Genomic DNA, 72,089 nt, shown 5'->3' on the forward strand with positions numbered 1-72,089 from the left:
AAGCAGAGAAACTCTGTTTCTATCTTCGTTGTCTATGCACCAACATCCAATTATGATGAAGGACAAATTGAGAAGTTCTACATGGAGCTGGAGAAGTTCTATAAAGAAGATCACACCTTCTACAAGATCATTGTGGGTGATTTTAATGCCAAGATAGGGCCAAAAAGATCAGCCGAAGAATTCCAGATTGGGACCCATGCCTAGAATGGAACAAACAGGGTGAGAGACTGTCTGAGTTCATCATGTCGACCAAGACCATCCATGGTAACTCACAGTTCCAGAAGACCGAATCTAAATGTTGGACATGGGAGTCTCCCGGTGGAGGGTTCCACAACGAAATAGACCACATCATATTCAATCGATGGTTTTGCCTGACCAATGTCGCTGTTGTCCCAAAATTCCAAACGGGATTGGACTACCGTCTTCTTCATGCAAAATTCTACTTCACAGAGTGGGGAGAAAGGGCTGAAAAAGTTTAAAAAGAGAACTCCCAGAACGACGACCCACTGGGATCTCTATGGAACTTTTGCTGCAACATGGGAAGATGCTATTGTTGACAACATTGACAAAGAATATGATCGACTGGTTCATCACCTCCATGATTGTGCGAGGAATGCCAAGAGAGAGATAGCCACAAAAAAAAACACCTGTCTTCGAAAACTCTTGAGCTTATTCACCAATGTGGTTTGGCACATGCCTCAGGCAACCGCAAGCAAATTCGAGCTTGCAAAGCAGTGCAGAGATGCGATCAAGGAAGACCTCAAAGAGAGAAGAGCAGAAGTGCTGGTAGATGCGACAGAAGCCGGGAGAAGTATTCTTAACACCCGCCTGTCCTTCACCAACTACAAGACCAAGATGACTGCCCTCCGACGTCCTGATGGATCTGTCACATTTTCCAGAAAGGAAATGGAGATTATCTATGACTTCTACTCAGATCTCTTCGATAGCCATGTCCACCTGCCGACATACCAATTTCCACAGGATGGATATGTCATTCCCAATGTTCTCCCTTCCAAAATCCAACACACCATTTCGTCAGTAAAGAAACGAACAGCACCCGGCCCAGACAAGGTCAGACCTGAACACCTGAAGAACCTGCCATCAGCACTCATCAATACGCTGGCCCGGCTCTTTACACGCTACCTGTCTGAATGCAAGGTTCTGCCCCACTGGAAAACCAGCAGGACTGTACTACTGTACAAGGTAAGGTAAGGTAAGGTAAAGGCCCTCCCGTTGTTTGTCGATTAGCTCGAGCGGGCCCAGTAACATCTCCATTGGAGACTTTGTTATTACTGTGTTTGGCATATCGAATACATCATGGGGAGCTTGCCAGGCTCTGCTGTGCGGGCAAGATATTCTCGGTAGCTTGCCGGGTTCTCCAAGAGGGGCGGAGGAATCAAACTCAGGTCGGCCATGTTGGCTGCGTGCAAGGTAAACGCCCTACCGCTGTGCTATCTATCAAGGGAGACATCCATGACATTGGCAACTATCGCCCGATCTGCCTATTGTCTGTCATCTACAAGTTGTTCACTCAAGTCATCCTGAATAGGATTGGCAGAACACTAAATGAAGGACAACCATGCGAGCAAGCCAGGTTCCGCAAAGGATTCAGCACCATTGACCATATCCACACGATAACCAAGCTCATGGAGGTTTCTCGGGAGTTCAAGATGTTGCTCTGTCTAATATTCATTGACTTAAAGAAGGCCTTTGATTCTGTTGAGACGGAAGTGGTCATTGAAGCCCTAGCCAATCAGGGTATTCAAACTCAATACATCAGGATCGTCTGTGAGCTGTATTACGGATTCACTACTAGTATCTCACCATTCTACAAAGAAGTAATCATTGATGTCAAGAGAGGGGTTCGGCAGAGTGATACCATCTCACCGAAACTCTTCAGTGCCACCCTCAAGAACATCATGCGATGACTGGAATGGGAAGGAATGGGAGTGAAGATAGATGGTCAGCAACTACACCATCTCTGCTTTGCTGATGACATTATTTTAATAACACCAAACATTAGCCAAGCAGCACAAATGCTGGCTGACTTTGACCATGAGAGTGGAAAGGTTGGACTACAGCTGAATCTTACGAAAACAACGTTTATGAGAAACAGCCTATTTCCTGACGCTCCATTCACTCTCAACGGAACGACCATCTCCAAATGCAACAGTTATGTATACCTAGGTCGAGAAGTCAACATGACGAATGACCTGGCACCTGAGCTGCACAGGAGAGAGTGGCTTGGATCGCCTTCAAGATCGTCAGAGAAATAGCTAAAAGGATGAAGAACCTCCAGCTCTGGGCACATCTCTTCGATTCCATTGTTCTTCCTGCATTAACATATGCCTCAGAGACCTGGGCCCTATGCAAACAGGATGAGAACGCTATTCAGGTCTCCCAAAGAGGAATTGAAAGAGCTCTGCTTGGAATATCACGTTTCACTCAAATGAGAGAAACAATCCGGAGTTCCGACCTCCCTCGACAATCCAGAATCAGAGACGCTGTCTAGTTTGCCAAGGTGTCAAAAATCAGATGGGCTGGTCACATAATGAGATTTAAAGACGACCGCTGGACTAAAGCTGTTATTGACTGGATTCCACGGGATGTCAAAAGACTGCGTGGCCGCCCACCTACCAGATGGTCAGACTTCTTCATCAAGTTCCTGAACGATCAGTTTGAGGCTCTTCGTGTTCCTAGAATGAACAGACGCCATTGGGCTACACTAGCACGTGACAGGGACAAATGGAGATGTTAGTGGTGCACGCTCGAGCAAATCGATGATTAATGGGAAGTCAAGTGATCAAGTGATCAAGTGATGGTGAGATACAGTGTTGCAAAGCTGTTCATGGTCAAGTTTTGATCTTCAAGGAAACCACAATTTATTAACCTGAGGCACTTGGTTTGTTTCCAAAACTTGACTAATGTGAATTGCACTGCAATGAATATAAGAGTATAGATATCTATTTTTTCTTCTTTTTTGATCACACCCGGTGATGCACAGGCATTACTCCTGGCTTTGTACTCAGGAATTACCCTGGGGTTGCTCAGGGGACCATATGGGATGCTGGGAATCAAACCTGGGTTGGCCGCTTGCAAGGCAAACACCCTAGCCGCTGTACTATAGCTCCAGCCCCGCAAATATCTTTTTGAAGTATTGTTTTGGGGATCTTGGGGTAGATGCCAAGAATTAGAATCAGTGGATCATATGGAATCTCAATTATTTTTTTTTATTAGTGAGACACCATGAAGTACAGTTGTAGACTTACAAATTTTGTGCTTGGGTTCTAATTATACAATCTCAATTTTTAATTTTGTTTTTGTTTTAGGCCACATTGGCAGTGCTCGGGGATTACCAAATCATGAATAGAAACTCTGAATATATCTGCAACTAATAAGAAGTTGAAATCAGTAATCAAAATGGAAAAAATATAGTCATGTCCATATGGCTTTATGGGTAAATTCTGTCAAATATTTTGATATGAATTAATACAAAATCTGAAATATCTTCTTAAATAAAGGGCTGGAGCTATAGCACAGCAGTAAGGCGTTTGCCTTGCTAGCAACCAACCTGGCCGAGCTGGGTTCGATTCCACCGCCCCTCTCAGAGAGCCCGGCAAGCTACCGAGAGTATCTCGCCCACAAGGCAAAGCCTAGCAAGCTCCCTGTGACATGTTCAATATGCCAAACATAGTAACAACAAGTCTCACAATGGAGATGTTACTGGGCCCACTCAAGCAAATCGATGAACAACAGGACAGTGCTACAGTGCTACTCAATTTTAAAGGTAGTATTACCCTCATTCCAAGCCTAGACAAAAAAAAAAACCTATAGGTCAATTCTTTATAAAAAGTGTAAATGCAAGAACAAACAAAAATGAATAAACAAGCAAACAAAACCCTCATACTAGTACATAGAATTCAACATTTAAGGGGCCAGAACAAAATACAACAGCCAGGTGGTTTTCTTGTATGTGCCAAACCAGGGTTTAATACTGCCCAGAACCGTCAGTAGAGATCCCTGAGCTCATAGCCTATGTACCAGCCATCGCTGCTGTCCCCTACCCCCAAAAATAAAAGCTCATTAAGAAGGCCATACGCTATAATTAAGAGACATTTATGCCTTAGATGTAAAGATAGGTCAATATGTTGAAATCAGTTGCACCGGATATTCTAATGACAAAGAAATGTAACTCTTATTTAAGACTACATAGAAGAATCAAAATGAATAAAATATTGAACTCTTAAGACAGAAACTTGTAAAAATCATAGAGGAAATAGAGGAAAGCATAATGTGAAATTTTTCTGGTTTTGATGTTATCAATGATTTATTGGATATGATAGCAAAAGCAACAGACAATAAAAGTAAAATAAACACATAAACAAAAGATCAGTAAATATCACATGATCAGGACTAAGGAGCTATAACAGAAAATAAGGCATCTGCCTTGTATATGATCAATCCTGGCTTGAATTCCTAGCACCACATATGGTGCCCCAATTACCAACAGTGATTATTACTGAGCACAGAACTAGGGATAGACCCTGAGCGCCACCAAGTATGATCGGAAAACAATACCAAAAAAATTATACGATTTTTTCATTAGATATATATGGCAAAATTCAATATCCTTACATGATTTAATTAAATAAAAATAACACCGAAGAGATAGTACTGGGGTTAAGACATTTGCCTTGCACACAGCTGACTGCAGTTTGATCCTGACATATGGTTCCCTGAGCAGCACTGTTGTGTGAATTTTTTTTTGATTGGAGGAGCTGAGACAATAAATGAGAGAGGAATTTTGAAAGCATGGAGGATCACAGCTCACCCTGGCTCTGTGACAAAGAAGAGCAGCCTCCCTTTATTTACTTTCCTATCATATACACCTCTAAGGAATTCAGTAAAGCAGAAAAAATCATTAACAAAGAAATGTTGGAGCACAGATTAAACATATCTCATAAGGACACCAAAGCATACACTGTTCTGCGATGTCCATGACTACAATCTCTGGGGAGGAATGCAAGGCCGAACATGCAGGCTCTGTGCCTCCATAAGTCATGACCTCCTCACACCTGGGGTCTGGCATAAGCAGGGGGTGAGAATGTCTGCATTTAAAAGCCAAGCTAGGTCTGAGATATGTGGGAAGGGGAGAACTGCTTCTTTGAATTGATAGGAGTTACAGTAAAGCCAAGGCAGCTGAGAAAGGATTTGTTAACCCTTCCCAGATCAGTTGAACTCACAAGCGTTTGCTTGCCCACCTGTGAAAGTGAGGTCCAGGGTTCTGCATCCCGCCTGTGGTGCAATCTCCCATAGGCTCATCTTATAATCTGGCTAGGCACAAACACAGCACCAGGAGTGATCCATGAGCATGGAGTCAGGAGTAAAACCCAGAGCACTTTTGGGTGTGACCCAACTCCCCACACCACCAATAGAATTTAAAAAAATACCAAATAATAGAAGGAAATCACTTCAACATAGTAAAATTGTATACAAAACCCCACAGCTAACAGCATATTCAATGGTGAAAAAATTAAAATTTTTTCCCTAAGGAAATAAATTCTTTATGCTATAGTTTAACATAGTAATAGAAGGAATAAAAGAGTAGTTAGCAAGAAAAAAGATGAATAAAAATTTGTGATGGAAAAGTAAAATTATGTCTCCATAAAGATTACATGATCTTATATATATAAAGATTTTATAAAAATAACAATCACAGGTTTTAAAATAAACATATAAGTATAAGAGATAGGTATGGGCTATATTCTGGTTAATTCCCAGTACCAAACTGTCCCTGAGTACCACTGGACAGAATAAAATGAAGGAGAAATTGAAATATCAACTAAATAAGGGGTTAAGAGAAAGAATGATGGATGAATCAATGAGCAACTCCAACTAACACTGTACCCCTGGTATAGATCTGGCTTGCTGTAAGCAATTAGGTCACCCCAGAAATTCTCAAGGAATACCCAGTGCTGTGTTGTTTACAGGCCATCAAGCATGGACAAATGCATTCCACCCATTTGAACTATCTCTCTGGTACAAATCTGAAACATTTTTGTTTTGTTTTTGGCATACCTGACAGTGTTCAGGGTTTATTCCAGGTTCTGTGCTTAGGGGTTACTCTTAGTGGAGCTTGGGGGACCATATACAGTTCTTGGGATTGAACTGGGGTTGACCACAAACAAGGCAAGTGGGCAAGTGCCTTACGCCTGTGCTGTCTCTCCAATCCCTCTAAAACATTTTTGAAGATTATATAAACCTCTTGGTTAAAGTACTTTAGCCAGAGTCATGTTGAAAAACTGACTGTGTAATAGAATGAATGCTAGTGTTCTATTACATTTATCTGTATAGGCTTAGGGTCTATATTGTTGTTTAAATCCAGGCATATGGAGATATTTAGAAATATATAAATATATATGCATAGATATGCATAGATATATGCATATATGGATATATATAAATATATATATGCATAGAACTGGAGCGATAGCACAGCGGTAGGGCGTTTGCCTTGCATGCAGCCAAATTGGCCGACCGGAGTTCGATTCCTCCGCCCCTCTCGGAGAGCCTGGCAAGCTACCAAGAGTACCTCGCCTGCAGGGCTACCCGTGATGTATTCGATATGCCAAACACAGTAACAACAAAGTCTCCAATGGAGATGTTACTGGGCCCGCTCGAGCAAATTGATGAACAACGGGAGGACAGCGACAGTGGACAGTGATGCATAGATTCACACATCCATATGTGCTATACATTTTCTCTCAGGTTCTTCAAGTTACTGTCCTCCAGCCTGGAAATCATACTGCTCCTTTTCTTAACAAGTCTACTTGTTCATTTTGTTTCGTGATTTTTCTCAGGCACTATATCCTCCAAAAGCCTTCCTTGAAAGTTGTATCTGAATTTAGTGCTCTTTATTTGTGTTTATATAGAGTTCCTCCTTTCTACTCTAAGTACAATTGGGGAAATAAAAATAAATGTCTCTGTCATAGTTCTTTACTAAGCAAAACTTTACCTGGAATGTATATATCAGCTCATGTGCTGCTTTCTTTAAGGGTGAGGCATGTTAGTACTTGTGATGTCTGTTCAGCGATGCCAGCTGCATCTCTGAAGTTGAACAAACTCCTACTCACGGGCTGAGACAACCAGTCTTTTTGGAATTTCTCTCAGAAGGGAACATAAGGATAAAGCTGCAGAACCAGGTCCCAGAATAGATGGCAGGTGTGAGACAGGGCACTGGAAAATAGTTTATCTGGTCGTCCTTGATTCTGCCACTGTAAGAACTTCAGGTGGGAGCGATTCTCTAGGGGCAAAGAAAACTGATCCAGGATCACCAAGCTCAAGTAAGTTTAAGATCGCATCACAGAGGTGTATCTCTTCTTCTGTAATATGACTCACTTTCCTGGCAACTTGAATGTGATTTCTGATAAAATTCATAGTCCTTTCTTTGCATCTTTTCTTTTGTCTAAGGATTTAAATTGTTTAAAAATTTGCTATAATGTGTATAATATAAAATCTATCATTTTTACCACCATTATGTTCACATCCAATAAGATTATGTTGACATGTTGGTAAAACCATACATCTCCAGCACATAATTTAGTTTTTGTTTATTGTTGTAGGTATGGTAGCATGGTTATAACAGTGTGAAAGTTTATGGTCACTAGGCAGAAAGGGATGCGCCCCTCCGCCAAAAGTTCCAAGACCTTCTGCTGCTGTGTCCATGTCACCTCTATTTCTCTTCCTTTCATCCACCCCATTCATCTGGCAGATTGGGCAAAGGCAAAAACGTCTACTTTTTCTGCTATTTTCTTTTACTCTTTCTGATGGGCCACACCTACTTACTTACTTCTTCAGGACTTACTTCTTGATCTATTCTCAGGATTCATGACTGGTGGTGCTCAGGATGGGATGCTGGGAATTGAACCCAGGTCATTCATATGTAAGGCAAGTGCCTTACCCTCTGTATTATTGCTCTGGCCCCTTTTTCTACTATTTTCCAATATTTCCTGGACAAATCAGGCAAGAAAAAAGTTAAAGTAGGACAAATAGGAAAAATTTAAATTACCACTATTAGAGGATGATACTATTTTATACATACAAGACCCTTAAAGTTTCTGCTAAAACTTGTAGGAATAATAAAACAATATAGCAAAGTAGTGGGATACAAAATCAATACACAAAAAATTATTAAAATTTTATTTGTAAGTAATGAATAATAAGACACATAATTTAAAAGAGCAAGAACAAGAGAGAGAGAAGAAAAGTAAAAATTAATTTAAAATTCTTTGAAACCAGTGTAAACTGGATGTAGGAAGTCAGACGGACTTATCCAATACTGTCGACAATCTTTTTCTCTCATAAAAGCTTTTACCATAATATAATTTTTTCCTTAGCTGGATGAATAATTGTATCCTCATGAAAGAGCTGCTCTATGTTTTTGATCCCCTGCATACCCTTTGTCTACATTTATCCAGATAACCTTGGTTCAAATGTCAGAATACACTTAACTCAAGAGACTGTGAAGTAGAGCATTTGGGTGATGTTTGAACTCTATGATCCTTAAAATAAACCAAGGTCTCATTCCTGATCCATATATCTTATGTCCTGGTTTAGGAAATATTCACCCAGAGCTTCAACAAACCTCATTGTTCTTCATAAATTTATGCAACTTTTAATTTTATTCTTGGGCAGTCATCTTCTAGGGCAATCAGAAAAAGAAGAAGACTTCAAAATCATACAATATTCACAACCAAGGATGCTTGCTTTGCATCTTGATACCCCTGGTTCAGGGCTGGAGCGATAGCACAGCAGGTAGAGCGTTTGCTTTGCACGCAGCCAACATGGCTGAGCCGAGTTCGGTTCCTCTGCCCCTCTCGGAGAGCCCGGGAAGCTACCGAGAGTATCTCGCCCGCACGACAAAGCCTGGCAAACTACCTGTGACGTATTTGATATGCCAAACACAGTGACAACAAAGTCTTACAATGGAAACATTACTGGGCCTGCTCAAGAAAATCGATGAACAACGGGAGGACAGTGATTATTAACCCTGGTTCAAATCCCTTACACCATGTATAGTTCTCTGAGTAACAGGGGGAGGGACTCCTGAGCACACCTGCAGGTGTGCCTCTCCTAAATAAAATCGCAAAATGTTACTCAGCCACTTTTCAGTAATCACCAAGTAAGTTATTTTTAGAATCATAACTTGATAGCATAATTTTGGCATCTACTTTTAATACTGATTCCTATATTAGCCAGATTCTAACAAGAAACACACTCAAATTTGAAAAGCAGCAAACAGGCATTGATTGATGTGTCATAATGGTATATAGAAGTAGCACTGTAGCACTGTCCTCCCATTGTTCATCGATTTGCTTGAGCGGGCACCAGTAACATCTTCGTTGTGAGACTTTGGCATATCGAATATGACACAGGGAGCTTGCCAGGATATGCCGTAGTCACTGAAAAACATGGGTGTGGCCCAAAAATTAACAGGAAAAACTTATATAAAATTTACAGAACAGCATCCAGTTCTTTACTAGAATCCAGTCAAGCCCTTCTCTGCCAGCAAATATCTATATCAGTTAAAAGTGTGGGGCAGAGCAAGACTCAAGCAGGGAAGGTGTTTGCCTTGAATAAGCCCAACCCAGATTTGATCCCTGGCATCCCATATGGTCCCCTGAGCACTACCAGGAGTAATTCCTGAGCATCTCCGGGTATGACCCCCCCCCAAAAAAAAAACAGAAAAAAAGAAAGAAAGAAAAGCAAAAACTTAAAAACAGAGAGTGTTCCCATACATATTTCAGCATACTTTTTAAAATAAACTGGTCTTTTAGGACTAAAAAATAATAAATCTAGTTGGCTAAAAAGTGAAAGCAGCTCTTTCTAAAATTATAAAGTGTGCAGAGTATAAAATATCAATGGCCCAAACCTATTTAATATTAAAGTATAAAATTTATGTAGCACTGTGGCACTATCCTCCCATTGTTCATCGATTTGCTCGAGCGGCACCAGTAACGTCTTCCTTATGAGACTTGTTGTTACTGTTTTCGGCATATCGAATACATATAGAATATAGAAATACAAAGAAGTATTACCCCTCAACTAAAGTCAAAGAATTGTGACCACCTGAAAGTCATTCTGGAGGTGGGGAAATCAATGCTTGAAATATAAGGATAGATATTTCTGGTCAGGCATACACATCACTCACTATAATGACCCAGAAAGAAAGCATATTAAAGAAGAAATAGCTCAACCTTGCTTCTTTTGTCCCTGCTATCCCTTGCTTATTATTCATGCTGATAATTCTGAAAAGAAGCCAGAAGAAAGGGAGTCACTTCCTATAGTATTTATAGTTCAGCTTCCTGAAAACCACAGTAGGGCAGAGAGGAATGGAAATTGAATCTTGAAAAGCCAATAGGAAGTATCTGATTCATCTAGTCAATGTTAGATACTACTGGACTCTGTACCATACTATGGATCAAAAAGATATCCTTTCTCTCTCTCTCTGTCTCTGTATCCCCCTCTCTCTCGTGGTGTGTGTGTGTTTGTGTGTGTGTGTTTGTGTATGTTGGGAGCACTTCTGACATGCTCAGGGGTTACTCCTGGATCTGCACTCAACCCAGATTGGCTGTATGCAAGGCAAGTGCCATACCTGCTCTACTCTCTTCAGCCCTGAGAAGATATTCTTGTACAGAAAGAAGAAAAATCCTGGTGGAGAAGTCGTGTACTTTGACAACTAAAACAGTAATGGGTTATATATAAAAGTCATGAAAACCTGAAATTGTATCTATTTTGCACCCAGTTACTTCTTTCTTCATATTCTTGACATTAGTTAGGAATGTAGCTCTACAGGAAAGTCCTCGCATTGCAACTACGAGGCCCTGGATTTGATATCTGGCACAATGAAACAAACAAGCAAAATAATCCAATTACCATTGTGATTAAATTACACAATTTAGCCACATAAAACACATTCTGGAATCTAAGGAGACAGTGAATCTCTCATTTTCTGCATTCATAGACTCTTTGAATTCTTGCTGTAGTATAATTGCTATATCTTTTCTATTATTATTCTGATGATTCACTCCTTACTCAACAGAACACACCTAGTATTACATTTTTTACCTGATTTTCCTATTTCTAGCTCATCCATGACTTGCAGAATCATATTTCAAATATATGTAATACAATTAAAAATTCTCTTTAATATCCAGAGATAACATTTCTTTTTTTTTAATTTAAGTTATATATTCTCTATTATTCTTAAATTTGGAACATCTATTTTTTAAAATTAAATATTTATGACTGGTTGAAGTATAAAACTCCCTTCTTAAGCCCTAGTTTAAATTACAGATATTTATAGCTATAGCACAGTGGTAGGGCATTTGCCTTACAAGCGGCCAACATGGCCGACCCAAGTTCGATTCCTCCGCCCCTCTCGGAGAGCCCGACAAGCTACCGAGAGTATCTTGCCCGCGTGGCAGAGCCTGGCAAGCTCCCCGTGATGTATTTGATATGCCAGACACAGTAACAACAAAGTCTCCAATGGAGACGTTACTGGGCCCGCTCGAGCAAATCGATGAACAACGGGAGGGCCTTTACCTTACCTTTTACACTACATTCACAAACTGATGAAAAATTATAAACATTTCTTGAGCACTTTTTATGCCCTTCCTTCCTTCCTTCCTTCCTTCCTTCCTTCCTTCCTTCCTTCCTTCCTTCCTTCCTTCCTTCCTACCTTCCCTCCCTCCCTCCCTCCCTCCCTCCCTCCTTCCTTCCTTCCTTCCTTCCTTCCTCTTCTTTTCTTTCCTTCTCTATTCATTGTAACAAACTGGATGAGCGTAGATTTTGGGTGCATTGGTGAATGGACCTTATTGCCTAGGCTGCATGTGGGGCACACGTTCCTTAGGGAAAGAGCACACCTGACTGCATTTCAAAACCAGAAAACAAGTGAAGTCTCACTAAGAAGGAAGCTATCCTTTAATGGTGACTTTTGTTGAACATTTTATGAGGCAGTATGTGAAGTGTGGTTGCCATATTAGCTTGCACATATTAGAGTGATAGCACAACGGGTAGGGCGTTCGCCTTACAAGCGGCCAACATGGCCGACCCGAGTTCGATTCCTCCGCCCCTCTCGGAGAGCCCGGCAAGCTACCGAGAGTATTCGATATGCCAGACACAGTAACAACAAAGTCTCCAATGGAGACGTTACTGGGCCCGCTCGAGCAAATCGACGATCAACGGGAGGGCCTTTACCTTTACCTTACCTTGAAATATTACATCAGAAATGTGCATACTAAAATTTATCCATTGTTTTTCTGATATTAAAATATAATTGGGAATACTTTAAAATTATTCAATACACAGTAAAAATATATGGAACTATCTGATCTGCAACTTCTTATGTTGTCACTTTTTCCTAACTTACGTTACTTCTTATCACAGGCATAATGAGAACGACAGAACTATCTTTCATCATCCCTTCTTATACCGTGATTCTTGTTCAGTTGATAACTGTAAGTTCAGGTATGAATGTATCTTATTCCATGGTATTATCAGTTATGCAAAAATAGGGAAGAAAAAGGAATAAGCTTTCTGTTCATTTTCTCCTAGGTTTAATAAGCAGTCATATAGTGAGGATACGATTTACATCTTATGATTGGGAATCACATGTAGGACACATATTGAGAATGGGAAAATAAATATCATTAATAAGTGAATGTTAAGATTTTTTTTATTATGTACCAAAATTTCTCTTAGACTTAGGGAAAAGTATCTAATATAGAGAAAGACATACTATTTTCCCTTGAGATCCCAGTATTTATATGAGTGAGTCATAATTTAATCTATAAGTCATACATGAGAAAGTATTCCAGGACTTATTTTGAAATTTATGTTAATGAATGCATCAGATAAAAAGGATGAAATAGACTGGTAGAGTTTAGACAACTGATAAGAATTTGCACTTAGAAGAGGATCTGTGAAAAACAGTAATAAATATGGCTTATTTATAAACACAAATGAAAAATCAGAGACGACAAACAGCACACGAGATTACAAAATTTCTAGCAAAAATTACTTATTAAATAGGAGAAATCTCAAGTGGTATACAATCTTTAGTTAATGCTCCACCAAGATCCTTGTCAATATGATGTGAACATGCCTATGAGTACATAAATGGAAAGTGTTACTACCAATAGAACCCAAAGCTTACTTGCTATTTTATGATAATGTTGAAAAGAAATATCGTCTGAAGATAATTTCCAATCTACACCTCCACCAAAGGTATATATGATTGTCAGGTGGTTCATTTTTGTTGATTATTACAGGTTTTACAGATATCACAGGTATCTCTCCAAATGTTACAAATTAATCTGCTGTTAACATTTTAATTTTTATTAATGAGTGAGGTTTTTAACGTGCATTTTTTCTTTTTGGGGGGGTATATATAACTGTTTTATAAACTGGGATGTGCAGAGTCTAGTAGGAGACACAGGTGAGAAATGATGATGGCTCAATAAAGATGTACAAGGTGGTGATTGGTGAATAAGGCCTTATTCAGATTGAAGAGGTATTTTGAAGATTTGTGAGAATCACAGAGATCAGATAAGGTGTTCTGGTGTTTAGTCCAGACATTGTAATAATGTTACTGCTGACTCTACAGTATGATTTTTTTGTTTCTAATTTTTTATTTTTTTAATTTTATTTATATTAGTGAATCACCGTGAGGTAATGTACATTTTTCTTATTAAATGCTTTAAATATTTTTAATATTTTGATTTTTAAAATTTTTTTATTTAAAACTCCATTAATTACAAAGTTATTCTTAATTGTATTTAGACAATGTTCCAGCAAAAATCCTACTACCAGTGTCAACTTCCTTTTAATATTTTAATTTTTTAAGTGCCTGGGTTGTTTTAGAACAGTTTCCATATTGTTTAATACTTGCAATGCTTCTTCACGACTCCATCACCAATGTCAGTGGTCCTCCACGCCTGTGTTTGCTTGTTTTCAGTCCATGATTCCTTTGCACTGCTTGTCTTTCCCTCATCTTTCTTTTTATCTGTTTTGGTTTTCTTTAGGAGGGTTCACACCCGGTGATGCTCAGGAGTTCCTGGCTGTGCACTCAGGAATTACTCCTGGTAGTGCTTGGGGAACCATAAGGGATGCCAGGGATTGAATCTGGGTTGATCTCATGTAAGGCAAACATCCTACTCTCTGTACTATCATTCTGGCTCCATCCCTCATTGTTTTTTAAGAACACTACAACATTAGGAATTAAATTTTTATCTGTTGTACTTATCCCAAATAATTCTTACCAATTTATAATAATTAAATTCATTGACTCACTTGTTATATTTCATTTATCACTGTCACTGTCCTCCAGTTGTTCATCAATTTGCTCTAGCAGGCCCAGTAAGCTACTGAGAGTATCTCGCTTGCATGGCAAAGCCTGGCAAGCTCCCTGTGACGTATTCAATATGCCAAACACAGTAACAACAAGTCTCACAATGGAGACGTTACTGGGCCTACTGGAGCAAATTGATTTTATTTATTTTGTTTTAAAATTTAATTTTATAAAATTTAATAGGTTATAATATACTACTATAATTACATTTTTGTCCTCATAATTGACTTTTTAAGTTTTACTTAACTCTGTTTTGTAGAACATTTGTAGGTTTAAAGAGAAATTATTCACAAAGTATGCAGAATTTTCACATAAACTCATTATCTCTTCCTCCCCTGTCCACTGGTTATTTCTTATTAATATCTTGCATTTGGGTGGTAGAATTATTTGGGGGTATTTTTCTTTATAATGCACCTCTATGATTTGATAGATTATTATTAAATACATTTCAAGTTTGCATTTGGGTTAACTCTTTATATTTTATAGATCTTTGATTTTGAACAAATATTATATAAATGAATTTAATGGCTCTCATTCTTTAAAGCAAGCTAAGAATCATAAATCAAAAGCTTGCTATTATCAAAGTTGTTTTGACACATCCAATTGTTTAAAAAGTTCTCCAAATAAGCACTTTTCAGTTCTCGAATATTAATCTTCTTGTTATCAGATGTAATGGTACCCAACATCTGCTAGTCAAAGATTTATCTTGTAGCTACTAAGACCCTTGAACCATTGTTACCCTCCAGAACCCTCAACAATCCGTGCTATGCAGTGACGTTACTTAGAATCACAAGTTTTCTCAATAACACTTCTCTCTCTTAAGGGTACTTGATCATTTCACTTCTAGATGGTGGTTTCCTATGCCTCTAGAGTATCTTATGAGGTGACTTCTGCCTACGTAATAGTCTTTAAGTGTTTTTAAAATATAAGCCACACAGTACTGAAATGTCTAGGCTTGCCTTTTCCTTGATCAGCCCCGAAATCCTCAAATTTGTTACATAAATGCTTGATACCGTTCACCATGGTTCCTCTTTTTCTTGCACATAAACACTGGTGGATTTATGAAAACATTAGTTTAGAAGACATATGCACTCCAGTTTTCTGTCTTCCTTTTTTTTCTTGCTTTTTGGGTCACACCTGGTGATGCTCAGAGGTTACGCTTGGCACTGCACACAGGAATTATTTCTGTCGGTGCTTGGGGGACCTTATAGGATGCTGGGAATTGAACTCAAGTCAGTTTCGCGCGACCTACCCTCTGTACTATAGCTCCGGCCCGACCTGTTTTCATCTTGGTGCTTAGTACAACAGCAAGGAAATGAAAACAAAGTTCAAGGATAAGAAGCTTGTAGTATATAAAAACACAACAGAATACTATGCAACTCTAAGAAAATCAAGTGGTTTGATGCAATGTAGATGAAACTGTTAAAGTAAGTTAGGGGAAGCAGGAGAAATACAGTATAAACTCAGTAATCTGTAGATACAGAGGTAAAACAAGGTGACAGACAATTTTATTTTACACTTTTTGCTTTTTGGGTCACACCCAGCCATACTCAGGGGTTATTACTGGCTCTGCACTTAGGAATTACTCCTGGTGGTGCTCAGGGGACCATATGGGATGCTGGGGATTCAACCAGGGTCAGTTGCTTACAAGGGAAATGCCCTACCCGCTGTACTATTGCTTCAGCCCCGTGAAAGACAATATTAAACAACAAACCCTCCCTTGGTTTATATATAAAACTGGTAATCAGTATTACCAAAGTGACTAACTGTTTGGTAATACTGATTACCAATCCACCGGGGGAAAAACAGGGAAGAATGATGACTGAGGTGAAATAGGGACAGTGATAGAGCGTTATAGCCACTTTGGTGGTGGTGAGGCTCAGTAGCTTTGAACACAAAACCCATATATTTTGACTAATTGATAATCTTAGCAAAACTTTATTTAAAAAAAAGACTCTTACAATGTAGCTGCTTTTCTCACCTGAAAATTGCATCCTAGAAAAAATGTGGGTGTTCAATAGCTTGTCCTTCTTCCAGGTCCCCATTTCTGTGTGAGTGAGACAGACTTTGACACCTGCAACATTTTGGATTCTCCACCCTTCCTCGACATCCCAAAATTCATGGCAGCTATTTCACCTACCTCATACACTCAGAACCCTGCTGCAAATCCTGCGGTGTCTCAGTCAGACTATTTCTATCACTGCCCTGCCATTAAAAGGAGTGGTTTTTTGCACACCTGCTTTGTTAGCAGAGGTCCTATGCCCTGCCTGATATAGCAAATGAAGAGCATTTTTTGGAGGTAGACATGCACCAGCTCAGCCCAACCAGTCACTGATTAATGTAGAAACAGGGACAATGTGGGGGAAAACCTTCAGTGGTGTTAACAGAGGGCATCAAAAGTTCAGAAAGATTCCCAGCAATATCAGACCTCTGTAAACTTCCTGAAGTCTTTAGGAAAACTACTATATTGATACTCAATGGTCTTAAAATATCTGAATAATCAATGAACTTAAAGAGATCCTGATAGAAAAAAATGAGATAAATGTTTGAATGGAAGTAAAGGTACTAAAGGATACAGTGTTAAGTCTCAGAAGCAGTATGGATGAAGCTGAATATTGAATTGGTGCATTTGAAGATATACTAAACTACAGCAAGAACGAGTCTATAGAAAAGAGAATGGGAATGAAATAAAGAATCTAAGGGATTTTAATTATAATGCCAAGAGAAACAATCACAGGAATTCCAAGGAAAAGAATGATGGAGAGTAAAAAAGGGCCAGTTTAAGCAATGATTGGTGAGAATTTCTCTAATCTGAGGAGGTAATCTGATAGGTGGTTGTTTTGTTTTGTTTTGCTTTAAAACTGAATTATAATAGTACACAAGTTACAAAGTTGTTCGTGATTGAGTTTCAGTCATACAGGGTTTCAATACCCATCCCTTTACCAAGGGTACATTTCTTTGAGTTTGAACCAGGCATTAATAATCCAAGTATTGTCTAAAAATCTGGGAGTTCAAATTACCCTTCAAGAATTATGTTATAAAATATATGTGACGTCTATTAGTAACAAGTTACAAGTGACTTAGTTATGGCAGCATAGTTTCTTAGAACTTACTAAAATATGGAAGTGTGGCTGGCTTCTAAGCCATGGAGTGAACCTCCTGGTACTTATCTCGGCTATTCTTGGGTGTTAGTCTCCCATTTTGTTACTTTATTTATTTATTTTAAATGTTTGTTAGTGAAACACAATGAGGTACAGTTGTAGACTTACAAATTTTTGTGTTTGGGTTTCAGTTATACAATGATCGAGTACCCATTCCTCCACCAGTGCCCATTCTCCACCACCAATGATCCTAGTGTCCTTCCCACCCATCCCCCATGTCCCCCATCCCACTCTGCCTCTGTGGCAGGAAATTCCCTCTTGTTCTCTCTCCTCTTTTGGGGCACATGCTATGGGAAAAGGCACCTCAGATAGAGAACAGAGCGCCAAGTAAAGGGTGTCGGGAGGGTCCTCCCAGGATGAGAGATGCATGCTGAAAGTAGACTATAGACCAAACATGATTGCTACTCAATGCCTCTTTTGAAAACCACAGCACCCAAAAGGAGAGAGAGAAAAAAAGGGAATTCCCTGCCACAGAGGTGGGGTAAGATGGGGAGGGGGGTGGCAGGTGGTAGAGATACTGGGATCATTCGTGGTGGAGAATGGGCACTGGTGGAGGGATGGGTACTGGATCACTGTATAACTGAAACCCAAGCACAAAAATTTGTAAGTCTATAACTGTACCTCATGGTGTTTCACTAATAAAAATTTTAAATAAATAAATAAATAAAATATGGAAGTATGTGTGTGTTTGTTTGTGTGTGTTTTGACTTACACTCAAATAGCCATTATGAAATCCCTTCCCAGGACAGTTCACAGTGACTGCCTTACAGGAACATGTTTTGGTTTCTCTGGGAGAGGAAGTTGAGCTCAGTTGCCAGCTTTCCCCACCACAAAGTGCAGAACACATGGAGATACGCTGGTTCCAGAACCGCTATACACAACCTGTTCACTTATACAAGGATGGCAAAGACATATATGGAGAAACAATTTCCAAATACGTGGAGCGAACAGAGCTCTTGAAAGAAGACATTGGAGAGGGTAAAGTGACCCTCAGGATCCTTGGTGTCAGAGTTGATGATGATGGGCCATACCACTGCTTATTCCAAGATGGTGAATTCTATGACGAAGCCATCACAGAATTGAAGGTCACAGGTGAGGATGGGCTCCTTGGGTTTTATGTGCATCTATGATTCTCAATCCATTTAGGAAAATTCTAAGTGTTTCTCATCATTTTCATCTTACATGATTTGGTTAACAAGTTCAAATGAATACACTTAATCTTTAAATTAGAAAGTGCAGATTTGAGTTGAATATATGTGCTATTTCCTTTATAAGCATGAAAAACCTATTTTCCTATGTCTACATATGCTACTGATATGTAAAATATCAACAGATATTCGTAAAAAATCCTTTAAATATGTGATAGATATCAGTGATTTTTGATACTATAAGCTAGATATATCTTTTCAATAGTCTACTTAATGATAATTAATTTTAATGTTTCCAAATTTTTAATGAAACTATAGATATAAATGCATATATCTGGAGCGATAGCACAGTGGTAGGGTATTTGCTTTGCAAACAGCCAGTCTGGCTGAGCCAGGTTCGATTCCTCCGCCCCTCTTGGAGAACCCGGCAAGCTACTGAGAGTATATACTCAATATGCCAAACACAGTAACTACAAGTCTCAAAATGGAGACATTACTGGGCCTACTCGAGCAAATCAATGAGATATAAATGCATATAATTTATTTGCCTTTGTATCCTTTTAATAGTACTGGCAGTTACCTTGGTTCAGGTTACCTAATAAATTATGTTATAGATACAAGTTAATTTTATAGCTTTGTAAGTCATAATTCTTAAACAAAAATAAATAAAATTGATTAAACATAGGGGGATGTTTATGGAATAGAAATTTTATACAATATAAAACACTATATGTGAGATAAATCAATAAGTCTTATTTTCATTCTTCTCTTACTCACTTCACTGATTGCTCATAAGTTTTGAAATAACTTTCAAATAACCTTGACCTACAATCTTCAGAGTCCTCTGTTACATATGTGATATATAGTATTTAAGTCCATTTTTTCACTTTTGAAGTTTTCTGAAAGACAAAAAATTGTGAAAATATAAAGCACTTTAAGTATCTTGAAGTGCTACAGGAACATGTGATCAGAGTGTAGGATTCTAGGCACACTGGTGTTAATATTTTGTTGACTATTATGCTACTAATTTTATTACCTAGAGCTAAGTCATTTACATGATAATCTCTCAATCACATAGAGCTACTTGCATTTATACTTCATAATTAAGTTTAAAAATTAATTCTATAGTATCACTGACCACACCTCTGGTACTTAATGGTATCACCTGGAATAAAGCAACTAAAGAGTGCATATTCAGAATATTTATATTTTGTAGAAATTTTATTGGACAAAACTAGACTCGCACTTTAAATCTCTGTCCTTTTGTTCTTTACCAGCCTATTAGGCAAGTTTTGCCAATACTCTAGGCAATGTCTTAGAAATTTTCAAAAATATGTTTTCTCCAGACTGACAAATACTGCTAATACCTGTTTTATGTAAATATCTGTTATATAAAAATAATATAAAGATTAAAGTTTCATTTAAATTTTTCATTTTAATTACCGATTGTTTACTTGTGACTTATTGTGACAGCTGATAGGTGGTTATGGAGACACAGAAGAAACATCAACCTAAAAATTCTTTAAGAGGTGGAATCTTGATGACCTTCATTTTATATCACAGAAACTTGTGCAGTTTTCTAAACTTTGCAAGTAGCCAATGAATAATTTTAAGTAAATTGAAGAACGAACAAGCATTTCCTCCTCTTATTTTTGGTACAATTTTATTAGTTTGTATGTAGCAACTCTTTAGTCTGGATTATCCTGTTTACCCTTTGATTAAGATGTCAGAGAAAACCAGAGCCCGGCAGTGCTTGGCTATATCCAAGATCCTGGGAATTAGAGTAGGAATAACAGAACATTATATTTGAATATCGTTCCCATTACCTTCACCTAAAGATACTGTTTTGCCTTTTTATTTTTAACCAGCGACAAATGTAGAGACACAAATTCTTGTGCATCCATCTACTATCAAAGACATTTTATTAGAGTGTAATTCTGAAGGTTGGTTCCCACGGCCTCAAATGGAATGGAGAGATGAGAGAGGACAGACCATTCCACCTACATCAGAATCATATTTACAGGATAAAGACAAATTGTTCAGCGTGAAGATGACTCTTCTTATTAGATCCCATAGAAATGTCACTTGCTCCCTTCGAAACCCAGTGACTGGTCAAGAGGAGATCACACGCATTGTCCTACAAGGTGAGAGTAGGGTCATTTCTGAGGGTCATTGCCATAAAATTTGCAAACTGATGAGAAATTAATGTACTTTCTTCACTTGGTTTCTCTGCCACTGCATTATTTTTATTTACTCATCATCTCACTTTACTTCTTTTTGTTTTCGTTGTTGGTCTGGTTAAGGCAACATGGTTAATACTGTTAACACTTATGGTCTTTATATAGTTAGTAGATCTCATCACCACTAAGGTCCCAGCACCCTCCACCAATGTCTTTTTGGTCCTTATAGTCCACCTTATCCTTTTTGCTCTTTTATCTTTTTCACTCCGCCTTCTCCTAATTAGTTTCTTGAGTTTTTTTCTCTCCTGGAACTTAATTCATTCTCATTATCATCAATATTAGCTGGAGCTATAGCACAGAGGTAGGGCGTTTACCTTGCATGCAGCCAACATGGCCGACCCGAGTTCGATTCCTCCGCCCCTCTCGGAGAGCCCAGCAAGCTACCGAGAGTATCTCGCCCGCACGGCAGAGCCTGGCAAGCTCCCCATGACGTATTCGATATGCCAGACACAGTAACAACAAAGTCTCCAATGGAGACGTTACTGGGCCCGCTCGAGCAAATCGATGAACAACGGGAGGGCCTTTACATTTTATCATCAATATTATAGTGGATTATTAATAACTTCTGTAAAAATCTCATTCCCAAACCTAGTATCATCTCTAAATTCAAAATTCCAACATTGAATTTTAAGAACGCAAACAAAAGACAAAAAAACCCCTTTAAACTACTAATCACCTTCTGAGTTGCTTAATTCACTGTCATGGTTACACTATATTTTCAGGGGAAAAATTCTTGAAATCTCTGACTTTCATCTTTTTCTCATGCTATATCATGTCTATTGAGATAATGTTAGTCTTCTACCCTTTGAAATTTATCTAGCATCTAATAATTCCTCAACATCTTATTGTTGCCATCCAAGTACAAAACACCATCATCCATAGTCTGAATACTGGCATAGCATAACATCAAAAAATGCTTTTCTTCCTGTTTGCTGTGTAATTTTCTCCAAATACTGATATTACATACAATGTCACCCTTTTCTCAATTCCCCCAAATAGTTACCTATTTTATTTATAATAAAATGCCTCACTATGTCCTGAATTATGTTTCTAATTACACATTTGACTGTAGCACTCTAGCACTAGAACATCGTCCTCCCATTGTTCATCAATTTGTTCAAGCGAGCACCAGTAACATCTCCATTGTGAGACTTGTTACTGTTTTTAGCATATCAAATACGCCATGGGGAACTTGCCAGGCTCTACCATGTGGGTGTGATACTCTTGGTAGCTGCCGGGCTCTCCCAAACGAACAGAGGAATCAAACCTGAGTCAGCACGTGCAAGGCAAACACCCTACCCGTTGTGTTTCATGGATAATTTTATGCTGTTCACAACCATGTTAGTATTATTCTTGACCAAGGTCTTTGTTCTAGGTATTCCCTCTTTCCAGAGCTCTTTAATTTCATTAAGTTTCCTTGCCTGCACAACTATCATATTTTTTTACAACTATCATACTTTAAAAAAATAAGGATTCTCTTAATTATATGTGTGTTTTAGGCTGATGCCTCTTTTGTCCTTATCAAAGGAAGTGCTAACCTTCTCTCTTACATACAGCATAATAAGAACTACACTGGCAAACTAATTTTAAAAGGATAATGTGGGATTCTATACCACCTTACTCTGCCCTAATGATCACCTTTAAGCCAATTGTGAAACATTTATTTTTATTGAATCCCAGCTCGGCAGAGCCTGGCAAGCTACCCGTGACGTATTCGATATGCCAAACACAGTAACAACAAAGTCTCCAATGGAGACGTTACTGGGCCCGCTCGAGCAAATCGACGAACAACGGGAGGGCCTTTACCTTTACCTTTACCTTATTTAGAAAAATAAACCACAAATGAGTGCAGTCATTCTATATCTGTCCCTCTCCCTCTGACTCATTTATCTCAGCACGATACTTTCCATGTATAAGCAAATTTCATGACTTCATTTTCCTAGCAATTGTGTAGTGTTCCATTGTGTAAATGTACCATAATTTCTTTATCTAATTGTCTATTCTCAGGCACTTGAGTTGTTTCCAAATCCTGGCTAATGTAAATAGTGCTGCAGTGAACACTAAAGTGCAAATACAGACTCAGAGTCAAAGGTTGGAAAGCACAGAACTCTTGACCAGCTTTCTAGCAATCTCTTAAAGTTATCCCCTTGTATCTAAGAACTGCATTATTGTAGTGAGAGAATTCCTTCTCCACATAGAAAAGCATCAGACCCCCCCAAACAAAATGACACATGTTTATACAAATAAGAAAACTAAGGAGGCTTCTTTGCATGAATAGGAAAGAAAGGTTGTGTTTCTAAGAGTAGTTAATAATCGTGCTAAACCCAGTGGATCTATTGGAGAATACAGAATGGCTCTTACGCTAAATGCAAAATCGAAAGGTGTGAGTTAGGACTGACCTTAGCTCATGGACTATGACTGAGATTTTGAGGAGAGAAGCAAGCCCTGCCTCTCTCCAGTTGTCATGGAGAATATAAGGAGGAAAATATATGGAAATAAAAGGAGAGCCTGAATTCATTCAGTTTTGCCCCCTCCCAAGTTGACATCCAATTCATCCCAATACAATTAAAATCTATGAAATCATAGATCTGCCATATACCACCTAAGCTCTCTCAGGCAGGACTATAGGGGTTTTAATTGGAAAAATATTTTTAATAAATCATTTCTGGTTCTGTAATTCAGATGCACTGTTTTCATGGCCTCATATTTGGATGTTCATGCTGGGGTTAATTGTGGCTCTTCTGCTGGTCTTCACAAAGGCATGCTGTATGGAAGGTTGCAGATGGAAAGGTATGTTTACTGGGTAAGATATGAAAAGTGTGGTGGGGTTACTAAAGCTACACTAACTTTAGCAACTGTATTCTTAGACCCATCCTTCTCAGAAACGTTTACTCTCATGGGTTATATGTAAGACATATGTCCTCTAACCACTCTTGGGTTCTGGAAGAGCACTGTGCTTTAAACTGTTATTAGTAGGGTCTCATACATGAACGATTCTACACCACACCCTCCACACAGATGTCCACTTCCTCCACCACTGTCCTACCCCTTTGTCCCTGTGGTAAGTTTTCTACTGAAGACCTGGACTGCTTTTACCTTTCACTGTCCTGTCACTGTCCTCCCATTGTTCATCGATTTGCTTGAGCAGGCCCAGTAACGTCTCCATCGTGAGACTTGTTGTTACTGTGCTTGGCATATTGAATACATCACGGGTAGCTTGCCAGGCTCTGCCATGTGGGCAAGATACTCTCGGTAGCTTACCGGGCCCTCCGAGAGGGGCAGAGGAATCAAACTCGGGTTGGCCATGTTGGCTGCATGCAAGGCAAACGCCCTACCGCTGTGCTATCGCTCCAGCCCAGCTTCTACCTTAATAAAAAATTAAAATTATTTTCCTATGCTTTCTTTTACAAAAAATAAGAGATTTCTAACATTTAACAACAGATACAGTTTACACATATGTACGATTGCTTTCTTAAGAGTTCAATGACTATGTTAAAAACAAATGGTTGAGAAGAGGTTGCAGAACAGTTTGCAGTGGAAAAGTGGTATTTGAAGGAAGAGTTGTAACACCAGGCAACTTAAGTTTCCTAGAAGAAAATATTTACATTTATCCTCAACTATGCTGTATGGAAAATGGAAAAGGTGAATAGTTGGAATAGACACACACACACACACACACACACACACACACAAATCTGTGTACTTGGGGGAGTTCTCAGTTGCAAGAACGTCAAATCACAGATCTCTCCACCTACAGTTCTTTCAATCTTTCAAAGTGAATTCTTCTGCAGCCTCTTTATCCCTTTGCACCTGGGCCTTGTTTCAACAAGCATAGGTTGACTGTCAGCAAAGGACTTGGGTTCAATTCCTACAAGTCTCTCATGTCCTAGATTTTCCCTAACATTTCCATCCTCCTTTCTGGTCTGAACTCTTATCTGATGTGATTTTTTAGACAGCACAATTTTTTACCCTGTAAATGTAGATTTTGAGGAGGGCCCACTAGAAAAACACAAATTCACAATTATTATACATTCTTATACATTCTTCTTATACATCTCTACTTGCTGTGTTGCAAAAGTAAACTCTCTTTTATGTTATACATGCTTATTGGCATTTCCCAATTTTTAGAGTTGTTTTATACATGAGCTCGAGAGTTGTTTTATACACTTCTATGACTTAAACATTATATCATTCAATTGCTTCATTAAACTCTTAATGCACTTCCTTTATTAACTGAAAATTTGTTTTTGTGAATCTTGTAAACTATTGAAAGTTCCAAGGCCAATTATAATAATTGTTTTTTTCCAGACAGCTCTTTAGAGCTTGTTGTAAAGATTGTTGTAGGTGAATAACCATCGCTGAGATGGTTGCCCTCAGTTTCAAAGGAAATCACTGGATTCTCTAATATTCTGTACATCTTCACCTAACCAGTGTTTGAGTAATTGAGATTACTCATATTTTGCAAAGAGAAAGAATTAATTTTATAATAAGAACCATTATGCCATCATAAGCATTTATTGAGTTTATGTTACATGAAAGATTCTATACTAAGTTCTTTACAATTTTTAGTGTAGTTAACTCCATGATAAAGTTTGCGATAAATAGTATTAATGTCCCATTTTCCATATGTTAAAAATTATATGAAGTTAAATATTCCATCAACGTTCACACCATTGATAAGAGAGTAAGTTAATATAAACCACATAAGGTCTTGTATTTTGTTTTTTCTTTGACCTATCTTTATGTTTTTGAGTATTTAAACATAATTGTATATATTATTAATTATCCAGTTGATGGTCTTTCTCTAGTTTTATTGATAAATTATTGATAGATGTCAATTGCATAAAGTTAAGGTACAAAATATGATTGATTTGATACCTAGATATTGCAATATAATGACTACACCAGAGTTAGGTAACAACTTCAACACAGTAAAGATTAGTCATTTCATTTCTGATGATTTTGAGATCTATTCTCCTAGCAAATTTTAAGTATGTAGTACAATTTTATTATCTATAATCATAATGTTGTTTTAGTGATTTAGTTTTCCAGATTGTTATTCATTGTACAACTGGAAATTTGTACATGTTACTTTGACTAACATCTCCCCATGCAGTGTTGGGTTTCAAAATTGGGTTTGTGCATGCAACACATGCATCCTTAACCACTAAGCTGTCCTCCTGGCTATCATCTTCATTTTTGGGAGGAAGAATTTATAGAATATTGGGATTAATTCTAAGAATTTGGTAGAACTCACAGAAAAACAGCTGATCCTGGGGTTTCCTTCATTGGGAGATTTTTGATCATTGGATTAATAAAGTGTTTTCTCAAAATTTCTGTTTATTCACCAGAGCCCTGCTTTTTTCCCATTTGTGGCAAGATTCTTTAGCTTTGATGTGTTCTCTTTATCTTACAGCACAGCATGCACGCTGTTGGAAGGTTCCCTTTGACTTTCCTGAAGTAGCATGGCAGGTCACCTTTGTGGTTTCTCTTTCCCCTGTGTACATTAGGTTGCTTTCTGTGGATACTCCCTATCTACTGAGCTTGCTCTTGTCACTATTGTCAAAGGTGTACACAGGTAGTCAAAACACAGTTGAAGTAGATGTGAGCTATACATGATCTCTCTGCAGGCTAGATGGAGGATACTTTGGCTGCTTCCCCCCTTCATGATTCATGACTAAGCTGCATAATGGGGCTTAAAATGCAATTGGTTGGGGCTAGAGTGACAGAACAGCGGGCAGGGCATTTGCCTTGCATGTTGCCAACTCGGGTTCTATTCTCAGCATCCCATATGGTCCCCCGAGCATCACCAGGAGTAATTTCTGAGTGCAGAGCCAGGAGTAACCCTGAACATCGCTGGGTGTGACCCAAAAAGTCAAAAAGAAAGAAAATAAAATGCATTTGGCAAAAGGCATGCACCTTTAATGTTCTTAGAATAATAAATGTCACTTTTCCAGTGACCTCCCTGCCTGCAGTTCCGGAATTCCAATTTATTGCATTAAATTCTGTGAAAGATAAACAAGCCCTCTTAAAAAAATGAAGAAACAATTCCTTAGCTATTCACTAATTCATTTGCTAACCAGCTCTTTGACCCCAATAAATCACAGGGATTCTCATTTATGTTTTTTTTTGTTTGTTTTGTAAAACACCTAGCTGAACTTAGGTATCGCTCCTGGCAGTGCTTAGAGGACCATATGCAGTGACAGGAATTGAACCAGGGTCAGTTGCATGTCCCTTAACCCCTGTACTATCTCTCTAACCAAGAGGCAGTCTTATTTATCCCTGAGTTTGCTGGCTATTTCTTTGAACTTAACTCTATGCTTCATTACTATAGCCCTTATCTCTTGGTACATTTTTCTCAATTCAGCAACACCCAAAAGGAGAAAGAGCACAAAAGGGAATGCCCTGCCACTGAGGTGGGGTGGGGTGGAGGGTACAGGGTGGGCGTGGTGGGAGAGATGCTGGGACCATTGGTGGTGGAAAATGGGCACTCGTGGAGGGATGGGTACTTGACCATTGTATGACTGAAACGCAAGCACGAAAGTTTGTAAGTCTGTAACTATACCTCACGGTGATTCGCTAATAAAAATTTTTAAAAAGTATCTCTACACCAATAATAAATAATTATATCTCTATTAATTTTCAGGTTTTCATCATGATAAGTGTCCTCCTTGGGTAGGGGGCATTGTGATACTATCCTTTTCATTCTTCCTAATCTTCGGACTTAGTATGTTTTTGCATTACAATAGAGGTATGTGATATCAAAAAGATGGGGACATTTTGAAAGCTGTGTTCTTTTTCAATTATCGTCTCTTGATAAAATATTCAGCCAAATAATATTGAAAGAAAGGAAGAAAGAAAGAAAGAAAAGAAGGAAGAGAAAGACCTTAGTTTAAACACACAGTTATCTTAGTAAACACTTACAGCATTTTAATTTTATTTCCTAACGTTTTGTGTCCTTCATTCTTTTTTTTACTTTTTAAAATTGAATTTCTGTGAGATATACAGTTCCAACACGTCCCTTACCAGTGCACAAAGGCTGTTTCCATTTTCTTTTAAATGTCTTCTATCCTTTACATAAACGAGTATTGATAATCTCTAAAATTTTAGTGTTAGAGGGCACCAGAATGATAGCAGAGTGGGTAGGGCTCTTGCCATGCACATGACCAGCCCAGTTTTGATCTCTGGAATCCCATATGGCCCCTCACCCTGCTAATAGTAATTCCTAAGTGCAAAGGTAGAAGTAAGCCCTGAGCACTGCTGGGTGTGACCTTAAAACAAAAACAAAATAAAAGTCAAACTAAATGTTAATGTTAGAAAGAAGAACTATTTATCCAACAGTAAAACTTTCTGAATCTGTCCATTCTCTCATTTCTTTTACATATACATCCACAGCAGTTTTGATATTATTTATAGAACTGTGTCTTTAAACTTTTAAAAGATATTTATGGGGACTGGATCGGTAGCATAGCAGGTAGGGCATTTGCCTTGAGTGCGGCCAATCTGGGTTCGATTCCAGCATCCCATATGGCCCCCTGAGCACCACCAGGAGTAATTTCTGAGTGCATAAGCCAGGAATAGCCTCTGTGCATCGCCAGGTGTGATCTAAGAAAGAAAAAAAATGATGGTTAGTCAAGAACAGTGTACTTCTCTGAAAATACATAAATAAAAATTTATTGAGGCAAATTGTTGAGAAAGAAAAGTAATTGCTCTAGACAGAATTCTGATTTGGAAACAGATAATCTGGTCGTTGACAGTGGTGCACCCAGCACAAGACATAACCAATGTTATGAAACAGCTTATTTTATACTTTTAGAATCACCCGGAAGAGATCTCTTAATGGATATATTTTTTTTCGAATTAAGAAGAATACTTTTGAGAATGGTGAAAGTATACTTCCACCACAAAGATCCTGTCCATCCTATATGGCTTTACTTCGTCATGAAGCTCCAAGAAACCTGTAGCACCAGATAAAGAACATAAATGCTTAATGTATTCATCTTTCCTTCAGACTCTCAGCACCCAGAGCAAGTATCATTTTTCTGAAATTGAAAAATGGATACCTGGCTCTTTGTGACCACCTTCCAACTTTACCCCAAATACACTCAGCTCCAGGATCAGCCACTTTCTAATAGCCCAGCCTACTTCTCTCTCATCCTTATAGGAATCCAAGAGAATATGGATCAACAGGACCTTGAAAAGTAAATCTGTTAGTAATTTTTAATCATCCTCCTTTTTCTTGCTATGGCACACCTATTTCCTGTACTCTCTACAGTACCTGCTTCAGAGCCATATACACAATTGGATAATATCTGGCTGGAAGATATAACGGTGGTCCTGTATATTCTGATAGTCTTCATTACCATGGTCATTTCCTTCATTTACTTTAAAATCAGAGGTAAGTGGAATGAGAAGGGTGGTAACTCAGAAGTCATTATACCTCTCACTGATACTCAACTTTCCAAAGGAGTGATCTTTCCAGTCATTTTGAATTAGTAGAGAGAGAAAGAAACCAACCCATGTCCCGCATGAGACTCCCTTCACCTTCACGAAACTCCAGGGTTTCTGCACTTAGGAGTTAGGGCTGTGTCTCAAATTCAAGAAACAGTCTCACTGATGACTTCACAACTGTGACAATTTTCAATTAGACTTGGATACTTTAGCTCTTTAGAAGTAGTCAGTAAAGTTTTTTATTAAGCTTTTCGAAGGCATAGGTGCTTCCTTCTATTTTGATCTCAAATTCAATATAAAAATACACTATTAGAGTTTTCTCTTTCAGATATTTGTAAATGTCCATATAATATAGGCAAGAAACATTTCTGAAACTATGTTCACAAAACGGCAGGTATCTGACTAACGTCCAAAAATGAAACTCCTTGATTTATTGCACAAATCTACTTTTCTTATGAAACTGAAAATAAGTAGAAAAATTATCATTTGTGAGTAAGAATTTTAATATTTAATTCTCATATTCTACCAGAAATTCATGGTTCCAAAAATTTAAAATTTAAAAATCCCTGTGTTCAAGAAATCTTATTTTCAGTTCTTGAAAACCACTGTCAACTTAAATTTTCAATAATGATTCAAACTCTTTTCTTTTAAAACTAGAATTGCCAATGCTTTGAGCTTTGAGAAATATTCTTAGAGACTGATTCTACTTTTAAAAATTTTCTTTTAAATATGATATTGAATGTCAACTTTTACGTAGCTCTGAGTACTGTTAACAATGCTGGAAAGTATTTTAAGAGATCCATGGAAAGTTTAACATTATGAACTTAACATGATAGTCTTCTTTTGATTCACTGTCACTGTCACTGTTCTCCCGTTGTTCATCAATTTTCTCGAGCGGGCCCTGTAACTTATCCATTGTGAGACTTTATTGTAACTGTGTTTGGCATATCAAATACATCATGGATAGCTTGCCAGGCTTTGCTGTGTGGGAGAAATACTCTCAGTAGCTCTTTATTTTTGATTCAGAAAATAAAATAAAATTTTTCAGAATATAAAAAAACTCATAAAATACAACAGTGTGTGATGGTAATTGATTACAACAGTAGACACTTTACTTGCATATAGCTGAACCTGTTTCAATTCCTTCACTACATATGGTCCCCACATACTATCAAGCATTATTACTGAGCCAGAAGTAAGCCCCGTGCATTGCTGGGTAGTGCAATCCCCACCCAAATAAAGAAAATAAGATAAAAATAAAAACTGGATAGGCATATGTACACTATTGATTACAAGAAAGTTTCCATCTTATGGAGAAAATGCAATTTCATGGCGAGTTATGGAAACCAGGGAAATTTATTTAGTTAAGTAGAAAAAGCCCAAAACATATGATATCAAGAAATATTCTGCCTACTTTTTTTATTACTGTAAATTCATTGATTTTTGGTTTTCTTTGTGCTACCTATGGAGAGCTGCCAGGTGTTGAAGCGGTCAATATGGACAAACAAAACTGAAGAGTAACAGCCAAGCTTATATCCCTTATTGTTATGGTATCAGAGGCCAAAAAAAAGAGTAATGCAGGCTCCTCCGAGTTCTGCTTTCTTTATGTACTATATCTGGACAAGAGTCAAGTGACATGCAGCACAGGTTGGGTTAACAGTGTCTAGCTAAAAAGTAACCTGTCATTTTATGACCAAAGTCAGGAGGGGGACAGAGAAAAAAAAAAGGAAAACTAGAGACAGAAAAATGTTTTAGTCTATTTTCTCCTTCCTTCCTAAGATTAAAGGAGCATTAATGACTGAAAAGCATCTCAGTTGAATACCTTATTAGGGCAATACCTGGATAAGGAAAGCAGAAATGCACATTAGAAAGTTGTCCTGGAGTCCTTGAATACAACTACCTCTAAACTTTGATATGCATTGTATGTGCACCAAGTCTGGTGTCAGACAGTTTCCACCTCAGCAGACATGCTGGGTAAAGATTTTACCATTTTTTATGCTTAGACATAGGGATCAATACATAGTACTTTGGCTTGTCATCACTGTCATTATTGCCTATTCAAATGTTTAGAAATAACCCATTCCTTGGGATTAAACAAATGTAAAAGACAAGTGTGTGCTCCATAGAAACAAATTTATACTACTCATGCCTAATTTCGGCTACCAGGTAAAGCAACTTTATCACTGTCATCGTATCTATAGCCACTGAATTAATGGTAGGGAGAAATAGTAATAAGCCTATAGACAGGTTCTTCCATTTATGATAGTCACTTTTATATATTGATCTATAGAAACTAAGAAAGATAGTCAAAGGGAGACTTTTAACTTTCTCACAGTGGAGCTGGCCAGAAAAGTTGAGAAACACGCCCTGTTTTCATTTACATGAGGTTGCAAAGTTATTTCTTAACTGTGTTGCTTTGTATCCCATAAAGATCACAAAAGAGTCATTGTAACAGCCAAAGATCTAAGTGATTACTTTTTAAATTTTTCTCAGAATTATTTGAACATAAGATCAGATGATGCATTAATTGATTTAGATTAAAGATTACATAAGAGAGTGAACTAAAATGACCCCAATTCATTCTTCCTATATTTGCTTGATGTTAATATGACATTGCTTATATGTTATTATTTTATAGTAACAATCTCAGGATAACATAGTCAAAATTGAAAAAAATGGTTATCACATAGATGTCAATCACTTCTATAATGAAGTCCATTTTCTTTGACAAGGACAAAATCATTTTTCAATAATTTTTAAAATGAACTATATTTTTCTTAAAATTGTCTGTTGTTCTCCCAACTTTCTGTTAGGGTTTTTCTTTTATCCAGCTGCTTTCATTGTATCACTTCACTGAAGGAATTTAACTTTTTCATATTGACTATTTCAATTCCACATCTGATGTTACACAGTTTTTCAGATTTCAGCTCCTCTTCCATTAAGAGGCTAACAGAAGAAGATGCACAAGAATACTAAGTAAAACTTAAAAACAAAGATGTAGATACACTATAACACTGTAACTTTTTACATAAGAATCAGTCTGGTTATACCACATCTTTTTTCAAGTAAAGAAATACAACAGATTTTGACTTAGGGTATCAGAGTTATGAGACTGCAAAGAAAGAGAAAGATAAAAAGAGAGACAATATAATCTTGATCACAATTTCATCTAGCAATCCATTTACTTCTGTTTCAGGTATAATATACAAATAAAATTCAGATCGTTTCTGAAGTGCTTTTATTCTTTTCAGGCTCACTCCCTGACAAAGATTTCCCTCCATTGACTTAGACAAGCTAATTCAAGTTAATGACTTCTAAGTAAACAGTTTTTTTCTCCTGACTTCTAAAAATTTCTTCTGTACCTGAGAAAATCAGCTTGTTCTCAAATAAATTACCATTACAAATGCTTTGCTTTATTAATATTTATAATAATTTATAAATGAAATTATAATGCCTGATTACATTTTATTTCCTTGACAGAGTTACTAAAAATTTAAGGAATTGAAAAAGCATCCAAATCTCTTCTGAAATTCTTGACAGACAACATTGGAACAACATGCTAAGATCTCAGGAGAAAACAGCTGTCATCCCACAATTTTACAATCAATGATTCCCATATGGAGTAAAAATAAAATATATTTGTGTATTCAATTTGCATTCATTTTTAGTTCTTGTATTTATGTCAGTAATTTAATGTCATATCTATAGATGATGTCATAATATCATCACGATCACTATCACGACCATCCTGTTGTTCGTCGATTGCCTCGAGCAGGCCCCAGTAATGTCTCCTTTGTCCTAGCCCTGAAATTTTTTTGTAAAAAAGTGCCATATTCAAGGCTCTTTCAGGGTTAGGAGAATGAAACCCATCATTGTTACTGGTATTTGGCGTATTAGGTACACCACGGGGAGTTTGCCAGACTCTGCCATGTGGGCAGGTTACATTCGGTAGCCTGCCACTTTGTCCAAAGTAGGAATGAGATTATAAGATGTCGCGCGGCCACGAATGCCAATATCATATCTATTGGAAATTAAGAATGTCATCAAGAAGACAGTGCCACTTAAGTCTGATACTTAAGAAAGTTTATTAAACCATCATTGAAGAGAACTTTAAACACAGAGCTGCAAAAGTCAAACTTATGTTCCTTATAGCCCAAAATGGAAAATATATTAACATAATAAAATATTATTTAAAAGAAATTAGTAGGAATAGTTACAAAATAAAGATAAAAACACATATCATTTTTTCCCAAAATTTATTGAATAGTACATGTATATTAATAAAGCATTTTTATACCTATGAAGGAAATGCAAATAAAATTATCTTCATGGTTTATCACAATTTTTCTATCACATTTCTGATTACAAAAGGAAGAAAAGGTAAACTCACATGTAATCCTAAGGAAAACATGTAATAGCTTAGTTGTTGATGTTGATGACTGATAACTTCCCATGGTAACCATATGTTGTGGGTCTTGTTGACTCACTTAATTCCTGTCACTCTGAACAAACCTTTTCTCTGTTTGCTTATTTATATTTTATATGAATCTCTATGTCACAACTCTGATTAAAACTGGCATAATTACATATCTATTGCAGAAAGATTAGTTCTAGAGAAAAACAAGTTTGTGAGGAAGAAAAAGAAGGAGAAGGAGGAAGAGGAGGAGGAGCAGGAGAGGATGGGGTGAGAGGTAGGAGGATGGGTGAAAGGGGAAAGGGGGAGGAGCATGGGGGCTAGAGGGAGAGAGAGGAAGAGGAGGAGGGCAGAAAAAGAAAAGAAAAAGCATGTCGTAATGTACGTATGATGCATCAAGGAGATCTATGCCACATAAAAGTAAAGGCCCTCCCTTTGTTCATCGATTTGCTCGAGCGGGCCCAGTAACGTCTCCATTGGAGATTTTGTTGTTACTGTGTTTGGCACATTGAATACGTCATGGGGAGCTTGCCAGGCTCTGCCATGCGGACGAGATCCTCTCGGTAGCTTGCCGGGCTCTCCGAGAGGGGCGGAGGAATTGAACTCGGGTCGGCCATGTTGGCTGCATGCAAGGCAAACGCCCTACCGCTGTGCTATCGCTCCAGCCCATAAGGATCTGTAAATGAAAGACACCTCTTCAAAAGTCATATATAGACATGCAAAAGAATGTTTCTCAGTCCATTTCTGAGAGAAGTCTTCTGAGAGAAAACTTCAAGAAATCTGAAAAATAAAAAATGACATTGGAAAAAATGAGGTGATTGGCAATCTTGGAAGCAGGAGAAACCACCTCAAAGCAAACCAGAGTTAAATTGTTGAAAATGACCGATAAAAGCTTGAAACATTAGATATTACACACAGGACAAAATAAGAATCACTGTTGATTTATCAGTTGACTGAAAACAAGCAAGAAGAAAATCATATGCCTTTAACTGACACAAGACAAAAAGAATCCATCTTCAATTGTATGTCATGTTAAAGTGCAAGTCGAAGGTCAAGGAAAAATACAAAAATAGCCAACAAAATAAAAGGAGAGAGATTTTTGGGGTAGTATTTGTTACTGCTAGTAATATTAAGGGAAGTTCACAAGAGAAAGATTATTAGACTAGGTGTATATTCCACTCTATCAAAGGAGAAAAGTCTTAGAAAATGTAAAAATGTGGGGAAAGTTAAGGTATTTTTATTTTATTTCAATTTTCTTTATTATTAGACAATTTACAATATAATGAAAAATAAGAATTTATCATATACTTTATAATGCAAAAAAGAAAGAATAACAGAGAATGGATGTGGATTGAACTGAGGATTTACTCAGATATTTTTTATTGTGCAGCAGCTACTATAAAAGTACTATAAAGAAAACTTCACAAGTTAAAGAGGTTGACTTCAAAATATTTAGTCAAAAGCAACGACAAACAATGCCAATAATAACATAGTAGAACACTAAAGATTAGTTGCCTAGCTTAAAACATTATATAAAAATAAGAAAATGACAAACATATCAAACTAGATAAAAATGAGACACATTAAGTATGTCAGAAAGGTTAAGTTTGAAAAATATAGGAAGATACATCATACTAAAAGCAAGCACATAATTATGTTAATTATTTTATGTTATGTAAACAACATAGATTTCACCAAAAACATTAACAGAAAATATAGGGACATTTTATAGGGATAGCAATCATGAATATGTATGCATCTAATTAAAGAAATTTAAGACATGAAGTAAAAATTAAGTAAGGATTAAGGAAATACACTACTCCACAAAATATAGTTTTCAGTTCTTTTTGAGTTTTAAAATATTCTATGGAAATAGTATAAAGATTTTTCAAAACACTGAAAATGGAACTAACATGATTCAGCAATTTCTCACCTTGGTGTCTATCAAAAAAACACAAAAACAATAATTTATGAAGATAAGTGAACACCTATATTTAAAGCAGCACTATTAAATGAGCTAGTTCTGAAAAACCTCATGAAAGATAAATAAATGATAAAGAAAATGTGATAAACATGGCCGACCCGAGTTCGATTCCTCCACCCCTCTCGGAGAGCCCGGCAAGCTACCGAGAGTATCTCACCCGCACGGCAGAGCCTGGCAAGCTCCCCGTGACGTATTCGATATGCCAGACACAGTAACAACAAAGTCTCCAATGGAGACGTTACTGGGCCCGCTCGAGCAAATCGATGATCAACGGGAGGGCCTTTACTTTACTTACTTTATATATATATATATATATATATATATATATATATATATATATACACACACACACACACACATATATATGTAAAGTTGCAACAATGAAGTCAATTGGATTGGCATTTTTCACCCCTGTGCAGTGGGAGTCAATTGCAGAAAGTGAGACAAACACACAAGGAAATTAACACATAGGATTATTCAAACTTTGGGGTCACCTTGGAAGCCCCAAGTGAACTAACATTTATTCGATCCAACATCTCTCCTCTACCATGATTCCCAGCATGTGAGCCATTGTTTAAGTTGACAGAGACAATAAAGACAGTCAATAAGCCCATGGGCTGGCCTTACCAAGCTGGGACAGCAGATAATGTGCGCTGCTCCATGCTGCCCCTCTTCAGAGAGAAACCTTTGCTTTGAACAATCCAGCCTCCAACCCCTGCACCCTGGCAGGCCTGGATCCCCACTGTTCTAAAGAGGGGGGCTCACGGGAACGAGCTGAGCAAAGCCCTCGGATCCGCCATGCACTGGTCACTAGCCTGGGGCCTCCCAGCCCACCCTGCAGCCAGTCACTGTCCAGACTGCTGGGGAAAACACGACCCTGGTGTGGGACCGTAGGGGTCCAAGTAAGCCCTCCTGATGATCCCCTGGCACCACTTTGCCCCTGCTCTCAGCTGTCCGCCCACGTGTCTGGATTAAAAGCACCAGTCTTTTTTTTTAATTTAATTTTTATAAAGTTGTTCACGATTTTTTACATTCAATATTCCAACACCAATCCCACCACCATTCTACCTTCTCCCACCACCAATATTTCCAATTTCCTCCCCCATTACCCAAACTTGCCCCAGTAGCAGACTCTAAATAATTCATTTTGTATTGCTTGTTATGAATATTTCGCTAAAAATGGTCAAAAAAGATTGCCTTTAAAAAGTTGGTCAAGATTGTTGTGTCTCACCAAGAGCCATTAAGCCTTTGTATAATAAGTTACTAACCTGTAAGGTTAAGCCTTGTGTGTTTCTTTTTTTTAAATTAATTAATTTATTTATTTGAGGGCTGGAGTGATAGCACAGTGGGTAGGGTGTTTGCCTTGCACGTGGCTGACCCAGGTTCTATTCTTCCATCCCTCTTGGAGAGCCCAGCAAGCTACCTAGAGTATCCCGCCCGTATGACAGAGTCTGGCAAGCTCCCCCTGGTGTGTTCTATTATATGCCAAAAACAGTAACAACAAGTCTCACAATGGAGATATTACTGGTGCCTACTCGAGAAAATCGATGAACAATGGGAGGACAGTGTTCCAGTGCTCCAGTAAGCCCATCAAAATTCAATGAGTACATTGAGATCAAAGACTGATATCAGATATCAGGCTATCTGATATTTCAAATAGCCATTCATGTGAGCCATTGTTTAAGTTGACAGAAATAATAAGGACAGTTAGTAAGCCCATCAAAATTCAATGAGTACATTGAGAGCAAATAATGATATTTCAAATAGCCATTCATCAGGCACCCTTAAAGTATAAAGTCATGACGATTTCTTATTCTACTTTTGCCTATGTTTCCATCTACACCTAAAAGACCCTAAACTGTCTCATTCTATCCTTCCTTAGGTAGAAGTTCTTTCCTCAGTTCTTTGCCACCCAAGGACATACGCTTCTTAACCAATTATATTCTAAATGACCTAAACTGCTGTGCCCAGGTGACTATCTCAAACTTGGTTTTTGTTAGGGGAACAATTATTGTTCTTTTCCACAATATGAATGGAACTGGAGGGGGTCATTCTAAGTAAAATAGTAATAAAAAAGGCAAATACCAGATGACCTCACTTTTATGTGTGATAAAAAGAAGTAAAGCAAGGGAAAAACAAAAGCAATAAAAAATGTCGTAGATTCAGACCACAAAACTCAGGTTACTAGAGGGAGAGTTTGAAAGGGTTTCAGTGGACCATGATGGAGGGAGACCGGTACTTTGCTGGGGGTTATGGTGTGGTAACATATTTTGATTGGTGAGGGGGAAATGGGGTTTGGGCCATACTTGGTTGTGTGGTTTACTCCTGGTTCCTGGTGGGGCTCAGGGAACCATATGCAGTTCTGAGGATCACACCTGAGTCAACTGCATGAAAGGCAACCATCTTACCCATTGTACCATCTCTCAGATCCCTAGGAAAGTTTCAGCATTGATACCTGTAACAATTCAATAAAAATGTTAATTTCATGTTCCCAAATGACCCATAGAGGGGAAACGTGCTAATAAAGCAAACAAGGAACATTGTTCTTAGGTGAGGATTTGACTCAGAGATGTGACTTTTCAGGTGCGGAATTGGAACTCTAAAGTGATGAAAATACTGAGAAAAGAAGTTTTTTCACCCGGCGATGCACAGGGGTTACTCTGGCTCATGCACTCCTGGTGGTGCTTGGGGAACCATATGGGATGTTGGGAATCAAATCCAGGTCGGCCCCATGCAAGGCCCTACCCACTGTGCTATCGCTCCAGCCCTGAAAAGATTTCTTTTTATTGTTTTTTTTTTTTATTTAAGTAACATTGATTTACAAGAATGAAATGTTTTAGGGTTACAATATTGTCACATCATGTCTACCACCAAGGTGAAAATATAGCCCATTATAACCCCAAAGACCTCATTTCGCCTACTCACTCACTTAGGAAGTCAGTTCTCAGGGTTTGTTTTCACTGAATATTGTCAAGAGACAGCTTCATTAATGAAGGGGATTTTGATCAAACCAACCAAACAGGATTCCTTAGTGATGACAGGTCAGAGTGATCAGTTATCACATAAGGGAGTTTAAGAGGTTGAGAAACTGCTCAGATACTATGTTGTATCAGATTAAGGTGGGACATTTTCATTAAACTGATTTAACAGGTTCTAGATAAATAAGAGGGAGCTTGGGGATTTTCCAAAAGTTTGATTAAGCATTATTACTAATAAGATGCAAATTTCTGTCAATAACTTTGGAGAAAGAATGCTTACTCATAACTATTTTGACTATTTTATTGATTTATTTGAGCCCACGCTGTGCTCAGGACTTACTCCTGGCTCTGAGTTCAGGAGTCACTTACTCTTGGAAGTACTCAGGGGACAACGTGGGGTGCCAGGGAATGAACCAAGGTTGGACGCTTTCAAAGCAAATGCCTTATGTGCCTTACAACTTCAGGTCCTCTCTTGACTATTTTTGATTCTTTTTCAACCTTCCATTCTAAGCCAGTGATTATCATGTGTTCAAATATGTCTCTTGTGGGCAGCAGAGAGTTGGAATTTGTTTTCTGATCTATGCAGCCACTCTGTGACTGAGGGAGTGTGCTGGGGCTGAGCCTAGACTGCAATTTCATTGAACATGGCCCACCTAAGCAATGACTCCTCCTTGTTACTGCTAGAAGTAGCAGTCCAATGTAGTGTCTTGTTTGTACTTAACAAGTTATAGTATACAAGAAAAAACTCTTTAATCAAAGTTTATGTGTCTTAAGGCACCAAGGCAGCCTGTACCAATGACTGATGCTGGCAATTGTATTAAAACATCTCCAAATTCCCTTGCTTCATGGCAGGGGAGCTTAAAAATGGTCTCTAGGGACCAGAGAGATAGCTCAATGGGCTGAATGCATGTGAACCATGCTTTCCTTGCAAAAATGCCAGGTTTAATCCATGGTACCACATGGTCCCCCAAGCACTACTAGGAGTTCAAACCCAAGAGTAGTCACTGAGCTCTGCAAGTGTGCTTGCCCCACCGCCTAAATGAAACCCCAAATAGGGATATTTATTTAAGACTTCCAAATAATTGGTTTTTGTTGTAACATCATTATGGTTTAACAAGATTTCTTGCTAAGTCTTTCTTCTTTAACTTGATCATGGGTGATGGTCCCAAGTAAAATCTCAGCAAGTTTCTTCAACTACATCTAAATATTCAAGTCAGTTTCTCAGGGGTCTGATATAAGATAATATTTTATAATGTGATTTCCAGAAATTAAGCCACTAACATCTACAAAAAGTTATAATACTTTCTAGTACTATTTTTGGGCGATTAGAGGCTGCCACAAAAGCCTTAGTCCCTCTCAGAGAACCCGGCAAGCCACCAAGTATATTCCACCCACAACAGCAGAGCCTGGCAAGCTACCCATAGTGTATTCGATATGCCAAAAATAGTAACAATAATGGGCCTCATTCCCCTGACCCTGAAAGAGCCCCCAATACACCATTGGCTATGCTAGCACGTGACAGGGATGAATGGAGTTGTTACTGGTGCCTGCTCAAGCAAATCAATAATCAAATCGATAATCAATAGGATGACAAGTGACAAGTGATTTTCTAGTAGCACTGTAGCACTGTCCTCACGTTGTTCATTGATTTGCTCAAGCGGACCCAGTAACGGCTCCGTTGTGAGACTTGTTGTTACTTTGTTTGGCATATCGAATACGTCATGTGTAGCTTGCCAGGCTTCGTTGTGCAGGTGAGATACTCTCGGTAGCTTCCAAGGCTCTCTGAGAGGGGCAGAGGAATCGAACCCGACTCAGCAGGGTTGGTGGCTTGCAAGGCAAACACCCTACTGCTGTGCTATCACTCCAGCCCTGACTTTCTAGTAAATAAAAAAATTAGAAATCTCAATAAATTGATATTATTTAATCAAAATTCCAGTAGAGTCTTTTTAAAACAAAATTGTTGGATAATTCTCAAGTTCATAAGGCTGGAAGGAGCAGCAATTAGTAGAACTGAATCTCTGTGAAGCTATTTTTTCTGGTTCAAAAACAGATTTATACCCAATACCTAAGGAGAGCAGGTGACAGAATATTGTCAGTCAACTTCAAGTGATTTCACACTGAAACATGGGTAGGGTCTTGAGGCGTGGGAGAATCTGCTCTTGCTACAGATGGGAGAGGAATGGACTCAAATTGCCTCCCATCATCCTCAACTCATTCTCCAGTGACTTTCAGTGAAACTAGAGACATTAACCAATTTACAAGTGTCAGAGATGTACTGAGGGAAAAAATATCCGGATGACCCTGCAGGCTCTTTCTAAATTCTGTTCCATATGCCAGTAGAGAGACAGCTGAAGACCTTAGTGTGATAGAAGAGCAGGCTGATTAGTCACTTATTTGAAACTAGGGCCACTTTTATTTTATTTTATTTTGTTTTCTTACCTGTCTTCAGTTATTTATATAAGTAAAACATTTCAGAAGCAAGGAATTTCTTTACAGTATACACTGTCACAATGCCTGCAATTTGACAAAGTCACTCTGTCCGGGTACAGCTTTTCATGGACAAAGGAAAAGTTGAAATTCTTTGGTATTCTCTCACCAGTTGTAAGCTCTGTTCTCCACAAATTTTACTTCATAGTTGTACATTAATATTATATCTTATAATATTAAGTAGAGGTGAATAAGAATGGCAAATTCTGAATTATTTACAAGGATTATTTGCAAGGTATCTAACATATTTTTAAAATTAAAAAAGTCTTAGAGAATTACAAATTACTGTATGAATTTCAGTCATACAGTGTTCTTCCACCAGTGTACATTTTCCAGCACTGGTACCCACCAGGTTCCCTTCCATCAACTCCACACCCCACCCCTTGCCTGCCTCTTTAACAGGGACTTTTCTTCTCTCTCTCTTCCCCTCTTCTATTGGACATTGTTGTTTGCAATATTAATACTGAAAGGTTCTCAAGAATATCCCTTACCTACTTTTCACCCCCAGATCTTGTCCAGCGTGATCATTCGCAAAGAGAAACAATAACAGTTGCCTAGCATTTAATATGAACAAAAATTCCCCTTGTGTTCTTCCCAGCACTCTCATGATAAAAAGAAGAGACCTAACCTAAGGGAAAATTCAATGAAACAAAATTCCTTAACTCACCATCAGTTCAGGACAAGACGTGTCATGTTGGAATATGTCTCTTACAAATACAAATCCTTTTAGATGATGAAAGGTGGAGCTTCAAATAGATTGAGATTTTATAGTGGATTAAACACACACCTTGCTATTCTCTGTGAAAGGATATCAATTGGAGATTGGCAAGAACAAACTATTTTTCCAGCATACACTAACTGGAAGCTCAGGCAAAAAGAACACCCACCTTGACTGCTGTGTAAATGTTAGTGACTATTTCTGTAGGATCTGGATGAATCACCCTTAGACACTGAGGCTGCTTCTGGAGGAACCTGGAAAGAAATTTCCTCTGGATTCTGGAGCTCAAGTAAGTTATCACATTGTAAAGGGCAGTAAGGGACAAGACTATGTCCTACCTTCTTAAGCTTTGACTTAGAAGTTCCTTTAGCTCTAATTCTGTAGTGTCCTGACATCTTTTCATCACAGAAAAGTGATGATGAGGATTTAAAAAGCTAACATGCACTGAAGTATGATGACCTACTTTTAACTTTTAGTACTGGATTACTAATAATCAAAACCTGGTCCTTTTTCCCTGTGTTTGAGAAACAGTATCATTTTCTTAGTCTTCCTTCCTTCTTTCCTTCCTTCCTTCCTTCCTTCCTTCCTTCCTTCCTTCCTTCCTTCCTTCCTTCCTCTCTCCCTCCCTCCCTCTCTTCCTCCCTCCCTCCCTCCTTCCCTCCTTCCTTCCTTCATTCCTTCCTGTGTCTCTGCTCATAAGAGGCATATTTATAGTTTAATTTTTTTCTATGGCACTATTGTCTTGTTTTAGCATCAGAATAATTTTGGCCTTATATAATGTATTACGAGCTGGAGTGATAGCACAGCAGGTAGGGCGTTTGTCTTGCATGCAGCAGACCTGGGTTCAATTCCTCCATCCCTCTCTGAGAGACGGGCAAGCTAACGAGGGTATTCCGCCTGCTTGGCAGAGCCTGGCAAGCTCCTTGTGGCGTATTCAATATGCCAAAAACTGCCACTATCACTGTCCTCCCATTGTTCATCAATTTGCTTGAGCGGGCCCAGTAACGTCTTCATTGTGACAACTGTTACTGTGTTTGGCATATTGAATACATCACGGGAAGCTTGCCAGGCTTTGCTGTGCGGGCGAGATACTCTTTTTTTTTCTTTTATATTTTTATTAGTGAAACACCATGAGGTACAGTTGTAGACTTACAAATTTTTGTGCTTGGGTTTCTATTATACAATGATCAAATACCCATCCCTCCACCAGTGCCCATTTTCCACCACCATGGATCCCAGTATCCCTCCCACCCCCATCCCCCCCATCCCACCCTGCCTCTGTGGCAGGGCATTCTCTTTTGTTTTCTCTCTCCTTTTGGGTGTTCTGGTCTACAAAAGAGGCATTGAGTGGCAATCACGTTCAGTCCATAGTCTACTTTCAACATGCATCTCCCATCGCATCCTGGGAGGATCCTCCCAAAACCCTTTATTTGGTGCTCCCTTCTCTATCTGAGCGAGCGAGATATTCTTGGTAGCTCGCCCGGCTCTCCAAGAGTGGCGGAGGAATCAAACTCGGGTCAGCCATGTTAGCTGCATGCAAGGCAAATGCCCTACCTGCTGTGCTATCACTCCAACCCATGTCAAAAACAGTAACAACAAGTCTCACAATGGAGAAGTTACTGGTGCCTGCTCAAGCAAATTGATGAACAATGGGAGGACAATGTTACAGTGCTAGAAATTATCAACTGTTTCTTCTTTTTATGTTTTTGGGAAGAATTTGTGAAGAATTTGCATTAACATTTTCTTAAATATTTTAAGGAGTAGACCATGTTTTGTCTTGAATTTTGAGCCACATTCAGTGGTGACCCAGAGAGCATGACATTTTGGGAATTGAATCAGGTCTCCCACATGTGAAGCGCATGCTCAGCTGCCAGTGGATGTTATCTTTGCAATTTCCTTCTACTTGACTACAACTTGCTGATTGTAGTGAAAGAGCTTATGTACTCACTAGAGTTACAGAAAGAAGCTTACATACTCACCTTGAGTTCAATGTTTTGCAACTCTCATCCAGGAGACACCTCTTAATACATGACTCTGATGGCCAGTAGAGCTTATACTTGTGATTCCACAGACAATGCATATTTTCATACTTAAAAACTGCATACTAAGCTAGAGAGAAGGTACAGGGGTTATAGTGCTTTCCTTGAATACAGATAACCCAATATTGATCCTTGCACTAATATATATTCCCCCAAATACGTCTAGGAGTGATCTCTGATCAGAGTCTGTCAGCCCTGAGCACCATTGGTTGTGACCCCAGGACCAAAAAAACAAAGAAACTACTATAACAGGTCCTGGCTTCTTTATCTAAAGATCATTAACTAAGATTTTTTTTAGGACCCCAATAAGCCTTCACATACTCTCAACTATTAGTGGCTATTAAAATAAAATGAAGTCAACTTAGATGGCTGCACTATGTCTAACAGGTAAAGGCTCTAGGACTTAATTCTTGATACTACATTATACCTGAGCTCCATTGAGTATGGTTCCCAAGTAGCAACAGCAATGGCTCTTATTTAAACAAACAAAAAAAAAACAGAAAATCACGGTGTTAGAAAATTAAATTTTGAGAAACAATCAAAAATTATGGAAAGGTTTACTAGTAAGATTCACATCCTACAGGACTCACTATTTCAAGACTGGGAAATAAGGATGTTCTGTACAAAGCATAGAAACCAACTCAGAGCAATATAAGGTGATAGAGAAATATATTTTCAGTCTTTATGTCTTTATACTAAAGTTAGTTTACTGTAAACAGAACACATTTGGGTATTATTATTTACTCTACTCACCTTTAGCTTGTTACTTATTTTTTAATTCAATTTAATTTTTATAAGGTTCACAATAATTCTGGCTGGAGTGATAGCACAGAGGGTAGGGCATTTGTCTGGCAAGCGGCCAACATGGCCGACCCAAGATCGATTCCTCTGCCCCTCTTGGAGAGCCTGGCAAGCTACCAACAGTATCTCGCCCGCATGGCAAAGCCTGGCAAGCTACCCATATGTATTCAATATGCCAAACACAGTAACAATTGTCACAATGGAGATGCTACTGGGCCCACTCGAACAAATCAATGAACAATGGGAGGACAGTGACAGTGACACAATAATTCATTACATTCAATATTCCAACACCAATCTCACTACCATTTTACCTTACCACCACCATATTTCTAAAATTTTCACCTAGATTCCCAAATCCTGCCTCCAAAACAGGAGCTAAATAATTTATTTTGTATTGCTTGTTATGAATAATTCTCTAAAAATGATCTCAAACGGTTTCTTTAGAAGAAATTGTGTGAAGGTGGTTGTATCGCACCCTGGAGCCATTGAGCCCTTATATAAGAGATTATGAACATGTTGGTACAGGTTGAGCCTTGTGTGCTAATATTTTTTTTAAATTGAGATTTGTTTCCTTTTACCTTACATTCCATCCAATGTGTGCTACTCCTGGTACATCAGTGGTATAGAGTATGAGATGTTGTGCATCAGTGCACTCCAGGAATTCTAAAATTTTAAATAAGGCGACACAGCAAGAGTTAAAATTTTTAACTAGACGATAACTTTGGGGTCTGAGGCATCTCTGCATCTTGTTGATGTCCTCTACAATTAATTTATGAGTCTCTGGATCACGACCTGTTAAATGAGCTTATATGACACCAGGGTGGTGACAATATGGTGGTGGTAAGGTGGTAAGTTCACAGGCATGGTTGTTAAGGCTCCCAGAAGAACAGGGGAATAATGGGGGATGTCGTCCATCCCCAACTCTATGAGAACCTGGGTAACAAAATGTCATACCTGAGTATTTCAACAGACTTTCTCATGAATGAGTCTTGTCTGAGCCTGTGGAGATGTGCCATAGCTGGTATTTCAGTACAGTCAATTATAATTGCTTGCTGATTTGATTGGCTTTAAATCTATGACAATGACTTAATTTGTATATTTAATTTGGGAGGAGAGGGTTTGGACCATATCACACTGTGCTTAGGGCTTATTCCTAGTTCTGTGGTTAGAGATCACTTCTGGAGTGCTTCAAGGAACACTTTGCAGTGTTGAGGATTGAATCTGAATGTTATTGAGTTCAAAGTAAGCTCCTACCTGCTGTACAATTTCTCCAGCTTTTTATTTCATTTTTAATTCTTTATTGATTAAACTGGAAAATTTTAATATTTTATCATATTTCCTCTATTAACCTATTTTCTCTTTTATTAAAAACTATCTATTGCCCTAGTTTTTTTCCTTAAATTTTTATTAAAGAAACACCATGAGGTACAGTTGTAGACTTACAAATTTTTGTGCCTGGGTTTCAGTTATACAATGATCAAATATCCATCCCTCCACCAGTGCCCATTCTCCACCACCACCAGTCCCAGTATCCCTCCCACCCACCCCCCCCCCGCCCCAAATCCCCTATCCCACCCTACCACTGTGGCAGGGCATTCCTTTTTGTTATCTCTCTTCTTTTGAGTGCTGTGGTTTGCAAAAGAGATATTGAGTGGCAATTTGTTCGGACTATAGTATACTCTCATCACGCATTTCCCATCCTGAGAGGAACATCCCAACACCCTTTATTTTGTGCTCCCTTCTCTATATGAGCTGCCTTTTCCCCTAGCGTGTGCAGTTGATCTCAAAGCAATAGAGTAATCCGCCTGGTACTTATCTCGGCTATTCTTGGGTGTTAGTCTCCTATTTTGTTACTTTATGTTACTTTATGAATGCAATCTTTCTATGTCTATCCCTCTCTTTCTGACTCATTTCAATTAGCATGATACTTTCCATGTAGTACCACTTGTATGTAAATTTCATGACTTCATCCTTTCTGACAGCTACATAGTATTCCATTGTGTGGATGTCCCAAAGCTTCTTTAACCAGTCATCTGTTCTTGGGCACTCAGGTTTTTTCCAGATTCTAGCTATTGTAAACAGTAATGCAATGAAGAGACAACTGCAGATGTCACTTCAACTATACTTTTTTGCCTCTCTGGGGTATATTCTCAGGAGTGGAATTACTGGATCAAATGGGAGCTTAATTTCTAGTTTTTTGAGAATCGTCCATATTGTTTTCCAGAAGGGCTGAACCAGTCGGCATTCCTGCCGGCAGTGAAGGAGGGTCCCTTTCTTGCCACATCCGCGCCAGCACTGGTTGCTTTTGTTCTTTTGGATGTGGGCCAGTCTCTGTGGTGTGACATGATATCTCATTGTTGTTTTGATCTGCATCTCCCTGATGATTAATGATATAGAGCATTTTCTCATCTGTCTTTTAGCCATTCGGATTTCTTCTTTGCTAAAGTTTCTGTTCATTTCATCACCCCATTTTCTGATAGGGTTGGATGTTTTCTTCTTGTGGAGTTCAACCAGTAATTTCTATATCCTTGATATCAGCCCCTTGTCGGATGTGTATTTGGCGAATATCCTTTCCTATTCTGTGGGCTGTCTTTGTATTTTGGTCATTGTTTCTTTTGAGGAGCAGAAGCTTCTTAGTTTAATATAGTCCCATTTGTCTATCTCTGTTTTCACTTGCTTAGCCAGTGGTGTGACATCGTTGAAGACACCATTAGCTTCAATATCATGGAGGGTTTTGCCGAATTTGTGTTCAATGTCCCTTATGGATTCCGGTCTGATGTTGAGATCTTTAATCCATTTTGATCTTACTTTTGTACATGGTGTTAGGCAGAGATCTGATCCATTTTTTTGCATGTAGCTGTCCAGTTTTGCCAGCACCATTTGTTAAAAAAGCTTTCCTCACTCCACTTCACATTTCTTGCTCCTTTATCAAAGATTAGGTGATCATATGTTTGGGGGGAGATGTCAGTATATTCAACCCTGTTCCATTGGTCTACAGCTCTGCCTTTGTTCCAGAACCATGCTGTTTTAATTATTACTGCTTTGTAGTAGAGTTTGAAGTTAGGGAGGTTGATTCCTCAAATTTTCTTTTTCCCAAGAATTGCTTTAGCTATTCGTGGGGGCTTATTGTTCCGTATAAATTTCAGGAGTGTTTGCTCCATTTATTTGAAGAATGTCATGGGTATCCTAATAGGGATCGCGTTGAATTTATGCAGTGCTTTGGGAAGTATTGCCATTTTGACAGTGTTAATTCTCCCGATCCATGAACATGGGATATTTTTCCATTTCCTCGTGTCCTCTTTTATTTCCTAAAGTAGCGTTTTTTAGTTTTCTTTGTACAGGTCCTTTACTTCTTTAGTTAAGCTAATTCCTAGGTAGTTGAATTTCTGGGGCACAGTTGTGAACGGTATTGTTTTCTTCATGTCGTTTTCTTCTCTCTCACTATTTGCATATAGGAAAGTCATGGATTTTTGGGTATTGATTTTATAGTCTGTCACTTTACTATACAAGTCTATTTTTTCTAGGAGTTTCTTGGTAGAGGTTTTATGGTTCTCTAGGTATAGTATCATATCATTTGCGAATAGTGAGAGCTTGATTTCTTCCTTTCCTACTTGGATGCCCTTAATATATTTTTCTTGCCCAATCGCTATTGCAAGTACTTCCAGTACTATATTGAACAGTAGTGGAGAGAGTGGGCATCTTGTCTCATCCCTGATCTTAGGGTGAAGGCTCTCAGTTTTTCCCCATTGAGGATGATGCTTGCTGTAGGCTTGTGGTAGATGGCTTTAACTATATTGAGGAAAGTCCCCTCTATCCCCATTTTGGAGAGGGTTTTCATCATAAATGGGTGCTGGATTTTGTCAAATGCTTTCTCTGCATCTATTGATATGATCATATGATTTTTATCTTTTATTTTGTTGATATGATTGATTATGTTGATTGATTTCCGAATGTTAAGCCATCCTTGCATCCCCGGGATGAATCCCACTTGGTCATGGTGTATGATCTTTTTGATGAGTTGCAGAATTCTATTTGCTAGTATTTTATTGAGAATCTTCGCATCTGTGTTCATGAGGGATATAGGCCTGTAGTTTTCTTTTTTGTGGTGTCTTTATTTCCTTTTGGGATTAGGGAAATATGGGCTTCATAGAAACTGTTTGGGTGGATTTCTATTTTTTCAATTTCCTGGAAAAGCTTGAGAAGAACTGGCAGTAGGTCCTCTTTAAATGTTTGGAAAAATTCGCTAGCGAATCCATCTGGACCTGGGCTTTTGTTTTTGGGAAGACTTTTGATTACAGTTTCAATTTCCTTGATGTTAATAGGTCTGTTCAGGTACTCTATATCTTCTTGATTCAGCTTCGGGAGATTATAGGAATCCAGGTATTTATACATTTCTTCTAGGTTCTCTTGTTTCGTGGCATACAGACTTTCAAAGTAGCCTCTGATGATATTTTGAATTTCTTTGGTTTCTGTTGTGATATCCCCATTATCATTTCTTATTCGGTTTATTAGGGTTCTCTCTCTCTGTTTCTTTGTGAGTGTTGCTAGTGGTTTATCTATCTTATTTATTTTCTCGAAGAACCAACTCTTAGTTTCTTATCTTTCGGATTGTTTCTTTGTTTTCCATGTTGTTGATTTCTGCTCTAAGTTTTATGATCTCTTTCTTTCTGCCTACTTTGGGCTCCTTCTGTTGATCCTTTTCTAGGATCTAAGTCAAGTTGTTTATGTACATCCTTTCTTCCATCTTGAGGTAAGCTTGCAGAGCTGTAAATTTTCCCCTTAATATGGCTTTCGTTGCATCCCATAAGTTCTGGTAGCTCGTGTCTTCATTCTCATTTGTTTCCAGGTATCTTTTGATTTCGTACTTGACTTCCTTCCTGATCCATTCGTTGCTCAGCATTGAGTTGTTTAGTTTCCAGGTGTTTGATTTGGTTCTCCCTGTCTGTGTGTGATTCATTTCTATTCTCAGTGCATCCTGGTCTGAAAAGATTGTTGGTAGTATTTCTATCTTCCTGATTCTACTGAGGTATGTATTGTGGCCTAGCACATGGTCTATTTTGGAAAATGTTCCATGCATACTGGAGAAGAATCTGTATTCTTTCTTTTGGGGGTGTAAAGCCCTGTATAGGTCTATAAGTCCTTTCTCTACTATTTCTTCTTTCAGAGCCACTGTTTCCTTGCTGAGTTTTGTTCTTTTTGATCTATCCAGAGATGATAGGGCAATGTTGAAGTCTCCAGCTACTATTGTGCTGCTAGCAATGTCCTCCTTAAAGTCTGTTAGCAGTTGTTTCAACTATTTTGCTGTTCCCTCGTTAGGTGCGTATACATTTAAGAGTATGATTTCTTCCTGTTGTATGTCTCCCTTGCTGAAGAGAAAGTTCCCTTCGCTGTCCCTTCTAATCTTTTTCAACCTGAAATTGATGTTGTCGGATACTAGTATGGCCACCCCAGCTTTTTTGAGGGAGTTGTTTGCTTGCAGGATTGTTTTCCATCCTTTTACTTTGAGTCTGTTTTTGCTCTAATTGTTCAGATGTGTTTCTTGTAGAAAGCAGAATATTGGTTTCTGTTTCTGCATCCATTTTGCCACTCTGTGTCTCTTGATTGGTGCATTTAGGCCATTGACATTAAGGGAAATTATTGTCATGGGATTTTGTCCCATGTTTCTGTAGGGGCTGTTTGTGCTTCAAAGTGTTTTCCTTCTTATCCTACAGGAGCCCCTTTAACCCTTCCTTTAGTTTTGGTTTTGCATCTATGAAGTTCCTGAGCTGTTGTTTATCTACAAAACGGTGTATAGTTCCATCGAGTTTGAGTGAGAGTTTAGCTGGATAAAGTATTCTTGGATAGGCATTCATTTCATTGAATTTTTTCACTCTATCCCACTATTGCCTTCGGGCTTGGAGGGTTTCCTCTGATAGGTCTGCTGTAAATCTAAGGGATGTTCTTTGAACATGATTTCCTTCTTTGACCTTGCTGCTTTTTGTATTGTGTCTCTGTCCATAGCATCCATTGTTCTGACTATGATATGCCTTGGAGTGTTTTTATTAGGGTCTCTTTTTGCTGGCACCCTTCTGGCTCCTTGGATCTGTATGTCTGCATTCTTTAACTCTGGGAACTTTTCAGCAATGATTTCTTTGACTGTGGCTTTTTCATTGGGATTGCCTCCCTGCCCTTCTGGTACTCCAATGATTCTAATGTTGTTCCTCTTGGTGTCGTCCCCTAGGTCTCTGATTCTCTTAAGAGCCATTTTGAGATCTTTTTCCATTGCTTGTTTTTACCTATGCGATTTCTGTTGTTCATCTTCCAGCTCACTGATCCTCTCTTTAGCTGCACTTATCCTATTGCTAAGGGCACTTACTGAGTTTTTAATTACATCTACCGAGTCCTTTATCTGTGACACTTCTTTCTGCAGCTTTTTTGTTTCTGCTCTCATTTCTTCGTGTATTTTCTTGGCTAACCTCTCGATTGTTTCTTTCACTTCTTTTAGTTTTCTGGCTATCTCTTCCATTGATTCTTTGAGTAGGTCCTTGAACATCCTCTGCATTTCATCCCGGAGTTCTTTATCAAAGAGAGCATATTTGTATGCGACCCAGGTTGAGGGTTTGGGAATCTTTTCTTAGTCTTCACCTTGTAGTGGAGATTTGCGTTGTTTCTTCATGTAGTTTTGTTTGTCTAGTAGTAAACCCCTGGAATTCACCAGCACTGTTCACTCTTATTGTGAGAAAGGATTCTGGATAAGGCCGGTGGGTGGTGGACACCCTTCTCTCTTTCTAGGGTCTGAGGATCCTTTCTGGCATTTTTTCTCTGGCTGATGATGGGCATTTAGTGAAGGTTTGTAGGAGGTGTTCTATACAACTTCTATTGCGTATTGGTCTTTTGTTAGACTTGGAGTAGGCCAGTGGATTATTATTGTATTATAGTGTAGGTGCCTGGAATTTTTCCCCACAGAATTAGATGGAAAGGGCTGGGGTGAGGGTCCAGAGTGCTGGGGGTGGGAAATATAACTGCGACCATGTAAGCGGACCACGCCTCTCCGGAGAAGGCCACGCCCACTTTCGATGAAGACCATGTCCCTAGAGTAATAACCACACCCCCAGCAAGTCAAGATGCTAGTCCACAGACCTGTTGGGGGGGAAGGGGGCTGCGATTACATGGACATGCGCTACCTGCAGAAGTGGCTCAGGCTGCTGGAGGGGCCCCTGCCCAGGACCGGGGGTGGCGGCTGGTTTTCTGTGTCCCGGGTCCAATTGGGGTGGGGAGTGCGCGATAGCAGTACCTGTTGTGGGGGGCGGCGATTACATGGACCTTGCCCTAACTTTTAACATATGCATTTTTAATAATATGAGTTGTTTTTCAAATAACATTTTAATAGTTTGCATGCAGTGTATATACTTTATAATTTACTAAATAATTTACACCCTCTCGGAGAGCCCGGCAAGCTACCGAGAGTATTCGATATGCCAGACACAGTAACAACAAAGTCTCCAATGGAGACGTTACTGGGCCCGCTCAAGCAAATCGACGATCAACGGGAGGGCTTTTACTTTTATACATAAAGAAATTATGAATCAGAAATGCCTTTTAGTTAGGATGCAGGAAATTTGCCACTTTGGAGGAAACTATATTAGTTTGCTGCTAGATTTAGTTCTTTTCAATGTTCATCCTTTCTACTCCATTTGTTACAACTTTCAAAGGAAATGTTTATTTAGTAAATTAGGTCACAAAGTTAAAAAGACAGAAACATTAAATATTTAATCACTGGGAGTGAGGAATTGATAAAGCTTCTGATAGGAACCAATGAAGATGGACATCGTCATTTTATTGAGTACTATGAGGAGTGATATTCTGAGAGGAAATAGTCTCAAGGTTGTGTATTTTGACTATCCCAATCCAATATTTTCTTCTATGTCTTTATTCTTGCCATCTTTGCAGGTACAATGAATCCTAAATACTTCTTTTGTTCTGAGTACTGTGTGGGATTTATTCTCCTACAAGTGAAAATTTCAACTTCAGGTAAGAATAAATTTTTTTTTTGTATAGTGTCACAGTTATGAAAATATACCTGAGAAGATTTCTATTCTAATCCAGCATGTATGAAGCTGTAAAATCATGATTCTATCCTAACTGTAGCACTGTAGCACTGTCCTTCCATTGTTCATTGATTTGCTCAAGCGCGAGCAGTAATGTCTTCATTGAGAAACTTGTTCTTACAGTGTTTGGCATATCAAATACGTCACAGGTAGCTTGCCAGGCCTTGCTGTGTGGGCAAGATACTCTCTGTAGCTTGCCTGGCTCTCCAAGAGGGGTGTAGAAATCGAACCCGCCTCGGCCAGGCCGGCTGCGTGCAAGGCAAACACCCTACCACTGTGCTATCACTCCACTCTCTATCCTAATATAAATTACAAATTGAAGACATGGATGAGAGAATACAGAGATCCACAATGTTCAAAGCCCCAGATCTGGGAATTAGTAACATAGCAGGAAAATGTAAACTGTGATCATTATTGACAGATGTTCAGTGTGGATAAATCTGAGAGATGATAAAATCTTCATAACTAGGTTTTCAAAGTGAAAATTAGAGAAAAGTTTCCTTTTGTGTTTCATAGGGATGGGAGGGAGTATTCATTTTGAAATATGCTCTTAACAAGGTTTACTCTCAAAGGACAAGATTTTACAAGAGTCTGTGTTTTGTCAGAGCCTTACTGATCTGAGGGTAGGAAAATATTCTACTACATTCACCTTTAAAACATTTTCTCAAACTAACAGTGGATGTAGGGAAACTGAGAAACATGTACAGGGAAGGGGTTCTCAAAACTCTGGAATTTCACTATACAGGAATTTCACTATAGTATTTTCTATCAGTACATAAAATTAGATTTTCAAAAACAACAACAAAAAAACTGCAAGACATCATAAACTAAAAAATAAGAAGACGATGGGCTATTACAAACAAAGGCTAGACTTTGATGTGGCGAGATTGTTGCAACTATTAGACTGGCTATTAAGTCTCTTTAAAATATTTTTTGGACAATCCCGTTCACAACTGTGTCCCAGAAAATCAAATACCTAGGAATTACCTTAACTAAGGAAATAAAGGATTTGTACAAAGAAAACTACAAAACGCTACTTCAGGAAATAAAAGAGGACACGAGGAAATGGAAAAATATCCCGTGTTCATGGATGGGGAGAATTAACATTGTCAAAATGGCAATACTTCCTAAAACACTGTACAAATTCAATGTGATCCCTATTACGATACCCATGACAATCTTCAAATAAATGGAGCAAACACTCCTGAAATTTATACGGAACAATAGCCCCCACGAATAGCTAAAGCAATTGTTGGGAAAAAGAAAATTTGAGGAATCAACCTCCCTAACTTCAAACTCTACTACAAAGCAGTAATAATTAAAACAGCATGGTACTGGAACCAAGGCAGAGCTGTAGACCAATGGAACAGGGTTGAATATACTGACATATCCCCCCAAACATATGATCATCTAATCTTCGATAAGGGGGCAAGAAAAGTGAAGTGGAGCAAGAAAAGCCTCTTTAACAAATGGTGCTGGCAAAACTGGACGGCTACATGCAAAAAAAATATGGGATCAGATCTATGCCTAACACCACATACAACAGTAAGATCAAAATGAATTAAAGACCTCAACATCAGACCGGAATCCATAAGGTACATTGAAGACAAAGTTGGCAAAACCCTCTATGATATAGAAGTTAATGGTATCTTCAAAGATGTCACGCCACTGGCCAAGCAAGTGAAAACAGAGATAGATAAATGGGACTATCTTAAACTAAGCAGCTTCTGCACCTCAAAAGAAACAGTGACCAAAATACAAAGACATTCTACAGAATGGGAAAGGATATTTGCCGAATACACACCTGACAAGGGGTTGATATCAAGACATATAAAGTACTGGTTGAACTCCACAAGAAGAAAATATTCAACCCCATCAAAAAATGGGGCCATGCAAAGAACAGAAACTTTCACAATGAAGAAATCCGAATGGCTAAAAGGCACAATGGAAAATGCTCCACATCATTAATCATCAGGGAGATGCAGATCAAAACAACACTGAGATATCATGTCGCACCACAGAGACTGGCCCACATCCAAAAGAACAAAAGCAATTGGTGCTAGCATGGATGTGGCGAAAAAGGGACCTTCCTTCACTGCTGGTGGGAATGCCGACTGGTTCAGCCCTTCTGGAATACAGTATGGACGATTCTCAAAAAATTAATAATTGAGCTCCCATTTGACTCAGCAATACTACTCCTGGGAATATATCCCAGAGAGGCAAAAAGTATAGTCGAAGTGACATCTGCAGTTGTCTGTTCATTGCAGCACTGGTTACAATAGCCAGAATCTGGAAAAAACCCAAGTGCCTGGGAGCAGATGACTGGTTAAAGAAACTTTGGTACATTTACACAGTGGAGTACTATGTAGCGATTAGAAAAGATGAAGTCATGAAAGTTACTTTACTTTTACTGTAATGAATCCTTATGAATCTTTGCTTCTGTATTATACTTTATAACACTTCTGAAATAATTCTCATTTATCTTCATTCACAAAAAGTTTTCAGCTATTACATGTATAACTTTATTTTTACACTGTCAAGATTTTATTATATGTTGTTTTTTCAAATAATATTACCATCAATTTTTATTCTCTTCTCTTTTGCACCATGGTAACATTCCATCCATTTCTATTCTGGGAGAGTATTTAGCAACAACCATACCAAAATGTAAACTTCAAGGTATGAAATTCATTACAATCTTTTTATTAGTGAAACACCATGAGGTACAGTTATAGACTTACAAATTTTTGTGCTTGGGTTTCAGTTATACAATGATCAAGTACCCATCCCTCCACCAGTGCCCATCCTCCAACACAACGGGTCCCAGAATCCCTCCCACCCCTTGTCCCTCCATCCCACCTTGTCTCTATGACAGGGCATTCCCTTTTGTTCTCTCTCTCTCATTTTGGGTCCTGTGATTTGCAAGAGAGTCACTGAGTGGCAATCATGTTTGGTCTATAGTCTACTTTCAGCATGCTTCTCCCATCCTGGGAGGATCCTCCCAACACCCTTTATTTGGTGCTCCCTGCTCTATCTGATATTCCTTTTCACCTAGCACATGTGGCTGGCCTCCAAGTCACGGAGCAAAATTCCTGGTACTAATCTCGGCCACTCCTGTGTTTTAGTCTCCCATTTTGTTCCTTTATGTTCCCCAGATGAATGCAATCTTTCTGAGTCTATCCCTTTCTTTCTGATTCATTTCACTTAACATGATATTTTTCATGTAGTACCACTTGTATGTAAATTTCATGATTTCGTCTTTTCTAACAGCTACATAGTACTCCATTGTGCAAATGTACCAGAGTTTCTTTAACCAGTCATCTGTTCTTGGGCATTCAGTTTTTTTTCCAGATTCTGGATATTGTAAAGAGTGCTGCAATGAAGAAACAAGTGCAGATGTCACTTCGACTATACGTTTTTGCCTCTCTGGGATATTTTACCAGGAGTGGTGTTGCTGGGTCAAATGGGAGATCAAATTCTAAGTTTTTGAGAATCATCCATACTGTTTTCCAAAAGGGTTGGACCTGTCGGCATTCCCACCAGCAGTGAAGGAGGGTCCCTTTCTCGCACATCCGCGCCAGCACCAGTTGCTTTTGTTCTTTTAGATGTGGGCCAGTCTCTGTGGTGCGAAATGATATCTCATTGTTGTTTTGATATGCATCTCCCTGATGATTAGTGATGTAGAGCATTTTCTCATGTGCCTTTTAGCCATTTGGATTTCTTCTTTGAGAAAGTTTCTGTTCTTTGTGTCACCCCATTTTTGATGGGGTTGGATGTTTTCTTCTTGTGGAGTTCAACTAGTACTTTGTATATTCTTGTTATCAACCCCTTGTCAGATGTGTATTTGGAGAATATCCTTTCCCATTCTGTAGACTGTCTTTGTATTTTCGTCACTGTTTCTTTTAAGGTGCAGAAGCTTCTTAGTTTAAGATAGTCCCATTTGTCTATTTCTGTTTTCACTTGCTTGGCCAGTGGCATGACATCTTTGAAGACACCATTAGCTTCAATATCATGGAGGGTTTTGCTTACTTTGTCTTCAATGAAATTTATGGATTCTGGTCTGATGTTGAGGTCATTAATCCATTTTGATCTTACTTTTGTGCATGGCGTTAGGCAGAGATCTGAGCCCACTTTTTTGCATGTAGCTGTCCAGTTTTGCCAGCACAATTTATTAAAGAGGCTTTCCCTGCTCCACTTCACTTTTCTTTCCCCCTTATTGAAGAATAGATTATCATATGCATGGGAGGAGATGTCAATATATTCAACCCTGTTCCATTGGTCTACAGCTCTGCCTTGGTTCCAGTACCATGCTGTTTTAATTATTACTGCTTTGTAGTAGAACTTGAATTTAGGGAAGTTGATTCCTGCCATTTTCTTTTCCTCAAGGATTGCTTTAGCTAGTTGTGGGGGATTATTGTTCCATATAAATTTCAGGAATGTTTGCTCCATTTCTTTGAAGAATGTCATGGGCATCGTAATAGGGATTGGATTGAATTGAGGTGAAAATATAGATAAAATAAATATTACTTATTTTATAATATATCTAGTACTCTCCACTTCACTACACAATGGCCTTATTTCTGTTAGGATCTTCATTATATTGTCTTTTGATAATATAAGACTACTAAATCAGTTTCACTTTTCTCACTATGGAAGACTGAAGAGTCTCCATTTTATTTCAGTCACTATATATATCACTTAATCACTTAATCCCCGTTATTCATCGATTTATTCGAGCGGGTGCCAGTAACGTCTCCATTTATCCCGGTTGCGTGCTAGCGTAGCCCAATGGTATCTGTTCGTTTTAGGAACATGTAGAGCCTCAAACCGATCATTTAGGGTCTTGACGAAGAAGTCTGACCATCTTATAGGTGGGCGTCCACGTGATCTTTTGATGTCTCGTGGAATCCAATCAGTAATGGCTCTAGTCCAGCGGTTGTCTGTAAACCTCATTACATGTCCAGCCCATCTGATTTTTGATGTCTTGGCAAATGAGACAGCGTCTCTGATTCTTGAGCGTTGACGAAGATCAGAACTCCGGATTCTATCTCTCATTTGAGTGAATCGTGATATTCCAAGCATAGTTCTTTCGATTCCTCTTTGAGAGACCCGAATAGTGTTCTCATTCTGTTTTCGTAGGGTCCAGGTCTCTGAGGCATATGTTAATGCAGGAAGAATAGTGGAATCAAAGAGATGTGCTCGTAGTTGGAGGTTCTTTGTCCTTTTAGTTATTTCTTCAATGCTCTTGAAGGCATTCCAAGCTGCTCTCTTCCTCCTGCGTAACTCAGGTGCCAGGTCATTCATCATGTTGATTTCTCGACCTAAGTATATATAACTGTTGCATTCGGAGATGGTGGTTCCGTTGAGAGCGAATGGAGCGTCAGGAACAAGGCCGTTTCTCATAAACATTGTCTTCGTAAGATTCAGCTGTAGTCCGACCTTTCCACACTCACGGTCAAAGTCCGCAAGCATTTGTGCCGCTTGGCTGATGTTTGGTGTTATTAGAACGATGTCATCAGCAAAGCGGAGGTGGTGTAGTTGGTATATATATATATATATAGTGGCTAATTTGCCATTTAAATTTAGTCATTCTGTTTTCACTTGCTTGGCCAGTGGCGTGACATCTTTGAAGACACCATTAGCTTCAATATCATGGAGGGTTTTGCTTACTTTGTCTTCAGTGAAATTTATGGATTCTGGTCTGATGTTGAGGTCATTAATCCATTTTGATCTTACTTTTGTGCATGGTGTTAGGCAGAGATCTGAGCCCACTTTTTTGCATGTAGCTGTCCAGTTTTGCCAGCACAATTTATTCAACATAGAAAACAACATTTGACATTATGCTGGGTTTGAGGGATCTATTTGATGTCTTTGTGCCTATCATCTAGAGAAAACAGGAATAATTGTTAATAAATATTTGAAAGTAATATGAAATATTTGAACTTTATCAATAATGTTTATTTTACTATCTTTAATGAATTAAATGGCAATGAAAGATCAAAATGAATGTATCTAATTGCATTGTATAATAAAATAAAAATAAAATTATTTGAAATAATCACTACATTTATCTTTATGTCAATTTTAAAATAATAATATTCTAGGGTTAAGCAAATTCATCATTGGGCTTAATTGATCATATTATATTCACATCATCCATTTCCATTGGATATCTTTCAAAGTTTCATGACTTATTTAAGTAATTTTTCATGTTTACCCCAGTCCTACATAAAAAGAAAATATTATCAAATGCATAATGAAATATGCATTAGAACTTTTATGAATCTAACAGTATAGCAAGCAGAAATATAAGTAGACTGTCCAAGATTTGAATCTCAAAGGGGTCTTCAGTGATGCTTAAAAATTTTGTGTGGATTTTCATATTATTTAATTTTAATTACCTTTGCCACTCACAAAAGTAACAGAATAAAAATAAACAAATGGAACCACAACAAATTAAAAAAATTCTGCATGGCAAAAGAAAACTGGCCAAAAACTAAAAGACAACTAGTTTAATGGGGGGAAAAAACATTCAGACTGAACACATCAGATAAATGGTTGAAGTCCAGGATAAATAAAGTACTCATAAGGACCAAGACAAATTCAGCCACATCCCACCTCTGCTACCATTTAAGCCCATGAATTAGCCTTGTCTAGAGACTCATAAATAAATCTTCAAAGAATAATGAACACGAACACGATGAACACGACCAACCTGTTATTCATCGATTGCCTCGAGCAGGCCCCAGTAACGTCTCCTTCATCCTAGCCCTGAGATTTTTAAGAAAGTGCCGTATTCAACGCTCTTTAGGAGAATGAGACCCATCATTGTTACTGGTATTTGGCATATTGGGTACGCCACGGGGAGTTTGCCAGTCTCTGCCGTGTGGGTAGGTTACATTCAGTAGCCTGCCAGTTTGTCCAAAGTAGGAATGAAATAATAGGATGTCATAATAAGATGTCGCGCAGCCGCGAACGCGACCGTGCAGTTCCGGGAGCCAAGTAGCCTTGGAGATCTCAGCCCCGGGGCCCGCTTGCCTTTGTTCCTCTGCCGGTACCTTCAGGTGTGCGGAGAGTGGTCTCAACATGGTGGTGGCTGGTCCTGGAGGTCTTCGGCTGCCGGAGCCCTGGTCAGGGCTGGGAGGAAAGCTCAACCCGCTCCCCTCCAAGGGGCCCTGGCGAGGACAGCGAGGCGCGGGGGCAGGAGACAAAGATTAACTAGCTGCAAAAATTTTTCAGACTCCTGTTCCTGGTTGAAACCTCTGGGTGTCTCTTGGAGTGGGGCAGGCCAGCTCCTGCTCTAATAAAGCCCCAGCAGCTGCTCCAACACCTCAAAGCTCCTGCCATGCCTAGCATATACTCCATGGCCTCAGGGCTGAGCCTCACAGAGTACCTATTCCTCCCCAACTTTAGGTACAAGGGTCCTGAAAGCTCCAGGTCTTCTCAGTGGTAGGGTGTTTGCTTTGTGTACAACCGACCTGGCCGAGCCAGGTTCGATTCCTCCACCCCTCTCAGAGAGCCCGGCAAGCTACCAAGAGTATCTCGCCTGCATGGCAAGGCCTGGCAAGCTACCTGTGACATATTCAATATACCAAGCACAGTAACAACAAGTCTCACAATGGAGACATTACTGGGCCCGCTCGAGCAAATCGGCAAATTGATGAACAACAGGAGGACAGTGAGATATATATATATATATATATATATATATATATATATATATGCTTTTCAGATGCAAGAAATGATAAGGTTGTGCAGTTTATTGTAATCTGAGTGGAACTAGATGATGCCATGTAAGCCAATAGAAGGACAAACACAGATGATCTCACTTCTCTGTGGCATATAGAATAACTGGATGAGGGAATAAAATGTAGTAAATGGCGTGCCTAGATCACCATTCACCCTAGAGTATAGGAAACAGGGGGATGGAGAAGAAAAGAAACCTAGGAGAGAAGGAAGAAGATGAAAAAGGAAAGTAATGGGGAAACAAGAGTCAGGGACCCCAGGTATACTGGCAGTGTGGGTGAGTGGTAAAGCTATGTACCCAAAGCAGACTCAAAACACTGAAAACATAAGATCCACACTTCAGCCACCAGACTTTAAAATGTGCCTCATAGGTTTGGGAGTCAGGGGAAGGGGGAGATATAAGAGGTGGACTATGGCAACATACAAGCACCTGTCAGGGCCTTGGACACTGTGGTGGTGTAGTGGTGAGGTAACTGTGTATGTCAAAACTGTGAGAGTCAACACTACTGTAAACATATGCCTCTATAATACTGTCACTGTCACTGTCCTCCCGTTGTTCATCGATTTGCTCACGCATGCCCAGTAACATTGTCAGACTTGTTACTCTGTTTGTCATATCGAATACTTCATGGGTAGGGCTGGAGCAATAGCACAGCGGTGGGGCATTTGCCTTGAATGCAGCCAACATGGCCGAGCTGAGTTCTATTCCTCCACCCCTCTCGGAGAGCCTGGCAAGCTACCCGTGATGTATTCGATATGCCAAACACAGTAACAACAAAGTCTCCCATGGAGTCATTACTGGGCCCGCTCGAGAAAATCAATAAACAACGGGAGGACAGCCACAGCCACGGGTAGCTTGTCAGGCTTTGCCGTGCAGGCGACATACTCTCGGTAGCTTTCCAGGCTTTCTGAGATGGGCAGAGGAATCAAACTCGGGTCAACCATGTTGGCTGCAAGCAAGGCAAACGCCCTACCCGCTGTACTATCGCTCCAGCCCAACTACAATACTATAATGATTAAACCAAATAACTGAATTTGCTAAGGAGGGTGGTGTGTGAGGTAGGAGGGAAACTTGAGACATTGGTGGAAAGACACTGACATTGACGGTGAGTTTAGAGATGGAACATGCTATGGCTGAAATTCTGTTGCTAACAGCATCATAAACTCACACTAAGTGAAAGTTGAAATAAGTCAGTGAAGATGACAGAAAAGTAATTGAAGATGATTTAAAATCTATAAAACAAAAACTCAAAGTAATAAAAATCCTCTGCGTATTTAAACATATTAAGCAAATAAATCAATCAAGTCAAACAATTTAATAGATCATACATTTGTGAGAAATATCTGAAGAAGAAATAGCAGATAAAAATGTTGGGGCTGGAGGGATAGTACAGTGGTTGGGTGCTTGTCTTGCACACAGATGAACTGGGTTCAATTCCTGGTATCGCACATGGTCCTCAAGCACCAGTAGAAGTGACGCCTGAGCACAGAGTCAGGAGTAAGCCCTCAACACAGCCAGGCATGACCCACATTATTTTAAATTTTAATTATTAATATTAACAGTTATTTAAAAATGAAAGAAAGATAAACAGTTCAAAGAAGAAAGATAAACAGTTCAAAGGAGCTGTAGATTAAAAACAAACAAGTATTTCCAAATAAAAAAATATTGGTGGGGGAAGTAAGATAAACTCATTAATAAAAAAGGTAAATCATAGTAACTGTGAATAAACTTCATAATTTGTAGCTAAGTAAAAGATATTTTTTAAATCAATGACACCCCTCATATCTCTAATCTCTATAATCTGAAAAAAAATGATACTACCTGACAAGCTCAGATAGAACATTGGTAGAAATGGAAATTGTTAAGTGTTTCATAATGACATTTCAACTTTATAGTAAAATGATGCGTTAACCTTTGACTGCTCCTTATAGTAATAGTTCTCATAATAGTTTCTAAAATAACACATATCTTTAAAAAATCTTACCAATAGTTCCGCTTATTTTTCAAATGCTTATTAAAAGTATCACATTCTAAAAATTATTATATACGGTAATTTTATAAGTCCTTTAACAAGAAACAGAAATTACAAGTACAATTAAATTACAAGTACAATTAAATTACAAGTACAATTAAAGTCATACAAAGCAATAGTGACAACTACAGACTGTTTTATGTTAACTAGAAGGTACTAAAGAGAAAATAACACATAACTTTGACTGCCACTTGTAGTAATAGTTCTTATTTATGAAGTAGGAATGTCTGTGGCAACATTACTTTTATTAGCCAAAGGTTGGGTACCACCTGACAATACTTATGCCACTTGACAAACAAATTCTGTCAGAAACTTTAAAATCTAGTATGTTGTTGTCTCTGGCTTTTCATTTGTTGTCTCTGGCTTTTCTTGTGTACCTTAACTAAGATACATTTATCTCAGTTTGCATAGATCATCTTAGAAGTGCAAATTTTATCATCCGTCTAAATTTCCACTAGTCTATCCTGATGTCCCACTTTATTGATAGGTTACACATAGATTTCAACATAGATCCAATTCTTCGATCACTTTCTATGTGATATGTAAACTTCTCAATATGAAAGTGTTTGCTGTTCTTCATTTGTTTCATCTAACACAAATTTGTGTGTACAATAAGGGAGATTCATTGATTAGAAACAAATTTTCCTAGTCACAAGGTGGATCCTATTTAACATATTCTATACTCACTACACAATAATGCATCAAACTTGAGGGCAAAGGGTCAGAATGTATGTTTATTTGTTATTTTTTTTGAGGGTCACACCTGGCGATGCACGGTGGTTACTCCTGGCTCTGCAGGCAGGAGTTACTCCTCGGTGCTCAGGGGACCATATGGGATGCTGGGAATCGAACCCGGGTCGACGACGTGCAAGGCAAATGCCCTACTCGCTGTGCTATATCTCCAGCCCCCTGTTTTTTTTCTTTTTTGCATACTTGACATTGCTGTTGCATAAGGATAGAAGAGAGGTTTGTACCTGAAGTTGATGTTATCAAATGTAGGAGGATCAAGAAAGATAGTTTCACAATTTCCATTATACCTATGATAAGAAGTGAAACAGTAAAACATTCATAAGAAATTGCAAAATCACATGTCTCCGCACCTTAAACCTACAGTAATGATCACTCAAATATTATTGCCAGATAAATTTAAATATTTCAACTGCTGCCAATTATAATTTAATACAAGCAAACAGAAGGAACAAATTCAATATACATATTTACCATACATATTTGGAAAATTGTAATTAGCTAAATCTGTCAAACCTACTCTTAAGACTGCTGTATATTTTGATCAAGTGCGGCCAGAGGCCTCTTGACATTAAAAGCATTGATTCCTCCCAGGTCAGATGTCACTGTTATCTTGTCTTGAAACTCCACCAGGTGAGCCATTTCTATAGGGAAGGTGGCAGCACTTAGGCGCACTAAGAGTATGTTCCAGTTTGTTTTTTATCTCTGAGTAGATGTGTAAGATTTTGTTTTTGTCATCTTCAGCTAGACTTAGTACAGTACACTTATTAGCTGTTTCTTCATGAATTTCACTCAATCCACTTGAAGTACAGGGAGTGGGTTCTTTTCTTCTTCAGCATATCAGAAAAGATGAAGTCATGAAATTTACATACAAGTGGTACTACATGAAAAGTATCATGTTAAGCGAAATGAGCCAGAAAGAGAGAGATAGACATAGAAAAATTTCATTCATCTGGGGAACATAGAGTAACAAAATAGGAGACTAACACCCAAGAGTGGACGAATTAGTACCAGGAGTTTTGTTCCATGGCTTGGAGGCCAGTCATACACTCTAGGAGAAAAGGGAGCTCAGATAGAGAAAGGAGCACCAAATAAAGAGTGTTGGGAGGATCCTCCCAGGATGGGAGAAGCATGCTGAAAGTAGACTATAGACCAAACATGATTGCCACTCAATGTCTTTTTTGAAAACCACAACACCCAAAAAGAAAGGGAGGACAAAAGGGAATACCCTGCCTCAGAGGCCAGGTGGGATGGGGGAATGGGGGTGGGAAGAGATACCGGGACCTGGGGTGGTGGAAAATGGGCACTGGTGGAGGGATGGGTGTTTGATCATTGTACAATTGAAACCCAAGCACAAACATTTGTAAATCTACAACTGTACCTTATGGTGTTTCACTAACAAATTTTTTTTTAAAAAATGAAAATGATGGAGAATGGGCATTGGTGGAGGGATGGGTACTGGATCATTGTATAACTGAAACCAAGCACAAAAAAATTTATTTTATTTTATTTTTTTTATTTAATCACTTTTTTATTAGTGAAACACCATGAGGTACAGTTATAGACTTATAAATTTTTGTGCTTGGGTTTCAGTTATACAATGATCAAGTACCCATCCCTCCACCAGTGCCATCCTCCCCCACCACGGGTCCTAGCATCCCTCCCACCCCCCATCCCCCCACCCCCCGTCCCACCCTGCCGCTGTGGCAGGGCATTCCCCCTTGTTCTCTCTCTCTTCTTTTGGGTACTGTGTTTTGCCAGAGAGGCATTGAGTGGCAATCATGTTTGGTCTATAGACTGCTTTTAGCATGTCTCTCCCACCCTGGGAGGGTCTTCACAACACCCTTTATTTGGTGCTCTCTTCTCTATCTGAGCTTCCTTTTCACCTAGCACATGTGGCTGGCCTTCAAGTCATGGAGCAAAATTCCTGGTACTAATCTCAGCCATTCCTGGGTGTTAGTCTCCCGTTTTGTTGCTTTATGTTCCCCAGATGAATGCAATCTTTCTGTGTCTATCCCGCTCTTTCTGACTCATTTCGCTTAACATGATACTTTCCATGTAGTACCACTTGTATGTTAATTTCATAACTTCATCTTTTCTAACAGCTACATAGTACTGCATTGCCAAGCACAAAAATTTTTAAATCTACAACTGAACCTCATGGTGTTTCACTAATAAAAATTTAAAAAAAATATATTGTTTGGATACAAGTGGTACTACATGGAAAGTATCATGTTAAGCAAAATGACTCAGAAAGAGAGGGATAGACAGAAAGATTGCATTCATCTGGGGAACATAAAGTAACAAAATAGGAGACTAACACCTAAGAATGGCCGAGATTAGTACCAGGAATTTTACTCCATGGCTTGGAGGCCAGCCACATGTGCTAGGGGAAAAGGAAGCTCAGATAGAGAAGGGAGCACTAAATGAAGGGTGTTGGGAGGATCCTCCCAGGATGGGAGAAGCATGCTGAAAGTAGACTATAGACCAAACATGATTGCCACTCAGTGACTCTCTTGCAAATCACAGGACCCAAAATGAGAGAGAGAGAACAAAAGGGAATGCCCTGTCACAGAGGCAGGAGGGACGGGGAGGTGGGAGTGGGAGGGATACTGGGATCCGTGGTGGTGGGAAATGGGCACTGGTGGAGGGATGGGTATTTGATCATTGTATAATTGAAACCCAAGCACAAAAATTTGTAAATCTACAACTGTACCTCATGATGTCTAATAAAATTAATATATATATATATTTTGGAGACTCTTAATAAAATTGAAAATAGAGCATTTGTTTTACATTCTAATTTCATTCCTAGTCCTCTTAACACAAGAACATTAATTTAAAAGAACATACCTATGCTCATCACAGAATTATTTACAATAGCAATATCTAGGAAAGGCCCAAATGCCCAGCAAAAAAACAAAGAAATTGTGGTATATAGACACAATTGTATACTATTCAGTTATAAGAGAAAGAGGAAACTTTGAAATTTGCTGTAACTTAGAAACCATTAGAGGAAGTCAGGATATTGATGTTGGAAAGTCAAACACCGAGTGATCTCACTCATTTGCAGGGTATAAATATACAGTGAGAGATTAGATATTCCACCACAGAAACAATCCCAAAAGCATGGTCACTTGTCATCTGACTGTGCTGGACTTGGGGACTTGGGATAATGCTGGAGGGATTCTGGTACTCTGGTAGTGGCTTGGTGTAAAACATTAATATTATAAAACAAGAAGTATTGTACTATTGTAAAATATTAAGTTTGAAAGCAAGACAGAAATAAACTAAACAATATTCTAAATGGTGTAATAGAAAAGTATGTACTATACAAGAATAGATAGACAATACAAGTAGAAATACGAATTCAAGAAAGAATAAAAAATAAATGAATTTTAAAAATACACCATTAGCAAAATAAATTAAATAAATAAAAATACACCATTAACATAAGAGAAGAATGCCTTAGATGGTTTCATTGGTATACTTGATGACATGGTTGAGAAAGAATTCCTAGGCTTGAGGACACACAATTAGGAATATCCAGTTTATAGAAAAAAAGAAGAGAAAAATAAAAGATCTGAGAGACAACTACAAAAATGTGTGCTATACAAGCAATGGTGTATATAAAAATAGAAATATTGATAAAATATTTGCAGTAACAATGACAAAATTTCTCACACTGATTTCAAACAAAAAAAATCACACATCCAGAGAACATCAAGGAGTGTAAGTATAAGAATTTACACACAGGAATATTACACTCAAATTTTAGCAAATCAAGGAAAAATTAAAAGAAGTTGGGGCATTGCTTATATATCAGTAAAAATAAAAAATATATCAGGCATTTCAGAAATTACCAAGCATGGAGAGAGTGAAATGAAATAGTTAAAGTGTTGAGGAGAAACCACAAACCTAGGATTCTATATCCCTCAGAAGTAAAGGATGTTGATCATTTCCCAGATACATGATCTGCAAATAATCTTTCATTCAACAGCTAGACTCTGTTTTGTCAATGTTTTTTTTTTCATTGAAAAAGCTATTTTGATATTGTCCTATTGGCTTATTTTTGCTTGGTTTGCTTTTCATATGGAGATAAATCTCGTTTGCGAAATATTTCTAAGGCCAATGTTAAACACATTATAGACTAAAATTTCTTCTGTGCATTTTGTGGCCTCAGGAATTATATTTAAGACTTTAATTTATTTTTGTTAAATCCATTATGTATAGCACAGCGGTAGGGTGTTCACCTTACAAGCGGCCAACATGGCCGACCCGAGTTCGATTCCTCCGCCCCTCTCGGAGAGCCCGGCAAGCTACCGAGAGTATTTGATATGCCAGACACAGTAACAACAAAGTCTCCAATGGAGACGTTACTGGGCCCGCTCGAGCAAATCGACGATCAACGGGAGGGCCTTTACCCTTTACCTTTACCATTATGTATATGGTATCAAAGAGTGTCACATCACATCCTTTTGTAAGAAGTTGTTTATTTGAAAATATTTTCCTTTCTTGAACATATGCTTTTAGCTTCTTCATTGGGAATTAGTTGTTCATATATGTGTAGATTTGTCATTGAATTTTTGTTATCCCATATTTATTATTCAATTAATTCCATTAATCTGCCCATTATTATTCCAAAATACTCTACTATGGCTGGAGCTATAGCACAGTGGGTAGGGCTTTTGCCTTGCATGTGGCCGAACCAGGCTCAATTCCTCCATCCCTCTCAGAGAGCCCGGCAAGCTACCTAGAGTATCCCACCCACACAGCAGAGCCTGGCAAGCTACCCTTGGTGTATTTGATTTGCAAAAAACGTAACAAGTCTCACAATGGAGGCTTTACTGGTGCCCACTGGAGCAAATAGATGAACAATGGGAGGACAGTGCTACAGTGCTACTCTACTATGCGTTTGTAGTATAGTTTGAGCTGGAAGCCATGATACTTTCATATTTTGTATTTTTCTCCCAGAGATTGCCTTGGATATTGTAGGAATTTTATGATTTTATACAATTTTAGAGTAAAGTAAAGGCCCTCCCGTTGATCATTGATTTGCTCGAGCGGGCCCAGTAACATCTCCATTGGAGACTTTGTTGTTACTGTGTCTGGCATATCGAGTACTCGGTAGCTTGCCGGGCTCTCCGGCAATTTTAGGATTTTTGTGAAAAATTAAATTGGGATTTTAATAGAAATTGTATCGAATCTATATATTTATTTTGGTAAAAATTATCATTTTAATAAATTTAATTATACCAGTTAATAAGTATAAAGTGTATTTTTTAATGTTTTCCTCAGTAGCTTTCAAAAATGTCTTATAGTTTCCAGTGTACAGGTATTTACATCCTTGTTAAATTTATTCCTGTACATTTCATTCTCTTGATGTTACTATTAAATTGTACTGTTTCCTTTATTTTTGTCTATTTTTGTGTATAGAAATGCTTTTTAATGTATTTTGTTTTAGCCTGCCTCTACTGTATTTATTTATTCTCACAGCTTTATTTTTGTGGCTTCATTGGTTTTTCATATATAATATCTTCTCATTCACAAGTGAAAATAATTTAACCTCCTCTTTTACAATTTAAATACCATTTCTTTCAATCTTTCCCTTAAACTTCCAGTAGGATGCGATGTTGATAGTTAATATTCAACTCTTGTTTCAGCTTTTCTAAGAGAAGAGCTTCCTGTTTTTCACCATTGACTATGATGTCATGGGTTTCCACATATGTTCTTTACTGTTTCGGTACTTTACTTACATTTTATTGAGAATTTTTATCTCAAATGGATGCTGGATCCATTTGACAAAATGGATCTTGTCAAATGCTTTTTTTCTGTATTAATTGAGATGCTCACATTATTTTTACTTTTTTATCTTATTGTGATCTATTTTGTTGACTATTTTCTATGTCAAGAAATACTTGCATTTCTTGAGGCCAAAGAAATAGTGCAGTAGGTGGGGCATTTGCTTGCACACTACTGACCTGGGTTCTATCATTGGCGTCCCATATGGTCCCCCGAGCACCACCAGAGAGCCAGGAGTAATCCCTGAGCATTGCCGTGTGTGATCCTGATCCTCATCACATCTCACTGTACACTCTTATATGTCCTGTCCCTGCATTAGGACTGGCAGGAGTGAAAAGAGCAGCACCAGAGATCTAATCCTTCAGAGACTCTCAGGGGGACAAACTACAAAGATTCACCCTTCAACACAATAGAAACAATGGGGAAGCCAAGTATAAACTTACCTAGCTCAAGGAGTGAAATTAATAGCAATAAAGGCTTTACCTGTACTAACCAGTTCTGTAATCTCTCAGATCATGACTTTAGAGACATTATGTTGAGGATGATTAATGAGGACAAAGAAATGATGGTGCAGGTAGTCAGCAAAACATAATAAAGTAGGAGAGCACAAATGAGAAAACCACAATTAGAAGTTAAATGAGTGAAGGGTCTGGTAGATGAAATAAAAAACCCAAAAGAAGGCATAAACGCAAAAATGACAACAGCTGAGGAAAAGATCAGTCATTGTCATGATGAAATGCAGGAAACTTCTAGAAAACAACAGGCAATGAAAAAAATCTGAAAAGAAGTAAACAGCAAATTGGAGAACTACAGGAATGAATTCAAGAGGAATAATATAAGTCATCAGAGTCCCTGAGGAACAGAAAGGCAGGCAAGTTGAATGGAGACCCTATTAGTTAAAGAAATTGTAGATAAAAAGTCTGGAGTTGAGGAATGCAGGCACTCAGATCTGAGAGACCCAAAGGATCCTACTGAAAATAGACTAAAATAGAAAAAGTCCCAGGCACATTGTAACCAGAATGACAGAGGCAGAACATTGAAAGCTGCAAAATTGAAGAAGGAACTCCGTAACATTTGACGATCTATCAAATGAGACTCTACAGACCAGGAGAGAATAGTGGGATAGAGTAAAAAGTAATCCTCACTGAAATAACACCTCACCAAGAGTATTCTATCTAGATTATCATTCGGCTCTAAAGGAAGGGTACAAAGCATCAGCAGAGAGAAGCAATAGTTAGGGGGAATTTATATCATTGAAACCAGTTTTTCAAGTATTAAAGGAGTTTCTCTAAAAGGCAAGACAAAACTTCTCAGGACTTCACCATTGAGTATGGCATTTATAACTACACTCTATCAGACTAAGAAAGATTCTTAGCTTGCTGAAGATTTTATGTGCTTAAAAATAATGTTCTATTTATTTTAAACATTCTTTCTATGTCTATTCAGATATATCTTAGAGAATTTTTATTTTACTTATTAATGCAGCCACTTCAGTCTTATCCACAACTCAATATTTTCTAATATAAGACCAGCATTATATCTTTAGGATAAAACACACTTTGGACAAGAACTGAGTGCTGAAAGGAGGTAAAGTGAAATACAAAGATAGAGATGGGGGAGGGAGAGAGAGAGATGGAAAGTGTCTGAGAGGCAGACTGTGGGTGGGGTTGGTCACAGGAGGCCAATTGGGGACATTTTAGACAGGAACTGTACACTGATGAAGGGATGGGAACATTCATGGCTGAAACCCAATCATGAACAATTTTTGTAACTATGTATCTCAGGGTGATTCACAGGCCTATTCAGATTTTCCTTTAAATTTTTTTCATTCTCCTCTTACTAAATTATGTTTATAGTGTTTTGCTATTTCATGTAAAATTTAAAATGTATTAGCATATAATTATTGATACCATGAATTTGTCAAATTTAAATTTATCTATAAAATATGTATAGTTTTTGGCATTTTTATCAGCATATTATTGATTTACAATTTTGTGGAATTTCAGAAGTTCAGTTTTATTCATGTGTTTAGATATTACCACCTCCACAATCAAAGAACAATATATCTCATATGTTGTGTATAAAAAACATAAGGAAACAAATGCCCAATGATATCAGAACTGGGATGTATTTTCAAAGTTCTGGTACTTTTCTTTACAAAAATATAATATTTGCTTAATCAGAATGATTAAGTTTACCTGAGAGTGCAGTGGAAGGGAGAGGTCTTTGAGATCTGGTGGAGAGAGGTGAACCCTCTGGTGGGAGGGATGGTGTTGAAATGATATATACATGAAAAATATAATGACAGTATTATAAAGGGTAAAGGTAAAGGCCCTCCCGTTGATCGTCGATTTGCTCGAGCGGGCCCAGTAACGTCTCCATTGGAGACTTTGTTGTTACTGTGTTTGGCATATCGAATACTATCGGTAGCTTGCCGGGCTCTCCGAGAGGGGCGGAGGAATCGAACTCGGGTCGGCCATGTTGGCCGCTTGTAAGGTGAACACCCTACTGCTGTGCCAAACACAGTAACAACAAAGTCTCCAATGGAGACGTTACTGGGCCCGCTCGAGCAAATCGACGATCAACGGGAGGGCCTTTACCTTTATTATAAATCATGGAACTTTCTAAAAATGCTAAAGAAAAATATTTTTAATTTTTTTATTTTATAAAGTAGTTCACAATAATTGATTACATTTAATAGTCAAACATCAATTCCACCACCATTAGAAAAAAATATTTTTAAATGGCTACAATTTCATATATTCTGTCTTGTGTATCTTCTGATTTTTAAACTTGAAAACTGTGCATTTGACTCTGGTAATGTATTATCTAGAAACAGA

At 38.4% G+C, this 72,089-nt stretch overlaps 1 protein-coding gene and 1 pseudogene across 1 annotated transcript; one reads left to right on the forward strand and one right to left on the reverse strand.

Annotated features, from left to right (window-relative positions):
- Positions 1 to 12,452: 12,452 nt before the first annotated feature.
- Positions 12,453 to 33,024, forward strand: LOC130031014 (putative selection and upkeep of intraepithelial T-cells protein 1 homolog). The gene is made up of 5 exons (XM_056122226.1): positions 12,453 to 12,528; positions 18,316 to 18,663; positions 20,588 to 20,863; positions 29,235 to 29,357; positions 32,891 to 33,024. Exons 1-5 carry the CDS (start codon positions 12,453 to 12,455, stop codon positions 32,905 to 32,907), a joined length of 840 nt encoding a protein of 279 aa, XP_055978201.1. The 3' UTR covers positions 32,908 to 33,024.
- On the reverse strand, positions 22,421 to 22,518 carry LOC130031177 (uncharacterized; annotated as a pseudogene).
- Positions 33,025 to 72,089: the final 39,065 nt, after the last annotated feature.

Source organism: Sorex fumeus, unplaced genomic scaffold (genome assembly GCF_029834395.1).
Source record: "Sorex fumeus unplaced genomic scaffold, SorFum_2.1 ptg000045l, whole genome shotgun sequence".
NCBI lineage: Eukaryota > Metazoa > Chordata > Mammalia > Eulipotyphla > Soricidae > Sorex > Sorex fumeus.

What these genes read in the sequence shown, in the direction of transcription:
- LOC130031014 (XM_056122226.1), top strand. Translation starts at nt 12,453, where the DNA reads ATGAGAACGACAGAACTATCTTTCATCATCCCTTCTTATACCGTGATT. An exon ending in GTTGATAACTGTAAGTTCAG is followed by an intron (nt 12,529 to 18,315) that starts GTATGAATGTAT and finishes ATCCCTTCCCAG; the next exon opens with GACAGTTCACAGTGACTGCC. An exon ending in CACAGAATTGAAGGTCACAG is followed by an intron (nt 18,664 to 20,587) that starts GTGAGGATGGGC and finishes ATTTTTAACCAG; the next exon opens with CGACAAATGTAGAGACACAA.